Consider the following 71,137-nt stretch of genomic DNA (forward strand, 5'->3'; position numbering starts at 1 on the left):
CAATAAGTACCATTAACCTTCACTTATAAGTCAGTTGATTTATTCTCAATTTTCTAATGCGAGATTTCCGTTCACATTTTTGACAAAGATAACGTAAATTTTATAATTTAAGAACAAAGAATAAACTCATATTATTAGAAGATAAATTTTACTCTGTCCGTCAATTCTTGCTCTGAAAAAAAAAAAGCCACCGTTTTTTATTATTATAAGATTTAAGCTCTACGCTATGCTTAATGTGTGTGTTTTCTGCATTACGATACTAGTGCGAGGAGGGACCATTTATAAGCCAATTGGGTTAGTTTTTTGGACTGAAATGTACAAACAAGTTGCTTAACAAGGGTTCAATGATATATTTGGCAATAAATAATACAGGCAACTTGGTGAATAAATGAGTGAAGAGTATATAATTGATATATGAGTAGATCATTTACATATATATAGATGGTATGGAGAGGTGGAAAAAGGTGGGGCTATAGCATCATGTTTTAAACAAGAAATTTGATTGAGAAATAACTATTAAATCAATCATCATTTTTCCAATTGTGCATGTGGTTTCAGTCCCACTACTAATCATTGGCATCTATGTTTTTCTTTCAACTCTTGTCACTTGAATGTTAACATTTCCTTCAAATTTGATAAATTTTATAGTATAAATACTCAAATTCAAATAATTTTATAATTTTAACAAATTTTTTTGTATCAATTGGAATTTATCGTTGTTTTTTCCGTTAAATTTGTGGAATGAAATACGAAAAATTTATAAAATGAATAGTCTTATATGGTTAATTCACTCAAACTGTAGTAATGATAATAGTTTTCTTTATTTATACTCGGTTTATTTTTTTATTCATGGTGTGAAACCAATCAAATGTTTGAAAATAAAAAGTTAATAAAAATTACAAAAAAAAAATTAACATCTGATTGTTTCAGATTATAAATAAATTATAAAACAACTCTAGGCAAAAACATTCCCAACAATGACATAGACATTGAATAAATTGCAAGTTGACATATTTTAAAAGCCTTTTAGATTATGACAAAAAAAATACATTTTAAGCCAATAGTTAATAAGAAAACAAGCAAAGAAAAAAAGAATAATGATTTTGAAGATTTTCCATTTTATGCTTAAGTGACAAGCAATGCCTTAATCTAGTTAAACAAATTCTTACAGAGTATAATTAACACTTGGATTTGATCTAGACCAATCACCTTTCTACAGAATCAAATAAAATTTGTAAAAAAATGAAAACAATTTTTACAATATTTATAAAATGTAGTCTTAAAAAAAAGAACTCACAATCATTACAATCTTCCTTGTGAAGAACATGTTTGCAAGGTTTAATGGGAACAAAGGATTTTAATTAAAAAAATTAATTAGATGTTTTTACCTAATCTATGAATGCTACTTCTACTCTATTTGAGCTAAACACTTATCCTTTTATTTAGGCCAATCATTGGTATGATAAAAGGAATTATTGGTAGAAGGGCATAATTCCAACAAAAAGTACATAAAATATTTTCTCCCACCTCTTCTATGAAAGAAAATAGATCATGGGTCCATTGACAAACACATATTATATTTATTTAGTCATCAATAATGTTGCTTATGGCTATCTAAACCCTTAAACTATATTAAATATCTATTGACTCTTAACTTTTCAATTGTTTTTTTCTCCTCTTAGGGTTAGACTTTACATTACTCAAGGGCAGTTTCTTTTTTAAAATATAAACTCCAAAAGATAAAAAATCTAGAGGGGCATTGACAATATGAAATTAAGAGGTTAATGTAGAGATTAAGAGCTTAATCAGATAATTAAGTCCCTTATGTAATGAATAAGTAGGCTTGGAGGAACAAAAATTTTATATTTCTATTAATGGAAAGGGAATCTTAATGTGGCATGGTTTTAGGTGATGACAGGGAATAGATGTTGACCCATCAACAAAAGGGATAATACCAAACAAATCCATCTCAAAAATTTGGATTTAACATATAATTTTTATTTTCTGTTTTGTTTTTGTGGAATTGCACTGGATTATATAATCATATATAATAAGTATAATATACATACCAAGTGGCTTTGCTTGGATCATTATTCTAATGTTTTGGTTGAAATGGATAATATAGCAAAACTTAGAAAAAGTACATTTTTTCATTCCAAATTGATAAGTTATTGAGAATAAATATAAATGTTTATTCCGACTCTTCGAGTTAGTCTTTAATAAGCGATCTCATATACAACAAAAACAATTAAAAAGTTCAAACACGTATTACCAGAAAACTACTCCGATATTAAAATCAATTGGGCCTTTTAAATTGAAAATAAGAGAACAACATAATTAAGATTTAGTGTTTAGTGTTGAAAAATGCATTAATCTTTCATCAAGTTGTTGATTGATATATATAGTCCCGATGAAATGGTAATTTGATCGTATATCCCACATTTAGTGTATTTTCCGGTGCGAGTAGCGAGAATTCCAAATCTTTAGAAAAGAAATTAAAGATATTGTCGTTTTATACAACAAAACATCTTATTGTTTAGGTGAAACGACGATGTAGACAGTTCAAAGATTTAGAATTGTCTATCTCGTTTGGGAATTTGAAATAGAAGTTTGATACTAAAGAATAGTATTAATTTATTCAGGTAAATTGAACTAATTTATAAAAATAACTATAACTACTCTTATTTTGTTACATAAGGAGTAGCTTATATTTTTCCAATATTTGTTTTTGATGTTATTGTACTGTTGTTTATAAAATATATTTGTGATATTAATTATTTATAAAAATTGGTATAGAGAAAATAATAAATAATGAAAAAGTATAAATGTAGATTTAATAGTTGTTGGCCCTTGAGTTGTCAAAAGTAAACCCAATTGTTGCTTTAGGAGGCATACATGAAAAAGATGAAGAAATCAAAACAACCTTTGGAACTTTTGTTAAACAGATTTTATAAGAAAAATTTGTCTCATCTAAATAAATAATAAATAATGAATGTTAGAATTAAATGAATATGAAAATAAATAAATGCTTGAGCTTCTGCAAGTACTTGAAATCCTCAAGAGCCTAACCAAAAGGACCAATAAGAGAGAGCAGGCGGTTAGATGAGAGAGAAGAGTGATTCTAGTCCCTTCCTTCCACCTTTTCTTCTCTCCATTCATATCCACATTTTACTACCAAAACTTATCATAAAACCCCTATATTTTTCCTTTCATTTTTTTTTATCTTTAGACATTTTTATTTTTACTTATGAATTTTTTTTATTAACAAAAGTGCAGAAGCAATGTTTTTCTTTTATCTATTCTTGGTTTGAAAATTTATTAAAATCATCAAAATAGAGTTAATCTTTTTCACTTATAAACATCGTTGTTAGAAAAAATAAACTCTGTTTATTAATTATGAAACAAATATGTTTAAATATACAAGAAGTGCTCGTTCATGAAATTATTTTATTAGATATTTTATTTGAAATTACTACCATCATCAACAACTTATAAAAATATCATTTAAATTATTTAAAAAAAAAATCATATCGATATGTATAAAGTTTATTTTGCGTACTTCTGAGTAGTTAGTAGTTCGAGTTTAGCCACACTAGATATAATATGGATGAAATATATGTAATTGCAGTGATGAGAGGTTGAATTATTAATAAATTAAAATTGAACGCGCAACAGAAGAAAAAAAAACCATTAAAGAATGTTAAAGGGCAAAATAGTAATACCTTAGACTTAGATGTTGATTTGGTTTTAATAATATCCAACTATGTAATTTTACTCATGTAATGTGACATGTCACACATCAGCGACGCATTAACAAAATTGTGTAGTTGAACATAATTGAAACGAAATTATATGTTTCAGGACAAATTGAATAAAATTAAAAGATTTTTAATTTTGTAAGACTTTCATAAAAGGTTTAACTTTTTTTTACTCATTTGGCCTTTTAGTTATCATGCGTGCGCTTCAAAGTGTTTAAATCCACACGTTTAGTTATACCGGATAAAAAAAAATTAAAAATTAACTGTATTGTTGGAAGATTGAATTGGATTTTTTTTTTAAAATATATGATAAAACAAATATAGTTAAAAAGTTTCATAGTAAACCCTCCGTCTCATTTTAATTGAACATATTTTCTATATTAACATTCCATTCTAATTGACAATTTTTACTTATAAAATACTTTTCACACTACTTTTTTTTTAACCTTTTCAATTAATGTATTTCGAAAGCATATTTTAAAAAATTGCGAGGATATAAAAGTAAAGTTACTAATTTTTTAAATAATGTGCAATTAAAATTTTATCATTAGAATGGGACAGAGGGAGTATAACTTAAGAGTTAAACTATGCGTTAAGCCTTTTTTCAATGATGTTGTATCCTTAATTTATCCTGAAAATTACACTTGTTGAGTGGATAAGAAATAAATCGGACCAATTAGTCCATAAATAAATAATCGACTAGGTTTATTTTTTCTAAGTTAAATTTTGAGTTCATAAAAGATTATCTTTTGGCTAACCTAACCTCATTCGTCTCCCGAAACTATTGACCAAATGAGCCGATTGAACAATGAATTCATAGTTAACTAATTAGTCATCAAATTGATTTTAAAATACTTATGCTATTCTTTTTGGTACATAGTCACGAGGTATTTTGGATGGATTTTTGACTATGAAACAATACCTTTAAGCCTTCCATATCAAACTAATATGCACTCGAATTGGATAAATCACTTACGAGAGGCGCGAAGCTCCAGTCCGAATTGTAAATGAATAAATGCTATTTTTTTATCTTTAAAAATGTTAAATTTTCAGATTATATATGTATAACACATTTAGTAGTGGTTAGTTTTATTTTATAGTACATTTTAAAATAGGCCTAATCACTCAAAAACCCCTCACCTTTAAACCTTTTTTCAATTCCACCCCGACGTTGAAAATTTGTCAATTTTACCCACTTTTGAATTTTTCGTTTTCAATTGTACCCCAATATTTTAATTTTTGTTAATTTTTTTACTTAAATGATGACATCATTCAATTAATTAAGTCTAAACATGAAATTAAATTCTTTTTTATTCAAAAAAGTACAAATAAGTCCTTTGTTTTTAAAAACTAACTAAAAACCATAATCAAATTAACACTAATTTAAATTCTTAATTAATTTAACTAAATTTAAATAAATTTTAAAAATATACAATCAATATATGCGAGATATGGAGAATGTTTTAAACAAATTTCCAAACGCAAAAGACGTTAATTTAATTTTTCAGGGTACAATTGAAACACAAAAATGCAAAATAGGGTAAAATTGACAAATTTTCAACGTCAGGGTATGATTGAAAAGAGACTAAAAGGTCGGGTTTTTTTTTAAGACATTAGGCCTTTAAAATATGAATTTATGGACGAATTGCTAGAATTAAAAAACTTACACTTGTAATACCATAAAAAATTCTACCTCTAGTGACACCATTTAATACAAATTGTTTTAGTAGGCATATATAATTATTTAATATAGAGAAACCCCCCCAAATACACAACGCAACCCAGAGGGGGGGCATGAGACAGACCCTGCAAAGACAGGATTGTGGTGTGTGTACTATTGTATTCAAGGAGAAGGATACTGAGTTCCAAAACCTCATAAATATTTTACTACACAAGAGATAAATATAGGTTAATTATTATAAACCCAAAAAGAAAAATAAAAAGCACCAAAATCAAACAAAGTTTGGTTTCTTCACATAGAAGTAGTAGTAGTAGTAGTAATAAGAGAGAGGCATAGCTTATAGTTATAGATAGAGACACACATGAAACTAAATGAAATATATATCTGAGATTAAGACTTCTCCTTTGACAATCAAGCTTTCATCTCCCACTCTTTTTTTGTGTTCTCTCTCACTATTTCTCACTTGGTTTTTGCTTCTGAACAATTCAAACTCAAAACTCAGGTAAATTTTATTACACGATGACTTCTTCAAACTCCTCTGTCTTTTTTGTTTGTGTAACCAGTTCTGGTTTTAGTTTCATAGGTTGAAGAATTGAAGAGAATGATTTAAGTGAAAAAATTGGAGTCTTTTTGCATGGCTAGCCACGGAATTGGAGGGACTGGTTTATCAGACACGGGCCCTTCTAATCATCATCATCACCATCTTTCTTATGCAGCTGCTCTTCATGGACTCAACAATCCTTCTACTAGTTACATGTAATAATATTTGAATCTTTCTTGATTAGTTCTATTACGGGTATTCATTATTTTGTTTGTTTTTGTGTTTTCAGGAACCAAGAAGGATCTGCTTTTGATTTTGGAGAGCTGGAAGAAGCAATAGTTCTGCAAGGAGTTAAGATTAGGAATGATGAAGCTAAAGCACGTATGCCCTTTTTCTTGTTTTCTGTGACGTTTTTGATATAATTTATTACCAATTCAGAGAAAAGCAGAGGAAATAAAAGAAAAAAGATTGAGTTTTGAACAGATGGGGCTTACCATTTGCAAGAGTGTAATCATTTTTATGCAAGAGAGTTGAATGGTGTGAAGCTACAAACATAGTAATCTGACCTCTTTAGCATGATTTTCTGACCTTTACAACATAACTGCAAAGAGAGAGATTGGATTAGGTGGCAAAGTTTTGAAAATGTCTTAAAAAAGTTCATTTTTTTTTTAAATTTGTTGTTGCTGTGGATGATGATGATGATCCTTAGAGATTTTAATTTCTTTGTTGATTTGTTGCAGCTTTATTTACAGTAACAGGCAGACCTGCAGCTACTCTGGAAATGTTCCCTTCATGGCCAATGAGATTCCAACACACACCAAGAGTAGTAGTTTCACAGCTTGCTTTCTCAATCTTTGACTATGTTTTTGTCTTTTGATAATGAGTACTACTTAAAGATACCAAAAATTTCAAGATCTTCTTCACTTTTTAGTTCCCATGGGAAATTTTGTTTGTTGAAAAAGTTCACTTTTTTCTGGTAGTCTTTGAGCAGTACCCATTTGCATAATTTGATCAAATTCAATGGCTAATTGAATAATTTGATTTGGTTTTGTTAGGGAAGTTCAAAATCAGAAGGGGAGAGTACTGATTCAGGATCAGCAGTAAACACTCTTTCAAGCAAAGCTGACCCAGAATCACCAATTAGTAAAAAAGCATCTTCCGATCATCAGATTTTTGATCAGAAACATTTACAGCTTCAACAGCATCAAAATATAGATATGGCAGCCGGAGGAGGAGGAGGACCCTCAGAAGTGAATCCACCAGCTGCAAAAACAGCACAAGAAAAGGTTCTTAAGCTACAGTTTAATTTTGTTGATCGCTAATTTCCAATTTGCTATAGCTTCTCTTTCCAAATCCCAAAACTGAGGAAAAAGTTGGTATCTTTATTGTTATTATTACTGTTCTCTTCTCTTTTCTCTCTCAGCATATCTTGAAAAGCACAGATCCCAACGACCCAGAAAATAAAAAATGGCAGAGTTTCTCTGATTTCTGAGGGATTTTGTCTGACATAGAATCAGAGTGAGGGTTTGTACATATAAAAAGGCCAAACTCAGAATCTTCACACTGTTTCTTCCTCACAATAATTATTACTTAGCTTTACTATCCCATGCCTATAACTCCCAGTTTAGCCTCTTGTTTTTAGCCTTACAATTTGAAATACCTCCCAACAAATAATGGCAGATAATGATGATTTTGTCTACCCTTTTCATGTTCATGATTATCATTTCCAAGAACACCACTCTCCTCAGCATAAAATACCACAATTTCTTCCTCAAAACTCTGTGAGATTTTCTTCGTAATTATGATAAGAATTCTCTCTCAAAAACTTTCTGAACAATAAATTCTCATTGCATTTCCATTTTTCTTTAGTTCTTCTGCGTTGTTTAGAAATTTGAAATCTGATTCTATAATGTTGCAGAGAAAAGGCTCAACATCAGAGAAACAGCTTGATGCAAAGGTAAAATCTACTCAATTCCCCCAAATTTTCCACTAAATTTCTTCCAAAGATTCTATCTTTTCATGTTTAAAACTATTTTGAAGACCAAAGCCCGTTACTTTTTCATGTTGGTTTCAGACATTGAGACGTTTAGCTCAAAACAGAGAAGCTGCAAGAAAAAGCCGCCTCAGGAAGAAGGTATGGGCACATATTCACCAACTTAGAGGACTAATTTAATGCTCTATATATGTGCATGTAATTTTATATGTTCATTTATAGTGATAAATAATTAATGTGTCATTCTACTTGTATTAAAACAGGCCTATGTTCAGCAGCTAGAATCCAGTAGAATAAAGCTTACTCAAATTGAGCAAGATCTTCAAAGAGCCAGACAACAGGTTTAATTTTTAAAATTATGTAAATTTTCTTCTGATTACTTTGGAAAAAACAAATTATTATAAAAAATTTCTGGGCTGCTTTACAGGGATTGTTCTTAGGTGGCTGTGGTGGTGGTGGTGGCAGTTTAAGCTCTGGTGAGTCTTTTTTAAAATGGAAAAAAGCTTAAAGTTTTGACAGACAAAAAATAAAGTCCAAAATTCAAAGCATACAAATTAAGAAAAAAATAAGTGTCAGTCTTTATCTTGATATGACATTTGGTGATTAAGCAGACTTTAGCTTAGCCCAAAATATTAATTATATGTCATAATTCTATAACTTAGTCATATAAGACCAAATGCAAAATATTCTTTGATAGTTAGTCCTGAAAAAAATATGCAAAAAATGAACACAAAAATTGAAATGTTGTTTTGATCAAACCTGCTTCTAGTTTTTAATTGGAAGATTGGTGGTTGAGCATTGACCCACATTTAAATTATTATAAATATTTTTCACAATAATGAGTTTTTAATAATTCAGTCAAATTTTGAAAATGTTTTACAATCTCAATGATACATTTGGCAGGAGTTTTCTTAATTTGACTGAGTTTAATTTTCAAAACATATTTAGAATTTTTTAATCCAAGCAGCTTTCATAGAAGAGTGTGAAATAAAACCAACAAAGGTTCGTTTCGCCTCTCCAACTTTGCACAAATTAAAGATCAAAAGAGTCCAAATTATGATTTTGAACAAAAAATCTACAATTTATCAGTTTTATATCAGTTTACACCATAAATTGACGTCAGTCTTGATGGGTTAGGTGTAAACTGATCCGAAGTTGTAGGTGTTTTTGTTCAAAACTACAAATTTGAACTCTTTAAATTTGTTGTGACAAGTTGGAGGACCGAAATGGAACTTTATTGATAAAATAACATTATCCTAAGAAAATATTGTTTGGCCTTTTCCTAGCATATAGAGCTTTTCTCACCTCCTTGATTTTTACTTTTATAATTTGCACAATTATTGATCCTTTAGTATATCAAGCTTTTTCTACTTTTAAATCTAATTCTTTTAGTTAAAAGGCAAATTGGAAAGTAAAATACTCCATCAACATTTTTATTATATTATTATTTGTTCAACTACCCTATTTATTTTATATTTCATTTAGCAAAAAAATGACTAATCTTATGGAGCTTAAAAATCGAGTTTTCAAATGAATTATTAATCCTTCAAATTTGAATATGATTATAACTAATTGTAAACAGGAGCTGCGATATTTGATATGGAGTATGCAAGATGGTTAGAGGATGATCATAGGCACATGTCAGAATTGAGGACAGGGTTACAAGCACATTTATCAGATGGAGACCTAAGAGTTATTATAGATAGATACATTTCACATTATGATGAAATTTTCCGGTTGAAGGGAGTAGCCGCCAGAACTGATGTTTTTCACCTTATTACCGGAATGTGGTCGACTCCGGCGGAGCGGTGCTTCCTCTGGATGGGTGGTTTTAGGCCATCAGAACTCATCAAGGTTTGCATTTCTTAATGCATTTTAGCACATTGCATCACATATATGTTTTATAACACCTAGAGGTGTTTCAAAAGTGAACTAAACCGAATAACTTAACCGAACAGATAAATTTGGTTTGATTGGTCCGGTTTGATAAATTTTTTAATATGGAGAAACTGTGTTGGGCCATTTTTGTCATTTTGCCAAAAGAGAAGATGCATGGAATATCTATGTTATTGTTAAGGAATTAAAGATTCCCTTTTAAAGGGCACATTATCCATTTAAAAGTGATTAGACAAGCTAAAGTGCCCTAAAGAGAAGTCCTTTTGGAGGGCAGCAAAAGATTGGTCCATTTCAGGCAAAGGATTATTTTAACTATTAAAAGCATTTCCTCTTATGATTGGAAAATTATGGCCTAAAAATAGTAGTAACACACATGCTAAATGACCAAAACCCCCTATTAACTGTTATAATCAGTGTTTTAAGAACCGAACTCGACCGACTGATTGAGCCTACTAGGCTGAAAACCGAGGTCACTTAAAAATACAATTCAACCTTTTTGAACCGAAATAGCAAAACTGAAAGTTATTAAACCGACTAAACCATTTAAATCATAGTGTTTTTTAACCGATTCGGTCTAAATATAGTAGTAACCCGCATGCAAGTGATGTTAAATGACCGAAAAGCCCCTAGTAATGAGTGTAAATTTTGTTTGATGTGTTGAACAGATGTTAATAACGCAGTTAGACCCGTTAACAGAACAGCAATTCATGGGGATTTACAGTCTGCAACAGTCATCACAGCAGGCAGAAGAGGCGCTGTCTCAAGGACTTGACCAGCTTCAGCAGTCTCTAGTTGACACCATTTCTAGCGGAGCTGTCATTGACGGCATGCAACAGATGGCAGTTGCTCTCGGCAAGCTCGCCAATCTTGAAGGTTTCGTTCGCCAGGTATATCTTTTTTCACATTACACGTCTCTTTATATCATTTTGCTCTAAGTTTATTGTCATTATCTGAATTTCTAAATTTCTAGCATAAAAAAATTGATTATAATTTAAAGATAGATTTGTTCACATTTTAAGTTCAATGAATATTCAGGTCTGGAGTATTTTAAATATAATCATTCATATAATTTCTTTAAATAAATTGATTTAGGGGAATTGACATATTAATAATATTGAAAGCTTGGAATACATTCTCTAGTTTAGGTTGAAACAAGTTCTTAGATGACGCATATATAGCAATCTACCTTAAGATTTGACGATAATCAACTATTAATATATAAATTCTTCAATGATAATACAATATTTTTTTATAAGCAATTATTTCTAATATAATATTTTATACAATTATTGCTGAAAATGAAGAATTAGAAAAACCTGAATAATAGTAAGATAAAATGTTAATTTGTTTATAGTAAATATTATCAAATTCTATAAAACTAATGCGCCGCCAAGTCTACCTTACACCTGAAGGGTAAGAGACCCATTGCTTATACTTTCCCGAAAACGACTTTGATTTAACAATTTAATTTGACTTTCTAGCTTAAATTTAAAACCATTTTTATATTATATAGTTTTTATTTTATTTAGTCAACAAGAAGTTTATATGCTACACTTGCCTTCTATATATATTGTATTGGTGTCGGTTGCAGATTTTTCTTTCTTTATAAAATAGAGTAATATATAACAATTAATATTTAAAATAGATCAAATAAATATTTTTTTTTTCTAAATTATAAATTTATAAAATGGATAATTGCCTACCAGAAGGTTTATATAGTTACATTAAGCAATGTGGGATTATCTTTAACATACATTTATGTCTGTATAGGGTGATATAATTCATGAGTCGGGAAATTTTATAATTCTAGCTGTCGCCATCAGGTTTTTAGGTCAACTTGAAGACATGAAAGAACATAACTTTTATACTACTTATTTGTCCAGTTGATGGTCCACTTAAATATTTTTCTTTTATATATAAAAGTATAACCAAACTGAATAATCGCTGAACTGACAAATTTAGTTTGATTCGATTTTGGATATGAAAAGATGTAGTTAAGTTCAATGCAAATCGAACCGAATTAAAAAATCAATCGAACGGCTCGGTTGGCTTTGAATTCTTTTATATCCTTACAGATATTTCTTCAGTTTGGTTTTAACTTTTGTTTTTTGTTTTTTGGTTTGGTGTGTTAAAGGTGATGAGAATCAATGTATTTGTAGTGTTGATGGTTATCTAGGGTTTTTGATGTAGTTTTCTCATCTAAATGTTACTATCAAAAGGTGGTTAGAAAATGACGTTTGTTGAAATAAAAACCCTAGCTCTCAACCTATCAACAACACTTGTATTATAAATTACATTTTATTAAAATAATTAAATCTGTCTATGTATTATTGAAACGGTCCATTTCTTATACATAAGACAAACTCATGAGTTTCAACCCATTTCACCTTGGGACCCATTACATGTTCTTGTCTGGTGGTTGTGATTTTGCTGTTTTTAACAAGTAATAATATGCAGTAAGCTTTGTAATAAAATCAGTAACATTTTCATGTTAAGCAATGATTTATAAGATATTGCATGAATTATTGAATGTTTTCATGTAATGGCGCAGGCTGATAATTTGAGACAGCAAACTCTTCACCAACTTCGCCGAATACTCACTGTACGACAGGGGGCTCGGTGTTTTCTGGTGATCGGAGAGTATTACGGGCGGTTACGAGCACTGAGCTCCCTTTGGGCATCCCGTCCTCGAGAGTAAGACCTATGCATTTTATGACCGATTAAAAAGTGATTTAGTTTGAATTATTAGAATAATAACAAGCAATAATTTCATGATATATACTTTTTAATCGAAATATCTTATTTATATCGGATATATACGAACAAATCACTTACATTTATTGTGTATATAATCCGTAAAAAGAATTATCGTTAGATATTACTTCTTTTATAGAATTTAATTTGTAATTTATTTTTATTGGATTTATTGATCTAATGTTATTTGTTTCTGTTATTCTTAAAATTCAGGAGCATGATGGGGGATGATAATTCGTGCCAAACAACAACTGATCATCTACAAATGATTCAACAATCACAAAATCATTTCACAAACTTTTGATGGATCAGATGATAAACAATCTTAATTATTGTATTCTGATGAATGATCCATCGGTCGATATGCGCTGTTGTAGGTTTTCTTTGATGAGGTACTTTAGAGGAGATAGGATCTTTTATTTTAATTTCCTTTTCTCTTTATTAATATCTTTATATTATTTAATCTCCGTGTCATCTTGTAAATGTAAATCAATTTAATTATATATATTTGCATGAGGAAGCTTTCCACTTGCTTAATTAAAAGGAAGAAAAATGGTGAGATCATACACATTAATTAGTAAATTATTATGTTATAGATAGATACTTATAGTAAGCTAGGGTTCTTTTTTATCACGACTCTTGAATGTTGTAAAAAGGCATTTTAGGCCTTTATAATATTTTCGAATGATTAAACTAAACATTTAAAAGAAGGTTAATTGTGAGATAATTAATTAATATTAATTGGTGAAGATAAACTGAGTGGGTTGTCTGTTTGTGGAGAGTATTATGTATAAAGTACAAAATCTGTTGAGGAAGAGAGAGAAAAGGTGGTTGTATATGTATATAGTCTCTCTTCTCATTTAAATAAAGTGGTTGTGCTTATAAATTAAATGTAAATAATTCAGAAACGGACGAACAAAATGGTTAGCCTTTGAACCTAATTTAAAAGGAAGGATTAATGGAGTTGGATGATGGAGTTACCACTTGATTCAAATTTGATTCGTGTATTTGGTGTAACATATGTACACAATATACTATCTTTTATTAGGTTTGTAAAATTTATTTTCTCTTCTTTTATAATTTTATTAGGTTTACACATGTAGGTGTTTTCAAAATAAATATTTAGTTCAGTTGGCTGATATCCTAGCCAAAAATATATCAAAAAAAATAATCAAATATATATATATATATATATATATATAAAAAATATAGTCAAACATTTATATATAAAAATACTAATCTGCAAAATAGCAATTGTATTAATTTCTGTAAATAGAAGTATATAATGTGTATCAGACATAATAACAGAATTTGCTGAAAGAAGGCCATACGGACTTTTTAACCACTTAAGGTGCCATTCAATTACACATTCGCTTAACATATGCAAAATTACAAGTAATAGACGACGATGATAAGCGAACGGCATTAAAAATTATGACGTCTATTATTGATAATATATATTTCTCGCCTTGTGTCAAGGACTCCACAATTTTGGATGATATGAAAATACTAATTGAGAAAGAAGATGGAGAGGACATGCATGTTAAAATTAATGTTTTTTTTATTTTATAAAATATTAGTTAAAAAACTATTAAAATAATTATTACCGTTAGAGTATTAACTAAAGTAAATTATTATGCTATATAGTATTAATTAAAATAAATTATTTTAAATAGTTGATAATTATTATATTAATTATTTTTAATCACCTAAAATTTTAAATAAGATAAATTATTTTTTAAAAAATATCATTTGAATTACTATATAATATTTTTTATTTTCTATAATTATAAATTTTGAGTATCAACTAAAAATTTAAACTATTAAAGTCATCCGAATTATTAAATAAAATAAATTATTTCTAACTAGTTATTATTTTAATTATTATTTGATATTTAAATATAATTATTAATTATTAATTAAATATAAATATAATATTATAATATAAAATATAAATATAATTATTATAATTTGATGAGTCATTACAAATCACGTGTAAAATATATAAAACGATAATAGTTATATAAAAGAGAAAAATAAAAAAAAGGGAGAAAAAATAGAACTAATAGTATCAATCAGTCGGTTGACGATCCCATCTTTATGTTTGCTCCTGACTGTTGTAAGTTGTTATAATTATTTATTAAATTATAATAGAAGCAGAGGCGGATCCTGAGGAGGGGTTTTTGGAGTTAGCTCATCCATGCCTACAATGATGGGTCCATGAACCCCACCTTTTCTTGGGAAAAAATTACTATATATAATTCTATATAATGAAAAAGTAAATAAATAAATAACAAATGTTTATATTTTAGTCTATACCCACCTTCTCAAATTCTAATGAAGTTAGTAGAACAAAGGATCAATTCACCCCCTCAACTTGGCACGAAATATCAAATGAGTCATTCTCGCCGCTTTTGGTACAAACAGACTCAAAACTTGCGTTTTCGTATCAAAAGAGCCCTTGAGAGAGTGAGTTTGTTAATTTTATTTAATTAACTTAATTAAGCATATCCTAACTAATTAAAACTATAATTATATCTTAATTAAACACATTTAACTCGAATTAATTACATTTTATTTTAATTTATTAAAAAATTATATTTTACTTAATCAAAACTCTTAATTATACCCTAATTTACTCTAATAAAACACAATTAACTCTAATTCATCGTTTTTTTCGAATTTTTTTTTTCATCGCGTTTTTTTCCCGCAATCTCAGTGGGTCTGCTCCTCCATCGTGGAAGAGCAGACCCAGATGGGTCTGCTCCACAGTGAAGAGCAGACCCATCGGGTCTGCTCCTCCATCGTGGAGGAGCAGACCCGATGGGTCTGCTCTTCGCCGGATGGATCTGCTCCTCCACGATGGAGGAGCAGACCCAGATGGGTCTGCTCCACGGGGAAGAGCAGACCCATCTGGGTCTGCTCTTCCGATGGAGGAGCAGTCTGGGTCTGCTCTTCCGATGGAGGAGCAGACCCAGATGGGTCTGCTCCTCCGATGGAGCAATGCTCCTCCGGCAGCCGGAGGAGCTGAGGAGGAGCAGCTGAGCTGCTCCTCCTTCAATTTATTTTTTTTAAAATTTAGTTTTTTTTAATTCAGGTATTATTTTGTAATTTTTAAAAATAATAAGCACTATTCTAGACTTTTAACCAGGAGAGTGTGTTTCAAACACAGGTTGAGAGTGGGCAAGAATAAAAAAGGGGCTGATTCGATACGAAAACGCAAGTTTTGGGTCTGTTTGTACCAAAAGCGACGAGAATGACTCATTTGATATTTCGTGCCAAGTTGAGGGGGGTGAATTGATCCTTTGTTCGAAGTTAGTACATAAAGCCATCTTTTAAAGTTTTAATTGAGAATTAATCCACAAAATCATCTTTTATAACTCCAATTAAGCTGGTACATGCTAATTAAAATTACAGGTTCACATTAAAATATCATTCGTAGTTTATTGCAAACATAAAAACTAAAATCAATTAATACAAATTAAATTATAGGTAATTAATTTTTTTTTTGAGAAATACATATCTCATATTTGTTATTTTATTAAATTTTAAAACATATGTTTATTTGAATTTTATTCAATAATTTATATATAACATATAAATTCAATTCAAAAAGCCTTAATCACCAAAAAAAAAACCCCACCTTTTAGTCCCTTTTCAAATGTACCCTGACGTTGCAATTTTGTCAGTTACACCCTAATTCGCACCTTTGTTTTTCAATTCCACCCTCAAATACTAAATTGATTTCTTTTTTGTTTGAAAAAAGTTAAAATAAGTCATCTATCTTTAACTTTTTATGAGGAAAAGAGTTCAAACGAGTACTTTATAAAGGGTTTTTATAAAAAATTTCCGAGTGAAAAAAGTCCAATTTAATTTTGAGGGTGGAATTGAAACTCAAAGGTGCGAATTAGGGTGCAACTGATAAAATTGTAACGTCAGGGTGCAACTGAAAAGGGACTAAAAGGTGAGGTTTTTTTGGTGATTAAGCCATTCAAAAAATATATGCAATTGAATCTCATAATGTATTCATCGGTAACAATTACGTCTATTTTACATATAGCTGTAGTAACAATAAATTGAGTTTCTCTACAGTCGAATAAATAAAGAATGATTTATAAAATAAAATGAGTTATCAATATTAATTACTTATTTAACGTTTAATTTTTTTATGAATTTATTAACATATATTGAAATAAAAAAATTTAATAATGTAAGTGACACGATAATTACATAATATTTTAAGATATGAAAATTAATGGTTGATGATTTATTTCTTTTTAAAGTTTTTTTTAATTATTTAATTTAACTTTTTTAGTCTATATATGGATCCCACCATATAAAATTTCTGAATCCGCCACTTAACAGAAGATATCATTTTGTGAATAATTTTTTCATTCTAATAGCTTATCACTCATATTTTCTTTCACCAGTTCAACTTTATTTCACTGAAGTTTGGTTCTGAAGGATGGGAAAAGCGGTGTAGTTGTCTAAGGCCGAAAAATTATGGCTTGATGTATTTTACTTTGTATTTTGATATTGTTAGTTTGTGCAGTTTTCTTGGTTCGATCAACACGTCTGGTTTTTTTTTTTTCCAGTTTCAATTTCAAATCTCTAGACAAATTAAAAATGCGGTCCTATTATTGAAATTTATTTGAAATGGAACATGTTAGAATTAGAAGTCTTGAAAATGTTATGCTAAAAAATTATCAAAACTTGAAATCTTTAAGTATTGTACCACCAAAATTTTATAATTAAATTTTATGTTTTTATTTCATTTTGAATCAAATTGATAAACTGTTCGGTTTAGTTCAGTTTAAAAAATTTATAACAATTGATTTATAATACATTTCGGTGTATTTTTAACATAATCTATCGTTCGGGAAAAAAATATGGAGAAAATATTTTATAAAATAACTAAAAACATCTCATAGTTAGAGATGTTGAAGAGTTTTAAGTGGTAAGATGGTGTATGTGTTAGTGTTACATGTGTTCACTGTAGTAGCCATGCAATGTTGCATGCTGCTGTGTTTGTTTATATACGTGTTTCTGTGTTTACGTTTTATTGAAATTAGTGTGCCATTTTTTTGGATTGAGATGTACAAATTTATCCTCCACTTAATTTTTTGAAAGCAAAAGTTAGATAATGAATTTTCAACTCCCACATACATAAGTACCTTTAGTTTTATGAAAAATTGAGGAATATATGGATTTTTTTCAAAAAAATATTTCCGTTTTCAATTATTTTTAAATAATATAGTTACAATTTTAAATAAAAGAGTTCTATTTTCTGAATATTTAAAAGGATAAATTACTGACATCCTAGTTCTTGTGTTTTAGCAAAATACACTATAAACTCATTATAAATTCCCATATTTAGATATATTATACAATTACACTCATCCATTAATTTTTCCGTTAGCCCACTCGGTTAAAGGTTTAAATTTGATTCTTAAACTTATCATAAAATACTAATTTTAAAAATTATTTATTTATTTTTTAAAAGCTTAATCAGCAAAAAATGTCAAACCTATACGTCCTTTTTCAGTTATAGTCAAATTTTTCAGCCATTTTCGAATCGAACCAGAATTATTGCCCTCATATCATCCATGTCACTTCCGACTCAACAAAATTAGCTAATATAACACATACCAAAGCACTAAACCAACTCAACCGAACCAAATAGTAAATCAAATAAAACTAAATCAAATCAATTATTAATTAATTATTAAAATTCATATTTTAATTATCTCAATATTATAAATCCAAACAAAAGAATAATTCACCGCCACACTCTTTTGACATCGCCGTATTTTTTACGACTGACGTATATTCAAAATAATTAATAATTTAATATACGCAAAATTTTAATTAATTTTATTAAATGTAAATAATTTTTTAAAATAATTTTTTTAATTAAAAAATTATTTTTTTGAAAATCCGTTCGTCTTGAGCGTGACGAACTAGCCGCAACTAAGACCTGCTACCGCCACCAAAAACCGATCGCCAGAGGAGAAGTGCTTCTCCGCTGGTCCTTCTCGGAGGAGGTGCACTTATTGTATTTGTTTGTATTATTTTTTTTACAATAAAATGTTTGTAAACTAAAAACATTAACAATTTTTATGTATATGTTGTCGTTTTGACCTATTAAATCAACTGTACTTTTGAAATGGAAGCTGGCAATTAAAACCCTAGCTGTCACCTCTTCTCTTCCTTATTGTTTTTAATTAAAAAATAAATTTGGTCACTGCCGATCAATTTAATTGATCGGCGATTGACCATTTCTTTTCATTAGTTTAGTATTTAATTTTTTTAATTCAGTAAGTACAAATTTTAAATATATTTTATTATTTTTTTCATGAAATTTTATTCTTTCTATATGGATATTATTTATCTTTTAGTAAATTTTATTATTATTTTCATGATTATATCAGTAGAGACAAGATCTGAATCGTTATTGATGAAAATTGTGCTATTGATGTTCTTTCAATCAGACTAGTTCAAAAACCATTGGTCGGTTTGTAGTTTAAAATAAATTAACCATTATATATGTGGAGTAGACAAATCACCGAGTTACACTATCAAAAAGTTAGGTCAACGCGACTGAAAAAATATTATTAATTGCTGACAAAATTGTACTCTTATTTCTTTATTAATGAAATATTTGTTATTATCAACAAAAATTAACCATACTTTCCCAGCCTTTTTAGAATTTCACTTGCCATTATAAGATATTTTATTTTGGCAGTTTCATTTTTATGTTTTCAGAATAATTTTATATTTAATTTCTTTTTATGTTAAAATAAATTATGTAGATAATTTCATTGTCATTAGTAAAAAAATGAAACTACGAAAATGCAAAGTTCTTTTCACATTACAGATTAACTAAGTACAAAATATTTGTTTAACTATTATTTTTTTTATCAAAGATAGAATCACACTAAATTAGCTGTTAAGTATTAGTATTAGTATTGCTTGTTTGACCATTCCATAGTCTCATATTTTCCTAGTAAAAAAATCAACCATTAATTGTACTTGTGACAAATTGCAATCGATTTAGTATTCGGTACAAATTACTCACCTAATCGCCATGAATAATGCATGAATTGTGAGTCAGTGTAATTATAGTTTCTAATACGATATGAGTCGATAAAGTTAGATCAACAATTACAAAAGTTTAAAAATTAATTGTTGCAAATGAGACACAATTGCAACAAATATTAATTAAAAATTAGTTAAAATAAAAAAATACAAAAGAATTCGATTTGTGTTGTGTGTGGATAGTTGACCTTATAATAATATATTTCACATTAGAATATAAGATTTTCCTATAAATTTGAGATAAATCCAGTGAATAGTTGACTATGATTTTGTCAAATTCTTTTAATTTAGATAAAAATCAGAACTAGATGCTTAATCCTAAGTATAAATTAATGATTTGTTTAATCAATCGAATTAAATAATCAAATAAATTAATTGTTATGGAATTATATTTTGTCATTGACCAGCATGATTGTTTTAGCTTACCTGATTATTCATAAAAGAAATACTGGAAGACTAATGATAGTTAACCATTATAATTTCCGAGTATTGTGATTAATTGGTTTCTATAAATTATCTATTAACAAGATTATATTATGTATAGTTGTTTTGACAATATTAAATTTCATGGTCCAATGTTTTTTTATAATAAAAAACATGACCTTATTGATTCTTATACATGTGTCAATTTTCTAGAAGAAAGGTGTGGAATTGTAATTTTTACCGACATTCTGTAGGGTCCACATAAATTTAAAATTTAAAATTATAATATTAAAATAACAATAAATATAAAAGTTTATAATTGTCATCGACGGATTTTTAAATTTACAAAATATAATATCATTAAATCGTTAGTCACATAATAAATTAAAAAACTGATAAATTATTACACCAACGGTTAGATGAATCTTATCTTTTAATAATATTTGAAAATGATTCACCGAAAAAAGATATATGCATAAATTAAATCATAAATAATTAAATAAAATTCAAAATATAAAATATAAAAGGGATATTCTCACCAAATATTTGTTTTTAAAACTTATTTATACAATTTTTGGCCATCTTTCTCTTATTTCCTACGCTACCTATTTTTCTAATTTATTTATAAAAATACTCATCATATATAGAAGTCTTATCTCATTTTAGGTTAAACTTTTACATATCCATTCTTTTTTTTCTCTCTTTTCTCTCTCAAAATTCTCTCTTCTTTTTTTCTTTTTTTTTCATTTGATTTTCATTTTTTCTCCTCCGGTTGCTTTTCCGTTCGTCTTTTCCGTTCGCGCTTTCGTTCGTCTACTTCCGATGGATTTCTCGTCGTTTCCGGTGGTTTTTTCGTTCGTCTTTTCCGTTCGCGCTAGTCCGTTCGTCTCTTCCGTTCGCGCTATGAATTTCTCGATTCGTTTTTAGATTTGTGTAATTTTTAGGTTTTTTGTAATGATTTAAACATTTCGTAAATAAATTAATGTAGATATATAATTTTTTATTTATAAAATTGTTCTATTATTCATATAATTATTTATTTTGTCTTTTTCTTATTCATATATTTTTTATTGCTACTGATTTTGTAAAGAACAAATTGATTTATGATGCATTTGTAGTAATTCTATAATATATTTACGTTTTAGTGTATTTTTGGTGTATTTCTGGTGTTTTTAGGATATCTATGTTTTTTTGGTGTATTTCTGCCGTTTTTAGTATATCTATAGTGCATTTACAGTGTTTATGGTGTATTTGCACTGTTTTCATGGTATAGACGATAAAAACACTACAAAATGCCATAAATATACTATAAATACACTATATATACACTATAAAAACACCATAAAAACACTATATATACACTATTGTTACACTATAAAAAAATTACAGGAAAAAAATCTATAAAAAAGAATAAATTATTAAAAACTGAAAAATAGGTATTTGTGAAATTAAAAAAAAAAGTATTTTTCGTAAATAAAAAAAGTCAGAAAAGAAAAATCAAAACTTCACAGGTAAAAGTGTAAATAAGTTACCGAAACATGTATTTCGGAAAATTACTACAAAAAACAATTGGTGATTAAAGAATAATTGTAGAATTAGAATAAGTTGATTAAAAGAAAAAAAAGTACTGAAAGAAAAGTAAAAATAATTAAAGATAATCGTGATTAGTGAATAAGAGAGTTCCGCACTTATTTGTTTAAATATTTGGTGGCCAAGAAATGAGCCTAATTTGTCCAACTTAAAAAGACTTTTGCTTCCAAATTGCAAAATGAGTATGGTAGCACAATACATTTAGTCAGTGTTTTAAAAACCGGACCGGACCGTCCGGTCGGACCGGTTGAACCGCAAACTGGTCAGTGGTCCAGTCTGAAAAGGTGAAAAACCGGATCTTTTGATCGGACCGGGTTGGACCAGGATGAACCGGATTGGACCGGGTTGAACCGGTAAAAAACCGGATGTTGGACCAAATTGGACCGGTAAAAAAACCGATTAACCAGAATTTTTTTTAAATTTTTTTAAATTTGTTAAACCGATTGAACCGGTCATTGAATCGGAAACCGGTAACCTCACCGGTTCGGCCACCGGTTCGATTTTTGAAACACTGCATTTAGTATTTACCTTCACACAATTGCTTCATATAGATTAAGGCAAGTGTCTCTTCATTTAAAGAAAGAGTCCTTAATTACGAGGCATTAGGCACTATTCCATAAAGGCATTGGATATTTTGGTGAGAAAAGCGACTAAAAGTACTAAACAAACCAATTATATTTCATCATATTTTAAATATGTAAAAAAATTATTTAACTAAATTACATTTTTGATAATGTCTTGTTGATGTGTTCTAACATTATTAACTCAGTTCGCAAAATTGAACATTAGTATTATGTAAAAAATTCTTGAAAAATGACTAGAAAGATTGAAAGCACATTTAATACAAATAATCAATTGCGTTCAGTCACCCACATTATCTACACAAAATAAACTACAATTTCAACCTTTTGATCTACTTTGCTTTAGCTAAATTAGGTTAGTTCTGATGCATCACCAATTTTCTCTACATCATCATCTGCAGATCTCCCAGGTCATCCATTGGTATCCCAAGTCCTACAGAATCATGATCTTGCAACTCATCATCATCGAAATTTAACCAAGAACCGAGATCTTGTTGCTCACTGAGATCGTTTGTTACTTCTAGTCCAATTGTATCTAACTCATGTAGCTGTAAGTTGGCAAACTCATCTGTTTCTTTGGAAGCATCTCGGAGGATGGTCGACTCTGGCCCCACATCTTTCTCTACTTTGTTGCTAGGATTAACCGCCAATTGACTAGATCGACGAGTTCCGTTTTCTAACGTTGACAAATTATTGCTCTTTTGCTTCGTCTTTGATTTTGTTTTTCGTTCACCTTTGAATCCATCCAATGTTGAACGGCCAGTTCCAGAAGCGAAATTACTTCTTATAATATCCTTATTTAGATCCCTATCTCTGTCGCTTCTCTTACCCTTCGCTCTGCCGAGCATTGGACTGTTGAGACACGATGTAGCCCGAGATGAAGCACTGCCAATCACATCATCTATAAGCACTTCCCTCTTCCTTTTCTTATCCAAGTATTCACCAGGCGAATCATCTATCTCGAAAGTGCCGGAATTGCCAACTGCACCATAATTTTGTTGTTCAACACATGTACTATAGCATTTTTGGAAAAGGGAAAATGGAAAAAGAAAAAAAGTTGCTGGACAAAAAGGTCAACTACTTATTTTACTATCATAGAATTATATCGAGAAAAAGTCATTCCGGTCTACAAACTTGTGTTGCAAAATTAAATAGATCCAATTTAATAAATTGAGGTCAAGTAGATCTAGCACTTGTAAAAATAAGTCATATAGATCCAAATGATTTGAATCGAGATGGAATAATAAAAAAATAGACCCATTTGACCTGAAATGATAAAATTTTAGAGTCTATTTGACTTTAATGAATAAATTTGAACCTAATTGATGCTGTAATGGAAGTTTGAGGATTAAAATGACCATTCTCTCAAATTATATCATAGTCCTTTAAGGTAGCATGCTCCCTGTCTCGGATTTTTTAGTTGAATTCAAAATTGTTCGAATTGTATAAGCATCAACTGACATTGGTTTGTAAGTTGTAACATGCACACTGTATCACAAATCAATTTTCTAAGCAGATAAGAGCAATAGAGAACACAAATATGCAAGGTACCTGATCCTCTGGCTTCAGTATGGTGGTTAGAAACTTCATTGCATGTGTTACTTGCAGTACCTGAGCCGACATTATCAACAGATTTGGCATCATTGTTGGATGAAGGTGTAGAGAAGATGACCTCCTGTAATGCGGGCTCACTAAAGCAACTGCTCCCTGTCTCTTCAAATTTTCTACATCTGGCAAGAGTGTGCTTTATAAATGCTAGGGCAACTTGTCTTGAAACCTTGCTGACTGCATTTTTGGAGGCATTATTACGACGACAAGCCTGCAAAAAATGAAGCAGAAACTCCATGAACCATAATTAACAAAAAGGCTACAGTGTTCAAAAGGATCTACTATAATGATAACTCGTAATTTTAAGCGCATAAAACAATGGTACAGAAGCAAAACTATCATTCTTTGTTTTCATCTTTTTTCTAAATTTCTCAACTATGGTTATGTTTGATAAAACTGAAAATTAAATATTGAATGTTAAGTAATTAACATATAATTATTGGATTTCTTAAATGTTGAATTTAACAATCTGTTTGCATTGATAACTTTAACGACCGAATAACAAGGGTAATAATCACTCATGGCACCTCACTTTAGGACCCCTTAACACAAAACCCCCTAAGTTTTAAAAACGATCACTAAACCTCCCTGGGTTGTGGGCCAGTAAACCCCTTCCGCTAAAAATTTGTTAATGCTGTCAAAAACAATGAGTTGTCACATTAAAAAAAAAAACACATCTCCACATTAGCTAGCACCTCATCAAAAAAACCCTAAAAATTGACAATACCTAAAATACCGCTAAAAACCTTGAAACATAATTAAAAAATTAAAAAATGAAAATTAATACCCAACCAATCCAACCTAACCACTCAACCCCTAACAGCCACCGTTTTCTGGCCGCTGCCACCCACCCACCACCGCCTCCACTGCCGGAAATTACTTCGAAGAACAGATGAAGACCATATCTTTGTTCTTCAAAGAATAGACTGTTCTTCAATCTCTATTCTCGAAGAACAGGGAAAAACCCATCTGGGTTTTGGGAAAAAACCAGATGGGTCTTCCCCTGAGAAGATTGTCTTCTCAAGGGAAAGTCTTCCCTTGAGATTCTCATGTCCCCTGAAGGGGACGGCTGTCATCCTCTGCGGTAGCCGGAAAACGGTGGATGCAGTGGGTGGCGGTTAGGGGTTGAGTGGTTCGGTTAGGTTTAATTGAGTTTGATTGGATTGGGTCAAATAATTTTTAATTTTTAATTTTTTTAATTGTCTTAAGTTTTTTAGGGGTATTTTAGGTATTGTCAATTTTTAGGGTTTTTTGTGAGATAGCAGCTAACGTGGAGCTGTGTGAATTTTTTTTATATGACACCTCAGCAAAATTGACGGAGCTAATAGATTTGGACGGAAGGGGTTTACTGGCCACTTTCCCATAACTCAGGGGGTTTAATGATCATTTTTAAAACTTAAGGGCTCTATTTAGTTGTGAAAAATACTGCCTGTTTTCCAGAAAATTACTCTAAAAAAACTGGAAAGTAGAATTTGGTGTTTAGTTGTATTATTTTCTAATTTAGAAAACTAAAAAACAATTTTTATAGTTTTCCATATTATAACTAATGGTTGGAAAACACCAAAAAGAGGTTTTCCTACTTTTCCTTTATTAAAAATAATTTTTAGAAAACATAATTTCCTAACTGATTTTTTTATCTAATAAGTTCAAAAAATACTAAAAAAATTTAATTTAAAAATTTAACAAAAAAAATCACTATTTATTCAATCTAATTAATAATTATTGACATAACTTTTTTAATCATTAGCAAACACTTGCATGTAGAAATGACCACAATACATAACTCTGCAGTTCGCAGTTCGAAAAACACTTAAATCGGCCCTAAACCGACCTTTGAATTGTTCCAGACCGTTTTAAAACCGGCAAATTCCGGCTGCACCCGATTTGACAAATTAAAAATATACATTAAAATAAATTTAATATAATCAATTAACTAATTAAGTATATTAACAATGAATTATATAAACATATCTAGTATATAATTTAGAATGTATATATTTTTTAAATATACCAACCATCAGTTTGGGTTCCAAAAAAATGTTGAACCGGCCTTTTAAAACATAATCAATGATCCAACCATTTTATTTTCGAATTACGCCATACACATCCATCAAGATATAAAAAAATTGCTTAGCACATACTTCCTTCTCATATTTAAAAGTATTTATTTTAAATTAAATATTTCATAGTTAAAACTCGAATTTTAATTTTTTTTGTAATATTTTTAGAGGTTATACAACATCCATGAAAAACAAAAATACGAGAATCTCGTTAAAAAGAAGTAGTATGTTGTTTAATTTTAGAAAATAGAAAATAGAAAACAATAAGAAAATTAGATAAGCAAACAAAATTTCGTTTTTCTAATTTTCTATTTGGAAAACAAAAATTGAAAAATAGAGAAAATGAGAAGAAAAATGAAAATAGAAAATAGAAAATATTTTCTACAACTAAACAGGACCAAGGGTTTTGTGATAGGGGACCCTAAAGTGAGGTGTCATGAGTGATTATTAGCCATATAATATTGATGTTTTCATTAAACATGTTCTAATAAAGAAATTTTAATTTTTAATCATTAAAATGTATATAATTGAAATTATTAACTTTTGTTTATTGATAATATTTGTATTAATATATTATATCTATATAATTAAATATAGGAGTAAAATAGTCAATAACATCAATAAAGGGTATAAAGGTAAAAAAAGAGTATGAATAGTTATTAATACTTTATTATTAAAATCAAAATTATGGAAGTTATTTTAATAAAAGAACTAAATAAATTAACAATTTAATATCTTCCGCAAAAAGATTGAAGTCAATTTTTTACTCTTTTCTCTGATGATTGAGGTACATTTTACATTGATAATTCTTACTTTAAGCACGTATTTTAGACCTTTTTGACCAGCATCTGTATGACATGCTAACACCCAAGTAGTCCTAACTCCAGACTCCAATTTAGGGATGGCAATTGGGAGGGGATTCCCCAATCCCCATGGGGACCCGCCCCTAATGTACCCACAGGTACGGGGATGGGGAAGATTATTCTCCATCCACGGGGATGGGGAGGGGACGGGGGTATTGTCCCCACCCCATGGGAATCCCCATCCCTGTCCCCGTGGGGACACGGTTTATTTTTTATATAATTTTTAATGAACAAAGGATCACTTTACCCCCCCCCCCCCCCCCGAACTTGGCACAAAGTATCAAAAACGTCCAAATTGAGAAAACCGGATCACTTTTACCCTAAAATTGGCAAAACCGGTTCAAAAACCCCCCCTTTATGCTGACGTGGCACTTAATTGGAGAGTGAGATTTATAAAATCATAATTAACTCTAATTAATCACACTTAAATACTAATTAATTCTAACTAAATTTTCAGGGATCTTTTTGAACTTTTTCAAAAAAGTTTGAATTTTTTTTTCTTTTTTTTCAACATGCCTGTTGAAGAAAAACAGACCCGCCGGTGGAACAGACCCACCGGCAGGTCTGTTTCTTTAGTCATCTGGGTTCGCCGGCGAACCCAGATGAGTTTTCATCTGGGTTCGCCGGAACCCAGAACCCAGAACCCAGATGAAAACTCATCTGGGTCGCCTCAGGCGAACCCAGATGACGGATGATGATGGGTTTGCCTCATCAAGGAGGAGCCAGCTCCTCCTTAAAAAAAATTATTTTTTTTATTAAAAATAATAAAATATGTAATTAAAAAAATTTGATTAATTTGTAAAATACATAAAATGGTCCTCTTTATTTTTAATTAACATCAATTTGATTTGTAAAGTTTTAAAATAAAAAAGATTCATTTGTTTTTTTTAATTAATAGGTATTAATTTAAAATGAATTAACAAAAATTAGGATCTTTTTAAACCTTTTACCATTAAAAAACATCTAGGAAAAAACAACCACTATCAAAAACTGGAGAGTGATTCTCACTCTCTTAGGTGAGAGTGGGGAGAGGTGTTTTTGTACCAAATTTGACAAGTTCAGGGTAAATCCTGTTTTGCTAATTTGGACGTTTTTGATACTTTGTGCCAAGTTCAGAGGGTAAAGTGATCATTTGTTCAATTTTTAATATAGTGTTCATAGTTTCTAATAATTTAATTTAATTACTTAAGAGAAAATAATTATTTTTTTTTGTTTGAAACAGACTTTAAATTACTTATGAAAGGAGATAAAAAAGTTTAGAGAACTTTATATTTTGTTTTGATTATTTTATTTCAATATTTAAAACTGCAGAATATTTTAGATGATCAATAAATTTTTGGGATAATTTAATTTTATAATATTTTATATTATTGATATTGAATAGTTCATACTCCCTCCATCCACAATTGATAGGTTGACTTCCATTTTTAGATGTCCCAAATTATAGGCTGATTTCCTCTAAGTAATTGTCAAAAATATCCCTAATTAAATTAGTAAACTATATTCGGTTTTAGTTTTGATAATAGCATTAATTGACAATGTTTGATAATTTCAATGTTATTGTTCTGCACTAATGCTAAAGTCTCACGTCAGGAAGTGTTTTATTGGCGGGTAATTGCATTTGGGAATTTTGGTTTACATTTTCTTTAAATCCTACTGGTGGCTAAGAACTAAACAAAGGAAATTTAAAGCATGGCATTAAATTAAGACTTCTATAGTGCGCTGAGTTTGTTTGGAGAATTGAGCGTGTGAAATATAGTGCAATCGTATTAATTATAATAACCTAATTAATAAGGGTATCATAGGTATTTTAAGTAATTTTAATTAAAATAACCAAATTTCTTAATATGTGTGAAACTCAAATCAGCCTATCAATTATGGATGGAGGGAGTATTTGTTTTCTCAAATGTTTCATGAAAATAATAAAGATATTTATGATAAAATTATACGGGGATATGGGGATGGAGAATCTACGGGGATGAGAATGAATTAATCCCCATCAAGTAAATAGGGAGGGGGATGGGAATTCCCCATAGAAGCGGGGACGGGGATGGGGATAGCTTCCCCCATCCCGCCCCATTGCCATCCCTTCTCCAATTCAATTCATTTTGAAAGTTTTCGTATGTATGACAATGTCTTGATGGAGGTCAAACTGGTCAGGTTCATAAATTTAGCTTTCTTATCGGCCAGGAATGTTGGACCGTTAATTCCAATTAAAATCTCCCTAATGTTTTCAGGAATAAAACTAAATAAGAAAATAACAAATACCAGTCGTTTTCTATAAGCCAGCTCAATAAGTTGATCCATGGCAACCTGCTCAACGTTCCTGCAGGTTAACAAGTGTTACTCCAGTCCAAATAATACTTCATCAATTTAATCAATAACTCATCTCATGATCGCAGTTATAATAAACTAACCTTCTTTCCACTTCTTTTCCTTTCAGAATTGCCTTTTCTATTCTCCCTAACTTCCTTTTCTTCCTTCCAATCTGTCCGTCAATCAAAGGTGTCATGAAAGATGAGACCAAGGATCCGAAACAATTTGAAAACGAAGAAAATTGCTAAATGAGAGGAAATTATTTTCACAAAATTGTACAAAAATGAATTATATGTGGTGCACAAACCTGCTGGTACAGGCCTTCCTTGAGTGACATTATATCTTGATTAATCACTTCCTCTCTCTCTACCAAATCAGGCTAAAGAAGACAAAAGAAAAATCAGACATTAAACTGACTTGATAACATATACTCATTAAAAAAGAGGGGGGGGGGGGGGGGGGGGGGGGGGGAACTAACATTAGTAAACACATCCATTATTACGACGTGATAAAATTTTCAATGAAAAATATAAAAGCATACCAATATTTCTGGACAAAGACCAATACTTTGCAACTCCAGCAGAACCTTATCATCAAGAGACATCAGCTGATATTTCTGATCATCAGAAGGGAAGCCAGATGCGATTGATTCCCTTATTTGCAGCTGATTGAGATCATTTGAGCATATTTCACCAGTATGCCCAAAATCGGAATGAGAAAAATCATCATCTCCTGGCCACCGTTCATTGCTATGTAAAGAACTAGACATGCTTGGGTTCCTATTTGTGTTAGATACAGTACTTTTGTCACATGAAATTCTGTCCAAGAAAGAATTCATGTGCGTCTGAAAGTCCACTGTTGATTCAACTTCAGATTCCATCCTATCTCTATCTTTGGGATCAATATCAATCAGATTACAGGAATCACAATGAGAATCATCACTAGCATAGTGAAGTGGAATATTCTTCCCTTCACAGTGGATGTAATACTCTTCACTTTCATCTTCTTCAATTAAAGCAGAAAGAACTCTCTGGTATAGTGGAGCACCCTTCTCCAATCTTCCCATTTCCAGTTTTCCATATAGAGAAAATTTCTTAACTGATTCGTGATTAGAGTCATCATCCTGTCTCTCACCGCAATAATCAGGTAATTCCTTACGCACAAGAACACCCTAAGAAAATGAAGTTCAGAGTTAAGCATAATCCTTTGGATGTTAAACTTTCATAAGCATAATCTGGAAACTAAATTGTTAATGCACTTAATATGAGAACGAGGATAGCTAGCAGAAAAAAAATTATTGCATTACCAAAAAGGTGCATTCACCCCCCAGCATCTGAGACAAACTCTCATCAAGCTCCTCAGCAAATCTTAACTGATTTAACAATAATAAAGTATAAGCGAAAATATATAGTAAGTCTGAGGTCAATCAAAAATTATAAAATATTAAATTTAGCAATCAAGACAACCTAGTACCTGTTGCTTTAGAAAGGACAAGTCTTCTGAGCTCAAAGAAGAAAACATAGAATCCATTTTCTTCCAAAATGGGCCACAATTGGCTAGATCTACAAAAGCAAACAAGTATTATTTTATGAAATAGAATAAAGCTGGCTTATCTGGAAAAGAAAGTTGAAAAGCGGGTCAAGATTCATACTGCATGCATCCCTAGCAGAATTGGCAGCCATAAATAGTTCCTCACGATCATCCTCAGATTCACCTGTAAAAGAATTTCCTATTTAGATAACAAAACTTGATAGAAAGAATAACATCACGGATATTTGTGTATGCCAGATTTTAACTAGTGTCATTAAATATTTGTGGAGCTGCAAACATCAAAGGAAAAGAAAGAAGAAACAAGATGCCACCAAAAGCTATGTGAACGTAATAGACTCATATAAACCAAAGCACTCTGATATTTGGCAAGCATCTAAGCACCTTCAAAATGTGACAACAGGAGCTGTATCGTGCCAACAAGATATGGTTTGACAACAAGGAAAAACTTCGATACAGTCTAGTACACAATTTGAACAGAGAATTTAAACGCCCTTCTCAAATAAGTTTCTAGCAGTGTTACACAATGATAAAGTTGACATTGCAAAATCCAAATTGACGCTACAACATCACTGAGATACTGATACTACCTGTATAATCTAAAGATCCACTATTGAGTACTGGTATGATACGAGCTGAAGACTTTCGATCTTTCAACTTTTTGAAAGGGGGACGACCAGTTTTGCTGATTAAAAAAAAACATACTTCAATATTATTGGCAAACAAGATATAAACTAAAATTTAGCCAACACTTTGGTTGAAATAGCAGAATGATGAGATAAACACCTTTTATTCTTATCAGAAACAGCTTTCACACTCTGAAGAGGCTTTCCTGTTGGTAGACTCTCTAATTTATCTCTTACTGCATGAATACCTGGCCTTGCTAGAGATTGACCCCTTCCGCTTCTTCCTTGTCTTCGAACTCCATCTCCAATTTCATTAGTAGGTAACTTACTTTTCCTAGAAGGCAAAAGGAAAGCCCCACCTTTCTGAGATGATGCTGGAGCAACTTCACCACTATTTGTTCCCCTTTCTTTTGTTTTACTCTCCCCTGCACCTGAATCTTCACTTTCAGATAGCCCAATGTCAATTTCTCTTTTAAATTTGGGACTGTGATCGTTTATACTGTTGGCAGCTAGAAATCCATTGGTTCCACTAGAAGTTCTGGCACTAAACTCATAGGTTGGAAAGCCTTGAGATGAAATTTGAGCTTCAACATGGCCTGAAACTGGAGCGACTATATTTGATCTCCTTGCACGTGAGTTTTTAGGCCTCTGACCAACCCATTGAGCCATGGAAGTAGAACCTGGAAATATTTGACACTTATAATAATTTAGGAAACCAGGGATTGATACTTTATTTGAACTTATAGAATGTTCCGCACCTTGAAGAGAAATAGGTGAGGACTGAACTTTAAGCGATGAATCTAGCATCATGATGGAGCCAGTCCGCGGTGCACGAGAAACTTTTGCTTTTATCACTGTACTAGGACTGCTTGGTAAATTGTCTTCGTTAACATTTGACCTGATACACAGTACCGCAAACAAATCATTAGACACAGTTCATAAATAGAAAAAGGTGCGGCACTTTACAGCTATTCCATCGTTTCCAGACTCTTCATTATAATTAACAAGATAACCAACAGTTTCAATATAAAAAACATACTTATTTCTTCCTTTTGTCACAGCCTTCTGCTCTAAGAGGGCCAATCTGTCTCTTGGAGAAGTTCCAGAATCCATTTCATTCCTGAGCACTGTACTGGTATCTGAACCACTAGGCTCTAGAGAACCATTCAACTCACTGATACCGCCAACACCAGATGAAGATTTTGACCTGTAACACATAAGACCTTAATTGCAGTCAAATTGTTTCTGAACTATCAAATACATAATAGAACAATTGAAAGACGCAGCATGAAAGTGGCGGAGTCAACAAGATACAGAACCAATCGTAATCAGAAAATGACAAACTGGAAATAACGAAAAGCAAAAGGAAGATCTCAATATAGGAAACAAAAGTACAGCAAACAAGCTTCACCAAACTTGTTAACGCCGTTCATTTTGCAGAAATTGCAAAGTGAAAATTTCTGACAATTATTAAAGAACTAAATTTTAACAAACAATAAAAACAGAAACAGCAATATGCTAGCATATCAATTATAGACAGCAATCTTGGCCATGTTGAGCTCACAAAAACTGAGTCTATAAAACTAAAAATAACTACTCTAGATTAAACACTTCCTATACTGTCAATCAAAACGGGCTTTCAGATTTACTAGGAATTTATTAGGAATGTAATAGAAACATTACCAAACAAAGTTACTAAATCAAAAAAAATGTAATGGATAGACTAATTACCTGAAACCCTGAGTGTCACAAGAACGTAGCTTGGACTCAGCACTGATCTTTGGAGGCATTGATCGTTTGACTTCTCGGTCAGCATTAATAATTCTAGTACCTACAACTCCAACAGAGCGCTTTTTCTTATTTTTTGTATCCCATCCTTCGCCTCCAGCAGGCAATCTACGGATTTTTTCTTCAAATCGAACTGCACCTCCACCAGAATCTTGATGTATATCTACACCCTTGTCCGTGACCAACTGCTGTCTCGAAACAAGGTTTGATCTACCATCTGCCTGGTTGCATCAAAAGAAAATGAATATAAATGAAAAAATATATGCATATTTAATACAAGAAAAACAGCCAGTCAACAACAAGAACAAGTATCCCACCAGGCTGCAGTTATTCTTCACTGTAAGCAAAACACTGTTGCCTCCGTCCCCTACCCCAACAACCCTCAAACAAATATCTCAACAAAATTGGAAGGAAGAACTATCATAGACAATCATTTTTAGTAAGAAGAAGAAACTGACTATTTGAAATCAAAACTTAAAGAGACCACGTCTGCGCAGCATACATATACAATTTAATAATAAAAAGGAAAAGAATTCTAGACTTGTGAGAGCAGACAAGAAAAGTGGAAATGAAAAATTAATTCCTATTTACATGCAACCTCCGCCCAGTGTGTTACTAGCAGAAAATCATAACATAAACTCATAAGTACATATCGAATTGCTATATAATAGTAAAGTACAAACCCGCACATCAGGTACTGTTGTACGGACCCGCTTATTCAGTCCAACACTCTTCGCTCTGTTCTCCAACCTTTGAGTCATAATATCACGACTGTTTCTGTGAATCTGACTCCCCATGTTTGTTAAACTTGCTCCATTTAACCTCTCGTTTAATGAAAGTTCACTTCTCTGTCGCTTCTTTGAATTCAAGGCTTCCTCATACTTGTCCACTCTGAACACATAATCACCAAACATTTTTCTCCGATCCCTAATAGAAATACATCACATCATCAGCATAAAGCAAGCAATACATTAGTTAACTACAATATCTTCTGACAGAAAACATGCACAGAACATGGACAACCTACATAAACGCAGCAACGATAAGAATTTCAAACTTGGTTTATATAGATTCCAAGTCTTTTCTACATAAAGTGAATGATGCAACAAATAATTCAAGTAACGACTTATGCAGCAACAAAATACATACAGTTTCCTGCAATGCTAAGAAATAAATACCAGGCCTGTCTATGTCCATCTTGCACAATTTCTTTAGCGTGTTTTATCTTCTCTGTTGCCACCGGAGGTTGAGGCTTAGGATGGGGAGCTCCAAAAGAATAATCATTCGACGCACTTCCAAGGGGAACACCCAAAATCCTTCTTACCTCTCCGGAACGAGTGAACTTTTGATTGCCTAATGTAATTTGCTCCAAAGGCAAGCATTGCGTCAAAGGTGGAATATCGGATGATATTGCGGCACTTCCACGGCTTAAATTACTATTCCCCGAGTTTAACATTATGCTCCTAATCTACTATTTTCAACCAGCTGAAACCTGCTCGAAACATCCCAAGTCCAGAGAACAAAAATCAGCAATTCCAACTGATAAAGGCAAACTCTTAATCTAATGTTTACTGTCTGATTACCTATCAAAGTAGGCTTAAGAAATACAAAACCACTTTTATTGAAGAATTCATAGCAGCTTTACTCTAAACTTATATATATAAATGAAATGCAATTGAGGGAGCACAAGTGATCCTCAAAATGAGAAAAAAAAATTCAACTAAACAGCATATTTAAATCACTTTAGAACATTAACAGCTTCTCTCTTCTCTCTTTTATTTCCAAAAAGACAAGAAAGAAATATATTTCACCAATTATAACCCAAAATATATTCAAAAAAAACCTAGAATATTAATGGAGATTAGCTAATGATAAATACACAAAAAAATACGAAATTGAAGTGGAAATGAAGCGAGCGATAGTAAATCGATTCATAAGAAACAAAAGTTACCTGTGATTCAACGAGGTCAATCGCAGATCAAACCTGCTTTTCAATTTTTTCCTAAATTGGAGCGAAAATTGTAAATTACTTTCTACTTTTTTATTGTAAATATTATTAATACGTAATCGAGCGGCTCGTGTAGACAGTAGGAATAACACAAACTTTATTTCATTTCATGTACTCGTATATTTAGTTTTTTTATTAATGAATTAAGAAAAGATCATTTACTTTTTGACTGTAATAACATTATATTAGACTTATAAAATTGGAGGTAATTTTGGAGCATTATTGACACTAACAATTAATTAACGGTAATTTTTTTCTAAATCTTTTCTGAAATTTTTATTGATTTATGATCAATTAAATTATCAATTGTTACTATTTTTCACTTAAATAATTTTTTCAACCGAATAAATTAATCGTAAAATTATTTTGTGATTAATTATTATAATATAGCTATTTTATATATAATTTAGTTATTTTAAATTATTTTCTTCCATAGTTGTAATAAATGTTCTTTCATAATCAGATTTTATTTGTTTTACATATAAAAAAAAACAATTAAACCATTAAATTTAAATAAGCCAATCCTCAAAAAAATACCAAACTTTTGCAATTTTTTTTAGTTATGGTCAAATCTTTTAAAATTTGCAAATATAACCCGTTTCGGAAAATTATGTTTATTTTATAGCCATTTTTGAATCGGTATGGTTTTGTTTATTGTGATTAAATCTTTTATTATGACACAACACACAAATTTTTGATATTTTATTATGATTAAATTTTATATACATAGTTGTGATGTTGGAAAGAAAATCGGTTTGATCCAAATTTGGCTATAAAAGGAACATAATTTGTCAAAACGAGTTATATTTACAAATTTTAAAAGATTTGATCATAATTGATAAAAATTACAAAGGTTGGATATTTTTTGAGTGTTTGGCCATTTAAATATAAACAACTAAAATAAGTATATTTATCTTCAAAAAATTAAAATGTCAAATATTCAATAAGTAAATTCACCATAAAAAATTAAAACGATCTTTAAAAAAAATATTTTAGATATAAAAATATAATTTTAATACTATAACTTATGCCATTAATAGTTAGAATTTTTAATTTAGTGATAAGCACTTAATTCATCAATTAATATCAGATTCGTGATCATAGATTTTATTCGAGACTATTTCAAAGCAAATCACAATTGAACCACTGTTTTAAGACTGCTAAAAGCATTTTCAAAGAACTTTTTAAAATTGTCAAAAAAATTATTTTAAAGATTTTGACAACAAATTGGAATCCAATAGACTCTCTATTTTTCCAATTTAAAGTAGCGAGAGAAAATGGTTCTCTATATGTAGAGAGTCATTTTCACTCTACTCTATTTTTTAAAGGATAAGATTTTGAATTTCAAAAAATTAGTTAGCTACCGTTATTTTAAAATATAATATTTTTTATTTATAAATTAAAAAAAATAAAAATAAATCATATTAATAATTAAAAAAATTCATTATTGAAAATAAAAAATATATGGTATTAATTAAAAAAGGCCAAACCCTCAAAAAATACCAAACTTTTGCAATTTTTGTTAGTTATGACCAAATCTTTTAGAATTTGCAAATATAACCCGTTTTGGCAAAGTATATTTCTTTTAAATCCAAATTTGAATCAACTTGATTTACTTTCCAACATGACAACCATGTATGTAAAATTTAATCATAATAAAATATCAAATATTTGCGTGTTGCGTCATAATAAAAGATTTAGTCATAATAAAAAAAACCAAACCAATTCAAAATGGCTATAAAAGGAACATAATTTGCTAAAATGGGTTATATTTGCAAATTTTAAAAGATTTGGTCATAACTAACAAAATCGCAAAGGTTTGGTATTTTTTGATGGTTAAAAATATTATTAATAAAAATAAAAATAAATTTATATTATTAATATTTAATATTGTATTGTTATTTATAAAAATAAAATAAAATAAAAAAATAAATTTAGAAAGTATTAAATTAATATTATTAATATTTCATATTTTTATTTTTATTCATAAAATGAAAATAGATTTTAAAAATTAACATTAAAGAATATATTGGAGTAAAAATAAAAATATCACTCTCTATCAATAAGATGCTCTTTATTTTGTAGAAGATGCTCTTTAAAATAAGAGCAAATTACTGTAAGACCCCTCACATTTGACATAATTCACAGTTTGATACCCTTTGTTTAAACATCAAACCATTTGGTATCTAATTTTGATTTTGTAAACTATAAAGCTCTTCTGTTAAATATAGATACTAAATCGTTAACGGAATAAAATTTGAGGTATCAAATTGTTTGAAAATAAGATACCAAACTTTTTATATAATTGAAACCGAACTACCAAATCGTTTAAATAATTAAAACTGAAGTACCAAATTGTTTGAAAGTAAATTTCAAATTATTAACGAAACTAACAGAAAGGTCTTATAATTTACAAAATCAAAATTGAGGTAATAAATCGTTTGATTTTCATATAAAGGATACCAAACTGTAAATTAAACAAAGGATATTAAACTATAAGTTACGACAAATGTAAAAAGCCTTAAAGTAATTTGCTCTTTAAATAAAGAGCACCGGTGGAGATACTCCAAGGCATCTTGAAAATTTATAAATGAGTGCAATAGATGGTAAGATTACAAATTAATTGAACTCAATTCACTTATTGTATTCTCACTTATTCATATATTAATTATATAAATACTCACATCATCCAAATTAACTACATTTTTCATCATTTTAATTTCGTCTTTCACCATGCCAAGCTCACTGTCCTCCTTATGTTCCTCAAAGTATCTGCCTTCTTTTTTGGCATTATCAATGGCATCCTCCTCAAAACCTGAAATTAACATTCAATTACCACAACAAATTATATTGTAACTTAAGAGAAAACCATAATTAGCAACTCATTAATTTAACTTTTATATGGTTATATTAGTTACCTCTTCCTTACGGTTCTGCTCTATTTCCTCCTGTTTCATATTGAAAATCAAATTCAGTTTTCTTTTTCATTTAATATATAATCGGTAATTTTTCAATTATTGATTTTACATGAAAATATATGTTATACTCACCACAAGTACCTTTAGTTTAGCATTCTCTTCTTTAAGTTGATTTAGTTCTAGTTCCAGCTCCACAGTATATGCCTACGTCACGAAGAATTTAATAAAAATACGACACAAAGCTCCACAAATAGATGTTCACATATGTGCATGCATATGACAAATGCGAGGAGCAATTGAATAGCAAGTGAATAACATCATTTACATTAGCAAAATGTAAAATCATTAAATGTATATTGATAGATGATTAAGAACGAAACCTGCTTCCTTGCTCGTGATCGTGCTGCTGATTCCCTATTTTTTATCATCCTCCGTTGCCTCCTCTCGACGACTACTTCTGGCGGACCATCTATTATCCTTTTCTTGTTTTGTTGCATGCTCAATTCCATGCGACCCTGCTCGGTTTTAGCATTGTTGGGTGCTTCTCCAATGAACCCTTTGGTTTGAGGAAACATTTGATAGGGCGCGAAGCCATTACCAGTTGAGAAAGTATTTCCGATAGGTTGATGAGCAGCGGGCAATCCCATTCCCATCACTTGCCCCATTCCAAAACTTGCATCCAAACACGCATTAAAGTTTTGAATAGGAGCAACCATTTTTTGCAAGGACGAACCCCCCGACGTAGCTTCTTGAACTACACCGGCTTTTACTAAAAAATCCTCAAGTGTCATCTCTCCAAGTGTTTGTTGTCGTTGTGGAGGTTCATGAGCGTCCATATCAATGTCGTCAGGTTTTTGCTGTTCTGGTTGCTCCTTTTGTATCTCAAACCAAACCTCATCCACCGTTTTCTTGCATAGTGGTGCAGGTATCGAGAATGAGCCTTGTCGTGCTAATGGGGGCGGCTTCGTTACTCCGTTTTCTTTCATTATACTTTGGTGTTGATTTGGTTGCGCAGCAACTTGAGAATCTTCTACATTCCACAAATTAGCAAGAAATTCATCCATGTTCATCGAACCAAAATTCTTACCACTTTTGTGTTGAATTTCGTTGAGAGTAAGCGACAAAAGGGCATTTTGTCCACTTAACGGAGAAAATGAAGCATCCTTGATTGAGTCTTCATGTAATGGTTGTGGATGCGAATGTGATAATGGTGGTGAATGTGGTTTGGTAATGCTGCCATATGCAATGCTGTCTGATTCAGAAAGTACCATTCTTTTGTGAAAAAGATGGTCTGTAGCTACCAATTTAAGCTTCAGTTAATCCCTAAGTAAACAAAGTCACAAAACTAAGACAACATTAGTATTTTGATGAGCAATTCATGTACAAATCCGGGCTACCACAACAATAATATATACATCATTAAATGTGTAAAAGATTAATTAAATAAATCACATTGTTTATATATTTTTTTTGAAAGCACATTATTTATATTATTTGGTAATGAATTAAATATCACTGGCTCACAATTTCTTATGTTTACGTACCTAAAAGACAATTTTTCAGCTATATGGGCTGGACTAAGATTTTCCAACTTGGAACTTCACATTGGAAGATAAGACAAAGCTAGCTTCACCAAAGACAAATTTGTTTCAACATCAAATTTGAACAAAGTAATTCCCATCAAGCCTATATTATATAATTCAATTTTTAATTTTAACCCATTCATAACTCAGATATTTTTGATTGTATACATATAAAAATACTCAAAAAAATAATTGAAATTATTATATCTTTTTAATCAGACAATTCAGTGTTTTTCTTAGTAAAATATTTGATCTAAGTTGATGGTTTGTGGATTTTCCATTAATAATCTGAGGATTTTTAATCCTTCTGTCCCAATATATATAATTGTATACTGATTGGAACTGAGAAAGTATGTATTAATGTAATCTGAAATCTAATAAAGTTATCAATTGTATCTAACTATTTTACTAACATAGATACTTATCTTTAATTAGTACATGTAAATTAATAATTAATTAACTAGAAATACCAAAAAACAACCCTAAATAAAAGAAATTGTAAAAATTAAAGAATGGTGTTTAAGCTCAAGAAACTTGCAGTTGCATGCATCAATAGTACAGATATAAAGGAAAAAATAAGAGAGATAATCGAAAAAGAAACCAAAAACTCATACACAAATTAAGCATGTTAGAGATGATCAAACAGAAAAAGAAAACAAGATTAAAGAAGAAGACATGCAAACATAAGGTGTAAAGAAGGAAGAAGAAAGATTAAAGAGAATGATGAGCATTGGGTACAGACCTGAAGCTGAAGCTGGTGCTGATGAATTCTAGAGAGAGAAATTGAGAGATGGGAAATTGTGTAATGAAAACTGAAAAAAGTGTTGATGATCTTGTCTTTACTGTACAATCCTTATGAGAGAGTGTTTTAATTTATCGCCCCCCCTGGCCCTGATGTAAATAAGGAGGAGTAAGCAGAGCGATAGAAACAAAGCAAAAAAATATAGAGGAAGAAGAAGAATGGTATTGTGTGCTGCTTCATTTCATTTATACTCAGTGGATTTTCAATTTATTTCTTCTTTTTAGGGAACAAAGTAGGGGTGGTAAATTGGTAACTCACATTTCTCTTTCTTTTTTAATGTTTGGTGAACTTTTTTAATTTTAATTATTAAATTTTATTTCATTTTAAATAAAAATAATTTTGCCCAAATACATATACATGGGAATCAAATTTTGTTAGCTTTATTTTAAATATTTATCTCGCATTTATAATCTTTTTTTCGATCACTCGTTTGAAATAAAATCACAAAAACACAATATTTTAAATACTTTCTAAAACAATTATTTAAAAATAGTAGATTATTCTTAGAAGAGGTTTTTAAAATTAAAATCGAATAATCGAATATCGAATTAAAGTTAATTTAATCCAATTTAATATGATTTTAACTTTTTTAACTTTTGATATGTTTTATTTTTAAATAAGAGTTTTGGTAAAATTTAAATGTAAAATGAACTAAAATAACTTTACCAAAATAAAATAATTCATCGAACTGACTAATTTAATGAATTTGAAAATTTAATTCGATTTTAGTTTGGTTCGGTATTGATGGACTCTTAGTAAAAAAGGGTGGTATTAAATCATATTCAAATTCTTTAACGAGTCTCGAGATTCGTTTGGTGGGCGAATCCCACAAGACTCGGCTCATAATATTCCGGTTCCATTAGGTATAAACTGAAATTTACACATTTTTGCTAATCCTAATGCAGTTTTAGCTTAGTAATGTGAAAATGAGGTAGAAGTAACTGCCAAGGCCACAGCCTTAATACATGGGATATTAAGTGGACCCCGCATACTGTTCAGTCTTGTTGACACGTTTATGCCACTTGTCACTTGTTTTCTGCGTTTGGACAAAAACTTCTCTTTGTTTTTCTTCCCCTTCTCTTAAAGTAGAAGTACTATTGCATGCATGGCTTTTTATTGGTTTATATTAGTATCATTTTTCCAAAATATAATGCTAGCAATTGCAAGGCTATGTTATGGTTTTCAATTTTTATTAGCGATACTTTTCTTCACGCATTCATGCTTTTTTAAATTCCATAAACACTGACGGTTCATGCTCACATTAACCTTATTCTAAAATAAATTAGTATAATTTTATTAGAGTTACAAATATATGAAACTAATAAAATTTATACATTTTTAGTAATATATTGAAAAAACTATAAAATCATTGAGACATATCCTATGGTGGTTAAAGCCATCTAATAATAACAGTTTTTTTTAAATAATTTGGAGGAGCACTCGCGGGAGGAATCGAACCCACGACCTAGCAGTTTGCTGCTTAGCGCTTATACCATTTGAGCTATACAGTGGCAGACCCAAAAATATTTTATAAGGTGGTCAACATTATATTGAAACTTTATAAGATGAGTAAAATTGACAACAAATAAATTTTAAGGTGAACAAACTATATATTTTAAGGTGACAAAATCATATTTTTCAATTTCAAATCAACAGTTTTTAAAGGGATTCAAAATTATAAGGTGGACAGTTGCCCATCATACGCTCTTCCTAGGTCCGCCCCTGGAGCTATAGCTCATTGGTTAATAATAACAGTTAATTTCGTACTTTGACCGCTTAACTTAGTTGGTAAGGCTTTATGTGTATGAGGTTGAAGGTTTGATCCCGACTTTCCACAGCCTGCTATTTGACCGATTTAAATAAATTAAAAATAATATTAATTAATTTCCGTTAATTATTAAAAAAACACTAATTCCCGCTAATCTCTGCTAATACATAACCTAAAGTAATTCTATCTTACAAAAAAATTACAGTTAATTTTATTTTTTTACAATATATGTTTTGGTAATAAAATTAATTTTGTGTTCTAATTTATACTATAGCTTTATAGTTACAATATTATTTAATTTAATTAAAAATAAATAATATAAATATTAATAATATAAATATTAATAATATAAATAAATTTTTACATATAAAAACCTTAAAATTATCAAATAAATTAATATTAATAATAAATTAAAAATTTATTCTAATATTAATAAAACTATTGTTGAAATGTCAAACACATGCACTATAAAAATTTTCTGACTCTTTCCTTCTTATTTTATTTAACATTTTTTTTACTGTTTGATGTTTCATAATGTTATTAATTAAGGAATAAAGTTGATTTTATATAAATTAAATATTTTATAAAATTAGATGGATAAATTGAGTTTTTATTTATTCAGATAATAATAATAATATTCATAAGATTGAAATTGAGAAATTTGTTTTTAATTTATAAATATTATACAAAAGGATATAAAAGAAAACATTTTTTTTGAAAATACCAAAAGCATGAAGTGCATTCTTTTGGTTGTATTCAGCCATTTGTTTTATTATGCAACAAAAAATGACGCTTCCTATAAGAATCACTCTAGATGCTTCAAAATGTTTGCTAAATATGATAACGTTTAAATCCAGTGGTAAAAATTCGTAAATTTTAATACGTACTTTCAGATTCCTACATATCTCATAATTAATAATATAATTTTTTATTTTCATTTTTATAAATAATTTTCCGTTTAGTTTCACTATTAGTTAATTAAATATACTTCAGGGATTTGGTCTGATGGACAAAGCTCTCTTTGTACATGGACCCCTGACTTCCCATAAGTTGTATTTCGATTGCCTGATTTAAAAATAATTTAAAAAATAAATATTGATATTAGGGGTGGGCATGGACCAGTTAACCGGTCTATTGAGGTAATTTATAAACCGGTTCATAATAGTACGGTTTTTAAAATTTAAAACCTAAACCTAAAATTTTAAACGGTTAACTATTTAAATTGGTTCGATTTTTCGGTTTTACGGTTTTTAACCATATAACCATTAAAAAAATTAAATACAAAAAGATATAATTTATAGGTAAATTAATTTTAAATATAGTCTTATAAATTATAAATTATAAAATATATTTTATCTTAATCGTTAAAAATGTATTAATGTGTGTGTGTATATGTTGTTTTAGCCCGGCTGGAAAAAAAACGCTTGTGGAAAATATTAAATCCACGACTTTATTTATCAGTGCTTATCATTTTAGATATCATCACATAAAATTTGCTTCAATTTATCATACACAAAGTACTTCTATTACATTGCTTCCTCTATTTGCTCTTATAAAACTTATGATTTTCACTTCTAAAAGTTGTGTATATGCTCAAAGACGAACCCATCCCTAATCTTTCTATAAAAAGGTGAATCGGTCCCTTTAAAACTGTAAAAATAATGGTTTGAATGCTTAAAACATTTCTAAGTGGCTTATATAACTATTACCCCCCTTAATTTGAACTTATTGATCAATTAATAGAAAAGTAACCTTTATCATCAAATTTAATCAAAAATATATCTCATTGGTCACGATATATCCTTGATCTTTGCACGTGCATTAGATATTTTTGATCAAATTAATAAATTCTTATTGATCATCATATGCAAATTTAACACTTAAATTGATATTTAAGTTTTATTTTTAAACAAAATTTAAATATTTAAGGAAAAGTTTCCTTCCGAAACTGCTAATGAGAGGGACTCTTTTCTCCTCTAGCTCGAGGTTAGCAGACTTAGTTTTACATTTTTAGAAATTATGCTGGATTTGGTGTTTCAATGTGTAAAACCAATTTGACATGGTTATTTACAAATCTGTGTTTTTGTCTGCAAGGTAGTTGATAAAATGCCTGAATGAAGTTTGTGAATTTCTAAAACATTGCTTTAAATTTGCATTTGACTCAGCTTCAGTATGTTTAATATATGCATTGTGCAGAGACAAATGAATTGCTAAAACATTCTTTAAATTTGCATTTGACTCGGCTGGCTCTTACTTGAATATGGTATTTAGTTGCAGAATGCAGCCAAGGAAATGCGGAGACTTTGGTTTATGAACATTTGTTATTTTAGCCTGCATCATACTTACAAGTTACAAGATGTAGTTTCACCGAGTTTTGCAAGACTCGCACATTTGTACACACAGAAGAAAGAATCATATTCACTCCAATCTTTCAGATGACAAATGGAATTCGACACATGTTTACATTTTCTAAATTTAATCTACTTAAAGAGATGAAGAGAAAAAATAATGCACATTTTGAATCAAGAAATGATTATGTGACAAATTAAGGAGCAATTTAAGGATGCACTTGTTCTAGTTTTTGAGGTTCTTCTCCAAGTAAAAGTGACCTCAAAACAGCCTCACATAAACCCTTGTAATGTACTATTAGATGTCCACCGTGAGGTACTTCATGATACCGAATCCAGGGTAGTTTTCCTGATATAAATCTTTGAAGTTGATATGGCACAACCTTATCTTCATAACCTTGCCAGATGTGAACAGAGCTTTCATTTTGAGGGAATGGATTTTTTAGCTGAATAGGATCAAACTCCCAATCTCCAAAACCTGCCATGAAGTCACCGCGTAAGGTATCAAAAACTCCTTGTTCTCTTAACTTATCCTGTAGATGGAAACACAAACCATCAATACTTGTTATATGCTCATTTGCTGCTCTTTTTTTTTTAAGTACAACTTGGTGTAAATTGTGCATAAAGAGCATATGGTTACCTTGGTTAACATTGGGAATCCTGGTATCCTCTTTAAGATTTCTAAATCTTGAGCACTAAAGAAAAATGGGTTCTTTTCCAGGACAGAATTTGTGGGAATCCAATCTTGAGTAACCCACCAATGTAAAAGTCCAGGTGCATGCCTTGAGAACCAGAGTGCCCATTGGATGAGATTCTTCCTGTAATCATCTTTGATCAAATTTTTCGGAAGAGAAGGCCATTTATAATTGATAACTGGGACAATTAGTCCTGCACCAGCTAGCCTGCACACACGGTTCTGAGGTTAGTATCACACAAATCTTAAATGAAATTCATCTAGAAAAGCTCTAGGATGTTTGCCTGTGTGGTATATATTTGAGACAACTCCAGATAGGGTATGATCCCATTGAAACTCCTATCACATAAAATTTGGATCCTATCTGCAACTGATCAGCAAGTTCTTCAATGTCAAGTGCTTCACTCTTTACAGTTCGTTTTGGGTTTGGAGAACTTTCTCCATAGCCAGCTCGATCGAACAGCAGAAAGTATATTCCCAACTCCTCTATTAGATCCTGAAAACTAAATGAATGTGAAACTCATTTTATTTGCACATTTACATTTTTCAAACAAGCAGTCATATCTTTGTTGATTACTCCTTTAAATGAACACTAGACAAGAACAAGATCTTTAGAAGTAGGATTGATGAAAGTTCTATACATGTGTGTTTAATCACAATCCCTTCCCTAGTGTTTCTAGCATTCAACGTCCCCATATTGAATAGCACGGAAACTTCAACCAATCAACATTTTCCCGTTCCGGGAACGTGTTGGAAATTTGGCGTTTCGGACACAATACTTCATTTTTAACATAGGAAACTTTAAAATAACACTGTTTTGTCGTGTCCGTTTCCGTGGTCCGTTTCTCCTCGTGTCTTTGCTACATATATGTTCAAGTGTGTGTCTGCTATTGAGTAGACAGTTCAGCGAGTATAGGATGATCAATGTCGCCTTTGAGCCATTTCTATGCATTAAAAAAGTTTATTCTTAAAATCTTTGATTCATTTCTAGCTAGTTACCAAGTCAATGACACTCTTGGGTCTTAAAATCTAGTAGATGTAACCCCAAGTAGTGAAAATGAAATTTAAAATAAACAATTAGATCATTATAATGATGGAGAAGAGAGTTGAATGATTGTTACTTGAGGTGCCAAAAAGTTCATTTCTTTTGAGCTTCCAAAGCCATGGACAAGAATAATCTTGTAATTGGCTTTGTTCTTGGGGACTCCTTGCTCCCTGTAAGCCAGATATCTTCCATCACTGAGCTTAACTTTTGATGAATTAGCAGGAGTATCATCTACTGATTCTTCCTTCTGAGCTAGAAGAAGCTCTGTAGTCTGATAAACCATGCCTAGAAAACCAATCAACCATCAACACAAATACTCTTTTGAGACCATCCCTTAATATAAATAACAAAAATACAGATCTAGCAAACTTATATAGTTCAAGATGACTGCATATGCCCAGAAAGAAGGAAAAAATGAGAAAAGAATAAATCACCTGACTGTATTTTTGATAAGTTATGCTGTATTTCAGGAATCCAAAGATGGAGATGATGTATGATTTGCTTTTCTGATGTGTGTTGACCCTTGGAGACAACTTGACTGTCTGAGGTAGTATCAGCAGAGAGGCAACAGCAGCAGCTATTTTGACCTCTTGGTACAGTACTAAGCCTATGCGGTTGTTTTTTGTTGTTTAACAATTTTAACCTGCTAAAAAGTCCCATGTTCCAACTGCTGATAGATTTCTATACTTTTTTCTTTTTTCTTTTTTAAGTGTTGCAGCTCTACCTCTGGGTTGTTGAATCTTATTACAACTGTAACATGTTGTCTCCATCTTGATTCAGAGGTATGTCTCATTATTCCTTATTCCATATTTGGATATTCCTTTATTTGTACAAGCATTTGGATATTCTTTCACTGCCAACTTTTTTAGAGCTAAATTATGCGAATTAAAGTATCAATCTTTTTCCTTTATGATCTGAATTAGACTATCAATCTTGGTATATCTTTTAAGTGCAAAATTCAATTGTTTATAGCTATTTTGGGGACAGATATACATTTATTTGACTAATAATGGAACATTCCCTTAACTTTATATTTGTTGGGTTTGTTAGGTAAAAACAAAATAGTAGTATCATATATACCTGTCATGTATAATTACAACCTATCACTTTGCTGGAAATTTCTTAGCAGTTGTCTTTCAGTAGAAATGCATATTCATTTTCACATATTTTTTGACTCAATGCATAAAATGTAAGATTTTGGTAGCTTTATTTTGGAGAGGTCTATAATTAGGTGAATAGTGAGTTTTGCCGACAGATACTGTTTCTAACCAATGAGAGTACCGGCATGCTTTGCTGGCTAGCCAGTTTAGAAATATGTATTCTTTCTGACACTAAATAATTTTTCTTTTAACATGACATTAAATCACACTACACCCTCTAATTTATAAATGAATTTATTGGTGCACATGACCTCTTCTTAAACTGTGAGAATATGTCTGGTAAGTTAGTGTATAATGTGAGGTGTGGTGTGTAGTGCCATGTACAATTCAATATTGTTATTAAGTTGCTAAAGTATATGTAGGGTAGATAGATGAACTAGGGGCTTGCGAAAATCAATCCAACTCAAATAATCGAATCGAACCGGAAAATTCAGTTTAGGTTGATATTGTTAAAGAATTTCAAAAAAAAAATTGGTTTGGTTTTGGAACAAACGGAAAAGCAAAAATATAACTGAACTAATTAGTTTGATTCGGTTTGAAAATATAATTCCTGTGAGATCGGTTTGATTTTGTAAAATAAAAAAAGAAAATCTAGATTCGATTCGGTCTAAACCAAATATATAGCCCTAAATGAACCTCACAATTTAATATGGTAGTATAAGATAGAGTATATGTAGGGTAGGGTGGATGAACAGTTAAAAAATGAGACCCTAAAACTTGGGTCACTATGTCCTTTGGGACCAAAAAAAATGGCCATAGTCCAAAAGGGCATAGCAATTGGCCAACAACAATGACATGCTACACATGGCTCATCCCATGAATTCCATTATTTGCAATTGCAACTACAATTTTCAAGTTGGAAACCTACTTTATTCAGTAATTAAACTTACTTTTCTCAACCCATAAAAAAAATAAAAAAATTGTGAGTCGTGATGTTTATGTTTGATATGGATTGGAACTAATTCAATTTGTAATTAATTTTATTATATATGATTTAATTTTAAATACTGTGCTACTAGGCAAAATAAAGAATGTCAACATGCAATTTGTTAAATATACTTTAACTGCTAAAATAGGCAAAAATTGAATTTACAACTTCTTTGGGGTGAGTGATAATTCAGTACAGCAAGTTACCACTTACCAGTGTATATGATTATATATTTGCTCTTCTTTTTAGTGCAATTATTCGATACAGTTTTAATAATATGATCCATGCCATGATTATCAATGGGTTCACATATTGATATCATGTCTGAAGTGAACTTCAAAAAACTCCTTTAACTCTTGGATTTTTATATAGTTAGCCCCCCTTCTCAAAACTATTTTTTAAAAGACTCCTTCAAGTTGGATTTTTGTATAATTACCCACTTTTTCCTCCCCGAAATTCTAATCTTAATTCCGTCCCTATTGTTCGGTTTAAATAGAATGCACATCCTTACTTATTGTCAACAAGAAAAGTTGCGAAATTGCAGTCGGTAAAGTTGGTGAATAGTGAGTGAATGAATATCAAAAGGATGGTTCTTCTCCAAGCAACAGTTCCCTGAATAAAGTTTCACATAGCTTATTTTAATGAATCATCAAATGATCACCATCACCTACTTCATTATTTTTATAAAATACCGTTTGTCGTGTCCGAACCAGTTCTCGTTCCCATACCCGTACATGTGCTTCTTAGAATGAATATCAAAAAGATGGTTCTTCTCCAAGCAATAGTTCCCTGAATATAGCTTCACAAAGCTTCTTTTCATGAATCATCAAATGACCACCATCACCTACTTCATTATATTTAATCCATGGCAACTTTTTGGCAACATATCTCTGCAATTCGAATGGCACAAGCTTGTCCTCATGACCTTGCCATAAGTAGACAGAAGCCTCATTGTTAGGAAATGGATTTTTGAGCTCCATTGGATCAAATTCCCATTTCCCAAAATGCACTATCATGTCTCTATGTAGCGATTCATATTCACCTTGCTGCCTTATCTTGTGCTGTCATCACAAATATAAAATCCTTTGTCACAAATATAATATACTTTGTCACAAATATAATGGTGAATTCAAGTGTTCTACCTATATTCGAGGCCGATCTATGGTAGTTTTGTCCAATCGGACCTGTTTACAAGCAAATCCAAACTCGACTTTATTCAGTTTGAATCTAATATTTATTATCCAAGTTTGACCCATGAATTATATTTATGCAGGTTCGAGATGAGGTTGTTTTCTGATATACCACAACTTCAACTAAATTAACAGGCCAATCCCACATGTAAAAGACATGCCTTAGAGTCAGGCTCAGGTCGTACTTGATGGAGAAATCAAGTGTCCGAATCCAGGCCAAGCAGGTCGGATTTCAACGTCTCATTTTTATTTTCATAAACACTTTTAAAATTCTAAATTTTATATTTGGAACATATTTCTATAAAAAGAAACAGTGTTTTGCATTTCACGGTAGAACTAATAGATTAGCCTCCAATGTTACCACTACTAGACGTTATCACTACATTATCACTACGTTATAAGATATATAAATATGAAGGGAGCTAAAGAGGAAAGAGAAGAAAGTACCTGATGAGGATTTGGTAGTTGGGAGAGTTGCTTTATAGTTTGAAAATCTCTTGGATTGAGTAGTATAGGGTGTGTTTGCATGATAGAGCAATTAGGAAACAATTTTTGAGTCATCCACCAGTATACTAGTGCAGGAACATGATGAGCAATGCTCAGTTTTATTTGATCTCTCTTCAGTTGCTTCCTAAAGACCTCATTTGCCAGTTTAGTAGGGAAAGATGGCCACCAGAAATTAATGACTGGAACCACCAGAGTCACCCCAGCAAGCCTGTAGCCAATCTCAATAGAGTTAATACAATTTTTTAGCATAATTAAACAAGATAACTTAGCTGGCTAATTGAAAAGCACATATGCAAAATTTTAAGTAAAAATGGACTTAAAAACTAATAAAGGACTATACTTTAACTAGTAAATAAAGGGCCTAATAATTTTGCAGTTTCAGTTTTAAAGAAGCATGCAACCGGATTAGCTTCCAATTTTTAGTTGAACCAGTTGGGTTTTAAAATATTATTATGAAGGATAATGAAAAGAAAAATAAGTGGAAGGATTAAAAGTAACAATAGAGAAGTAGTGCCTGTGTGGTAAATAGTTGAGGCAAGCCCAAATAGGATAAGTTCCAATAGAAACACCAATTACATGAAATTTGGGACCCAAATGCAATTGGTCAGCAAGTTGTTGAATATCAAATGCTTCACTCTTCACTGATCTTGTAGGGTTTGGATCACTTTCTCCATATCCTGCTCTGTCAAATGTCAGGATAAATACACCCAACTCTTCTATCATCTCCTACATTCCCAATCATTAACATTTCCTTTAAACCTCAACTCTAACATAGAAAAAAAGAAATTATAGTTTCAATTCTATACAACCATATTTATTTATTTGGGCGAGAGAGCCGCTAAATCTTATCATAGAGGCCAACGATAGATAATAATTTGCAATACAACTTCCATTATTATATTTTATAAAGAGTAACTCTTCTCAAACTTTTTAAGTAGGTTTGAGTTGAAATTTTCTTATGGTTCTAGATCATCCCCCTATTTAAAAAAAGGGGAACGGACAACCCCTTTTCTATTCATTTCTCTGTCTCAAAAATGTAGATTATAACCATTCTCCGACCGTTACAGCCCAATCTAAGAGCGGACAACTAATGTGCGTTCCGCTTATTTACTCATGAATTAGAAAACGAGCTACTCGCAGTGCATACATGTATTATTGGACTTCCGGTAAATACAAATATACAATAATAAGATAAACTATTTAGATATGCAAGAGAAATCTGGGAAGAAGTCATACTTGAGAGAGAGGCAAATATATGTCCTTGGAACTGTCAAAACCGTGAACAAGAATAACCTTAAACTTGGCAATTTCTTTAGGAACACCACACTCTTTATAAGACAAATGTCTTCCATCACTAAGCTTGATTCTTGGTGAAGTGACTGCAGCGCAAATCTTTGGAGGCGGAGGCTTTACCCTTTTGTGTCCTAATACTGCAACACTCACCACCAAAATTGCTGCTGCTGCAGCAGCTTCATACATTATTGGAGTTAGCAAAAAGAAAGATTATGTGAAAATTGAAGAAATTTTAGACTAGTTTTATTACTAGTTAAATGAGTTGGAGCTTTTATAGATATATGGCTATGAGCACTCCTATATTTGACTTTAGGTTGAGTCATAATTAAGTAGCTCATCTTTTTGTCCATTTCAACCGCTCCCTAAACTACTCTTTTTGTCCATTTCAACCGGTCTTTTCATCCCTAAACTTGTTCATATAGTACAGTTTTATCTTTAATTCATCCAACAATTAAAAATATTGTCCTTAATTAATCAAAATAACTGAAAGTGGATTATTTGATCCTGAGTTGCAAATTGAAGGACCGGGTTGACCGTTGCTCTTTACTAATTAGAGTGTGATCCAATTATTAAATTTTAGTTCATTTATTAGTTAAAATTTTATATATAAGTCAATTTTTTTAGAAATATAGATGCATTATATAGATATTTTTTTTTTGATAAATGCATTATATAAATATTTAATTTGGTTTAATTGATTAAACCGTAAACCCATGGTCAAATGTGTTCATCCACCGATTTAATTTTTTTTAACATGGTTCCCAACTGAATTACCAAAATTAGACTTATGCGTATGCAGATTAAATTACTTTCTAAACTCTCTTAGAATCAATAATACTATGGAGTAGGTAGAGTGTGAAGACATTACCTAACAGCAATAATTGTTGGTCAAGACAACAAAAAAAAAGTCGGAGAGATTTCAATAAATTATTTAGACAACAGATATAGCAACGGACACTTGTTTGAAAAGAGTACAGAATATGATCCACTAATTAGCACACCCACTTCATTTATTCAACATTTTACGTTTCGAACATGAAACTTTATTTTTGACATAAGCAACTTAAAAATAACACTATTTCACTGTATTTATCTCCAAATGTTCTATTTTTCTATATCCGTATCCGTGCTACATATGCAGTTCATCCGAGTAAAAGCGACTTAATAATATCTTCACATAAGTCATTCTTGTAGATCAACAAATGTCCAGCATCAGGAACTTCATGATAATGAATCCATGGAAGTTTGTCTGAGATGTATCGATTTATTTGATAAGGAATGATTCTGTCTTCATAACCTTGCCAAATATGTACTGACCCTTCGTTGTTAGGAAAAGGATTAGATATATCTAAGGGATCAAATTCCCATTTACTATAACCAGCTATAATGTCTCTATATAAACTTTCATGATCACCTTGTTGTCGAACCTTCGTTTCCTGTATTCAGAAATAGAAGCTGAGTAAAAACCGAACTAGGCTTCCGAATCAGACCAGACCAAAGTTCATTCAGATAAAAATTGTTTAACAATATTAGTTTGAATGTGAACGAGTAGAAAATTGATTTTCGGTTTTGGTTTGGTTTCTAACATTGCTTCACCAAATGGACCAAAAAACCGAACTTCAAGAATCAAAACAACATCGTTTTGATATATATTAAATCATATGTAAATTTTACTCAAATATGGACTAATCCGAAGAAAATTTATAAATTTTAATTAATTGAACTAATAGATTATGGAAATATTTGCTGGATACTAAAAAGAGGTTCATTTCACTTTGCTAATTTAGCATTAAAGATAAATAAAAAAGTTCAAATTGGTGGTTATGGACGATAAACCCACAATTTGGTGACACTCTAAATGTATGTTTGTTAGGTCATTTTTAAAATGTCTAGAGTAAGATGATTTAACTTTATCGAGTTGTGAGTTTATTTGTCCAAAGGCGTCAATTTCGACAATTTTGATCTTTTGTGCCAAATTGGAGTAGTAAAATGGACCTTTTCGTTGCTAATAGAATGGTTTCGTTTTAGAATTTATCAAATCAAACCAAACCGAACTGAACCGTAGACGCACCTAAACATAAGAATAGAACATTTCTAATCTAAGCATGAAAAAAATTATAAGCTAATGCTGCATCACATATATAACTACCTGACCAGTGCTTGGTGTTTCAGACCGCTTCTGAATAATCTCCATATCTTTTGGGCAAAAGACTGCTGCATTTCCTGCCATTATGCTCAATGAAGGAAACCATTTCTGGGTCATCCACCAGTAAAATAACCAAGGTGCATAGCGAGCAACCTGAAACGTCCAACGATCAGATTTTTGAAGCCTTTGTAACCCTTCTCTGGAGACATCGGCTGGGAGACGAGGCCACCAGTAGTGTACAAATGGAACTACGAGGGATACTCCGGCCAACCTGTAAATAACAAGATTCGGAACAATACTAACGAGCTTTGTAGCACGGAAATGGATAACGAAACTCAAATACTAAATTAAAAATGCGAAATACATGGACATTTCATTCGGTCAACATTTTCCGATTCCAAAATTTGGTGTTTCAAAATAATATTATTTCGCTGTGTTTGTGTCCCGTTTCTTGTATCCATGTCCGTAAATAGGTTATAAATATAAATTTGTAGAGTTCTATAAGCGTTTACAAAAATGAGGACTCGACAACTTTCCGTGCCACATAGCAAACGAGAAAACATGATTTTGATAAGAAAGTAAAATTAACGGTGGTTAAGTAAATCATGCCTGTGTGGTATATATTTTAGGCAACTATATATGGGATAGGCTCCCATTGAAACTCCAATTACATAAAATTTTGGACCAATCTGCAATTTGTCTGCAAGTTCTTGAATATCATAAGCTTCAGTTTTCACAGATCGTGATGGAAAAGGATCACTCTCTCCGTAACCTGCTCTATCGAATGAAAGGAAGTATATCCTTAACTCCTCTATAAGTTCCTGAAAATCAAACCACATTTCAACTTAATTATATGTATCATTATTGCTGCTAGTGATTAAGATGTTAGAACTCTTAATTAATTAAAAAGGCTCTATGTAGCATGGACACATATTTAGAAAACTAGACGCTTGGACACGCACACAATAAAACAATGTTATTTTAAAATTTAATGTTAAAAATGAAGTTTTGTAACAATCTCGTCGTAAATTTGTGACAAATTTTGTCTAACACAAAAATATATCACAATTTGCCTTTCTTTTTGTAGCGTTTAATAATAGAAACGAAACATACAAATGTAAAACTCGATAAATTTCCATGCAATATAGATACTTTCATAAGTAAAGAGATGCAGGGATTTAAGGAGTGAATGTGGAGTTCACCTTAGAGACAGGTAAATTGAGATCCTTTGAGCTGTTAAAGCCATGAACTAGAATGATCTTGTATTTAGCCTCTTCTTTAGGAACTCCCTTCTCCCTATAGGCCAAATGCCTCCCATCACTGAGCTTAACTCTCGGAGAAGTGACCGGCGGATCGCCCGGAGATCCACATATCTTTGGAGCCGGGGGTTTCAGCGACGGATAAACCCAACCCAGAACACAAACAGCTACAGCTACTGCTACTGGTCCAATCATTTCTGCCAGAAAACATGAACATAATACCAGAAACTCAAAATTCAGCGAATTATACTAAAAACTAAAATATAATGTAAATCTTTTTGCTTCATCAAATTCTACATTATCTAGTTTGCTGTCATCAAACTAACACAAACAGAAAGAAAAACCAGTGAACTGAAAGAAGAGTAGACTTACAGACAGGAAGTGATAAATTTGTTAGCTGGTCTAACTTCCATTTATACACTTGAAGAAACTGCTCTTCTTAACAAGTCTGATTCTTGATCGAACAAGACAAACGGTGACTCGTTGGAGAATGTGATCCATACGATGACGACAACTTCATTTAGTAGATGTTACTACAATAACTCAAAACGTGTACCATTTTAATATCTAATGTAGCTTTTCGACGATTTAAGGATGTTGCTTAAAGATTGGGTAACTATTAAAACTTTAGTAGAAAATAACTTTATTTGAAGATTTTTGTCATAATAGTGGCAGAACCTCAAATGGTATCCAATGTGACAGAATTACCATATAAGGTTTGGTTATTTTTTTAGGTTACATGATGTTATTTTTTCTACATTCTATTACAATTATTTTTAGAGCAAATTATTCCAAGGTCCCTCATTTTTATCATAATTAATAGTTTGTTATCCCTTGTTTAAAAATTAAACGATTTGATCTTTCAATTTTGATTGTGTAAACTATAAAACCCTTCTGTTAAATATAGATACTAAATCGTTAACGAAATGAAATGTGAGGTACCAAATCGTTTGAAAATGAGGTATCAAATCGTTTACATAATTAAAACCGAGGTACCAAATTGTTTATAAAATTGAAACTGAGGTATCAAATCGTTTGAAAGTAAATTGCAAATTATTAACGGAACTAACAGAAGGGCCTTATAGTTTACAAAATCAAAACAGAGGTAACAAATCGTTTGGTTTTCAAATAAAGAGTATCAAATTGTGAATTATGACAAACGTGAGGAGTTTTAGAGCAATTTGCGCTTTTTATTATAAAATGTATACAATTTTTAAAAAATAATGATATTTTTAAATAATTTGGTATATAATTCATTTTTCTCTACCTTAAAGGTTTTTAAAAAATTAACATTTACTTTTAAGAGTTTAGGTTTCATTTTATTATATAATTAAAGAATTGATTTGTACTTTCTAAATAAAGGAGAGAATTTTAAATATAAAAAATGTGATTTTCGATTTTAGTCCAATAGTTTCTATAATTTATAATTTTTGATTTTTTTTTGAAACTCAATTTTTGATTTTATTTAATTTTTATAAATATTAAACATATTTATCTAATAATTTTGTTATTATCAGTTTTTATTCTTTTATGTTGAAAAGAGGATGATATTTTTTTTTTGAAAAAGCAAATTACACTTTAATTAAACAATATTCAAAAGTACAAGTTCATTGGCTGGAAATAGAGGGTTTTTGACATTTTTGTGTCTCATAGACACAAAAATTCTATTTTTGTGCCTCCTACCCCCAGCCCGCTATCTGAGATAGCGGGCTGCTCTATTTTAGTACCAGCCCGCCATATGAGATGGCGGGCTGGTAGCTAATTACGGTGATTAACTTAATCACCGTAATTAGCACCAGCCCGCCATCTCATATGGCGGGCTGGTGACTCCCAATGATTGGGGAGAGAGTTAATTACTCTCTCCCCAATCATTTGAAGCTGATTGGGCAATAATTGCCCAATCAGTTTATTTTTTTAAAAAAAAAAATTTATTTAACCAATGAATTGTAAATTACGTTAACTATTTTCGGGTTATTTTCGGACACTTCTGAGCGTTATTTTATAAAACAAATTTAAAGAATATTGTAGTTGATCTTTCAAACTTTATAAATGTCATTTGTAATTATTGTTTGAACCAATCTAAATTTAAGAAGTTAAGTTTGACATTAATTTTGAAGATCTCACAAATGTCGAATAAAGTTCGAGTAAAAATGAAAGTGATTTTAATAGTGATTTTAATAGCAAAGTATGTGTACAACAATAACTTATAACAATAAGTTTGACATTAATTTTTGATTATTTGACTTATTTTAATTTCTTTGTATGGCTTTTTTATAATTATTTACAAAACAGTAAAAACACTTCATAACAATCAAAATCATAAACCCTAAATTTATTAATCTATTTTTAAAAAGTATAGCATAGCAATGTCGTGTTTTTTACTAAAAGCGTGAATTACTAAAATTTAACCTATAATCAATTAATCAAATACTACATTATTAGGCAAATTTAACTATTAAAATCACTTAATTAAAATAGATCTAACTCAAAATAAATTGGATATTAATATAGTCGAACTTTGCTATTAAAATCACTATTAAAATCACTTTCATTTTTACTCGAACTTTATTCGACATTTGTGAGATCTTCAAAATTAATGTCAAACTTAACTTCTTAAATTTAGATTGGTTCAAACAATAATTACAAATGACATTTATAAAGTTTGAAAGATCAACTACAATATTCTTTAAATTTGTTTTATAAAATAACGCTCGGAAGTGTCCGAAAATAACCCGAAAATAGTTAACGTAATTTACAATTCATTGGTTAAATAATTTTTTAAAAAAAAAAAAATAAACTGATTGGGCAATTATTGCCCAATCAGCTTCAAATGATTGGGGAGAGTAATTAACTCTCTCCCCAATCATTGGGAGTCACCAGCCCGCCATATGAGATGGCGGGCTGGTGCTAATTACGGTGATTAAGTTAATCACCGTAATTAGCTACCAGCCCGCCATCTCATATGGCAGGCTGGTACTAAAAAAACAGCAGCCCGCTATTTCAAATAGCGGGCTGGGGGTAGGAGGCACAAAAACAGAATTTTTGTGTCTATGAAACACAAAAATGTCAAAAACCCGGAAATAGAACACTTTCGTCAAACACACAATCCTTACTAGAAAAAGACACCCCATTAAACAAGAGCATGCATTACTTTGGTTACAAACTCGACTAACATGACGAAAGCAAACCGGGCGTGATCAATTGCAGTTACAAGATTAAGAAGCCTGCTAACAATTGTTGCCGCATCAGATTTAACTAAAACATCATCTCCGGTAACGGCAGAGGAGATCATTACCCCGTAAAGCATAAGCTTGAGCCTCAGCAACCTCAACATTAACAACGCCTTGGAGGATTCTAACACCAGAATTGTCACTGCAAAAAGCGCTCGCCACTAACATCTTCCTCTCTGCTGAAACAACAGCGTCAGTATTGACTTTTATAACACCAAAGGGGGGGGGGGGGTTGCCATGTATGCTTGGTACCAACATCACCTGAGCGCTTGAGTCCCTGATCTACGGGACTATGAAGCATATCAGAAATGCCATGGAAAAGGTAAGATGCATGTCTCCTTTTATTTCCATAGACAATGTTGTTTCTATCATTCCATAACAATCACAAACTCATGATGAAGAACTGTAAACTCTCAGATTTCAAAGACTCAAACATAATTTTCAGCCATTCATGTAATGATTCAACTTGCCAACGATCCACCCGCAAATAGAGCTGAGAAGAAAACCAAAGCCCTCGAACTTCCTCACAATCCTTCAAAGCATGGATATCAGATTCCTCTATCAAACTCACCACGAGATGGCTCAACTGGTCACAAGTGTGGATAGTAAGCATGAGAATTAAAGAACCTAGATCCAGTATCCCACAAAAAGGAACTTATTGGAAGCATTTGTGGATGAGTTGTTAAAAGACCCGTATTAAGTGGGAGATGCGAGCAGTGGGATGCCGAGGCTAGTCTAGCTGAGGGTTTCCCAGGTGATCGAGATCCATCGCAAAAAATGGTGGTTGGACTCCGCTAGGGGTTCCCTCATCACCAAAAAAAATCCTCTATCAAACCACATCTAGGACACAAATTTAAAATTGCGACCTCTTTTTTATCAGATTAGTGTTACAAGGCAATACATAAAGAGTTATTCGCCATAAAAAATGCTTCACCTTAGCGTTACAAGGCAGTAATCAAAAGTATTTTAAATCTTAAATTTAGATTATAAGATTTGATATAAAGAATGAATTTGGCTCTTTACATGTGTAGAGCTAAAGTCACTCTCTATTCTAAATTTAAATTATAAAGAGTTTATTGGACATTAAATTTTTCATCGAACTCTTTAAAATAAAAAAATTGGTATTTTTAAAGAATGCATTGAAGATATTCTTGTAATTAATCTTTGAAGCTTACGGTTACAATTTCAACACACAAGCTATCCATATAGATACTCTAGCCAGCGAAGGGGGCGTACCCTCACTACTAGTCCCGTCCCTAAAAAATCTAATATTAAAGAAATGAATCAAAATTAAAAAAAAATGAATTCATTAGAACTACTAAACTGTTTTTATTATTTTTTAAAATATATGAATGGGTATGATATATATGTTGAGAGAATTTTTTCTGAATGGCCCCTCTTCTACGATTACTACATGTTGCAATACACTCATAAGGTACTGCTTTTGTTATGCCAATGGTTACTAGTAGTGTCATTTTTTAATAGTCTTTTATTATTCGTGCTACCGTTCGTTTAAAAAATTATTCAAGCTTTGAATATCTTAATTTGTTAAACGAATATGTATTTAGAGCCACAAAATCCACATTGCTTTATTTATTTAAAAAATGACTCATTTTTTTTATGAGATGGTCATTCTTCAAGTTATTTATATATTGTTATCTCTGTCAAAAAAAATGTAAAATTCAACAAAAGTTTGCTAAAACCTGTTGGGTAATTTTTTTTACCGTGTGCAGGAAAACTCAAATATTTTTAGGGCTTTTTACATAAACATCTAACATTTGCAAAAATATTACTTTTATACGGGTAAGAGTTTTCAATATGAAAACTACCATCCACGCTAGAGATTATTACTTTTATACGGAACTAATATATATACTACTTCAAGTCAAACCCTCATAAATCAAATAATTTTCTCTCCTTAAAATTTCTCTCTCCTCAAATTTCTCTCAACTCACCTTGTTCTTCACACCAATCCACCTCCGCCGTTCCATTTCCATCGTTTCTCTTTCATTGTTCCACCTCCGCCGTTCCGTCTTCGTCTCGCCGTCATCATTCTTTTATCGTTTTGATTTCAAATCTGAGTTTTTTTGTTCTTTTTTTTCATTTTCATTTTCAGATCTGTAATTTGTTAATTTTTTACTGTTTTTTCACCATTAAACATGTATAAAAGAGTATCTTTAGAGAATCTAATACTCATTTCATGTTATGTAGAATAATTTTGTGGTTTTATTGAATAAAATTCTGTTATTTCTGCATTTTTCTTGTGTTTCTGCGTTTTTTTAATTCTGCAGAACGATTTGTTGATGATGATTGATTGTTGAATTATTGTAATTTCACAGTGTTGTTGATTTTATGTTGACTTTATGTAGATATTGTGTTGATATCAACTGATTTTTTTTATTTTAACATTGGCAAATAAGATAATATTGTCTGTGAAATAAACTAAAAAATTAAATTAAATTAAATTGAGACTAGATAATGATATGGTAGCATCAGGAAAGAAGACAAATAATGAAGTTGAATTACTGTAATGATATAGTGTTGAAATTATGTTAATTTTCGGTTGATATTTTGTTGATTTTAGCATTGGTGAAAAAGAAAATAATAATGTTAAATTATTATAGTGTTACAATGTTGATCTTATGTTGATATTGCGCTAATATTATGTTGATATTTAGTTGATTTTATCATTAACGAAAAAGAACACATTATATGTGAAAATAAAATAAAAAAATTGAAAGTAAATTGGAAAAATGTTGAAAAAATAAAAATTAATATAAAAAAAGATTGAAAAATTTAAATCAGTTAGTTTATTACATATGTTGATTTCGTGTTGATTTCATGTTGATATTAAAACTGACGAAAAACAGTAACAGTAAAAAAAAGTCAAAATAAAAAAAAAAATCAAAACAATTAAAAAAATTAAATTTAAAATATATGATAAATATTAAGTGCAGGAATATAATGGTGAAAAAAAAATCAAAAATGATGAAAGAAAATGTTGAAAAATGGGAGTTAATATAAAAAGTAAAGTTTTTTTAAAAAGTAGTATAAAAGAAAACAAAGTTGAAATGTAAAGATTTAAAAGGGATAGTAAAAAAGTAAATGTTTGAGAAAAGATAGTATTTCATATAAAAAGCCCATATTTTTATTAGGCAATTAGTTTATTTTTCAATAATATTTTTATTTTCATAGATATTGTAAATTAAACTGTTCTTTGCCTCAACTTGAGGTCATGGCTAATGGTTTAAACAAAGGCCCTAAGTCCACATGAGATGCAACAAAACCGTAGGAGACCAAGAATTGATTTGGCTGAAGATCTGAGTATGATAACATCCATAGAAGGCCTGTGGTAGAGTAATACCACAAAATGCTCTTTTTTGGCCTTAATTTCTTATCCAACAATTTTATTTTAAGTGATAATAAGTTGGATCTTTTACAAAAATAACGGAAAAATAAAAAATATTATCTAAAAATTCTCTATACAAAAAAATACTGTTTTTTAAATTTTGTTTACAAAAAAACTATGTTTTTAAAATCATTTACAAAAATACCATGTTTTTATATACAAAAATACGATTTTGTATACATTCAGTATAAAATTCGTATATAGATAAGATAATATACGTATATAATTGTTTTTGTAGACAATCTGTATATAATACGAATTGCATACGAAATTTGAATTGAATGTAAACAATTTTTAGGATATTAAACTCTGTAGATCATTAGACTTTACTCAAATTACAGAAAGATCACTAAAAAAACTTTTGTTACAAAATGGTCATTGAACTATACCTTTTACTACAAAAATGTTTATGTTGTTACAAAAACAACACCAAACTTTTTGTGAATTACAAAAATATCACTGGATAATACCTCTTATTACAAAAAGGTCACTGAACTATGTTCCTTTTTGTAATTTTGGCTTGCCACGTAAGCAAAAATGTTGCGTTTTTGCTTAAAACGCAACGTTTTAGATGGCTGGACCTCTTTGTAATAAAAAGTATAGTTCAATGACCATTTTGTAACAAAAGTTTTTTTAGTGACCTTTCTGTAATTTGAGGAAAGTTTAGTGATCTACAGAGTTTAATATCCACAATTTTTATAAATCAGGTCTGAATCAGATATGACTGAAAACGAACAGCGGCAGACTTGTGGTGGTGGTGTGTGACGGCGATGAGCTCCTTGCAGAGATGGAGGCTGGCTGTGTGCAGTGGCGGCGAACGGTGGCGGCAGCAGACTGATGTTGGTGGTGTGATTTGTAAGGTGGTGGTGGTGAATATTAATTGAGAAAGAGAGAAAAAAAAATTAGGGTTTACGGTGAAAAAAAAGAGAGGGAGATTTATTTTTGTAAATAAAAGAGATAGGTCAGTATTTTTGTAATTTTACCCACTTTTAAATTTTCCATTTTCAATTACACCCTGAAGTATCAAATTGGCCTCTTTTCACTTGGATAACATTTAAAATAAATTTTTTATATTTAAGATATAATCTAAATAGACATTAATGTTATAAAATAGTACAAAAAAACCCTCTTCCTCAAACAATTCTCTATATATTCTTAATTATTAGTTTAAATAAATTTAATATATAAATAACTAATATTTTAAATAAAGAAATCATCAAACATCTCGACATTAAAACGTATGCGACCCAAAAATCATTTGGAATTGGTTCGTCTTTCCAATTTATCTTTCTCTAATCAATATCTATCTTTTATCTAACAATTTTTTAGATAAATATTAACTATTTTTATATTACTTTTTATTTTTCACAGTAGTTAACTATCTCTCCTTATTCTATTATCAAAGTATATTATGAGTCATCGTCTATATCAAACTGACATTGGCTTGAATTACCAGAAGAAACTTGTCAAAAAATTGTTCAACAAAACAGAAAAAAAAATGATTACCAAAAGAAACTACATTACTTGCTGTGTCAAGTGTAAATGAGAATAAAGTTGGAAAAAGTAATTGATTTACGTGATAAGTTCATTAAAGCCAAAAAAAGTCAGGTTTTATACAAGAAATTTTCAACAGTGGAATGACGATCACATAATATAGTATTTTCTTTATTGAAAACAAGTTGTATGATAAGTATAAATTATATTTTAAGTTGTAATATCAAATAATATATTGTTATTATCGTTTTGGCTTTTTAGGTGATAAATTCAATAGAAACAAAAAAATTGACAATGATGAAAACTGAGTAGTAATTCTGATACGGTTGCGAAGACAGATTTTAAAAGAATTCGGTGCACGTCTTTTTCCTTTTAAATAAATGTCCTAATTTAACTGATGTCCTAATTAACATAAAAAATAGTTTCCTCTTACTTTTTTTTGTTGATTCCGGTTCTCGAGTCACACTGAATTTTCACATTCGTGATAGATTTACAAAAAATGAAAGGTGATAATTTTATTTGACACTTTTAAAGTGCATGATTAAAATGAAAAAAACGTGTAAAAAGTGCTGATTTTATATGAAATTAACTTAAAATAAAAAAATGTTAAAAATGTTTAAAAGTTATAGTATTGTATGTAATAAAAAATATTTTCAAGACGCATATCAGTAAAACGCTCTTTTAGTTTAAATGAGATTGTGAGTTCAAACCGTATATAACCATTTAAAATTTGAAATTAGAGTTGTGTCTTCTCTAAAAAAAACCTATCAATTATCCTTCTTATTTTCTTTACATTCCTGAAAGCCCATTTCTATTTCAGTAGTCTTTCAGTTATATGCTTTGGTTAATAATTGAACACACTTCATGTACTTGTAGAAAAACAAATTATAGTATGGCGAAAGGTATAAAAAAACATTTATCAACCTTTTTTCAAAAATACATATCAGTTTTTTACTTTTTTTAGATACAATTAAGTCTTCGTGTTTTTAAAATTGAACAATTAAACTTTCGTTATTTTAAAATCGAACAAATAAATTTTTTTAACTTACATTTTGGACACTTTTTCAATTTTTTGGTAAATATTTTAAATATTAAAATTTCTTTTGAACCTTTTTTTTATATAATTATGAGAGACATGTCAGTTATTAACGAGTGTTTCTAATGGTGTTGGACGAAAGGGGCTATTTATTGTACCTAAAAAAATAAAAGAATTAATTTGTACATTTATAAAAATTATGAGGATTTTTTTGTATTTTTTACTTTTTTTTTGTACCTTTTAATAAAAAAACAAGTATTTAAATGTTAAGAGAAATAGTTTGCATTTCATTCGAGCATGATTAGATTAAAAAAATTATTGGATGCAACCGTTTCGCTATGTCATTTGTGCAACAAACTAATGATGCGTTAGCCATGTGGAAAAGTTAATGATAAAAAAATTAAATATTAATTAAAAAATTCCCTATCGAATCCCCATTGACTTGTTGTAAATATGACATGACACAACTAATACATAAGATACACACTCTTAGATTAATATCGTTGAGGTGCCATCAAACTTTGTTTTAATCGTTCGAAGTAAAACCTGTGGGCTGCATAACAATTTATGGAAAGGAAAAATAATAGGTAAAAGGTATAAAAAAAAACCCTCTAAATTTATTCAAAAATAACCTTTTAATTTATTTTTGGCACAAATAAACCCTCACAGTTTAAAATCAAACAAAAAATCCCCTCCAAGTTTGACTTTGACAAAACAGACGTTAAATGGGTGACGAGGCACTAGGAAAAAAGTTCAAAAACACCTTTATTTTTTAAAATACTTACCAAATTCATATTTCAATTTTTTTCCTTATTATTTCACCCTCATAAAAAGTTTAAAAATACCTTTAATTTTTAAAACACTTACCAAATTTATACTTATATATCTTTTTGTATTATTTTACCCTCTTATTTCTAATTAACTATAATTAATTTTTTTATTAACATCAATTAAAAATTAAACCACCGTAACCCAACACTACCGGAACAAACGACAACGGGCATACCAAATCAACAATTTTTTTATTTTCAATTTTTTATAAAAAAATAACAACCTTAATTAATTAAATTTCAATTAGTAAAACCTAATTAATTATAGTTAATTACAAAAAATTAAATTAATCATTTACGGCACCGCCGCTTCGGACTCGCCTTCCAAGGAAATCCAGCCGCTGCTGGTCTTCCTCCATGGAAGACCAGCTAGTGCTGGTCTTCCAAAGAGGAAGATGATGGTGGATAGGGGGTGGTGAGTTGGGAGGGTTGCCGGAAAAAAGATCAGAAAAATCTGTCTATTTTTTATTTATTTTTAAATTAGTAGAGAAGAGGATTTGGTTGAATGTATTTTAAGTTAATTTGAACCTTTTATGAAGGTGAAAGAACAAGAAAAAAAAATTGAAATATGAATTTGGTAAGTATTTTAAAAATTAAGTATGTTTTTGAACTTTTCTTCTAGTATCACGTCACCAGATTAACGTCCATTTGCCAAAATCATAGACGGAGGGTTTTTTTGTTCGATTTCAGAACTGTAAAGGTTTATTTGTGCCAAAAATAAATTAAAGGGTTGTCTTGTATTTTTGAATAAATTTGGAAGTTTTTTTATATCTTTTGCCAAAATAATATTATCATTTTTTGTACTATAAGATGTGCTGAACGAATTCCAATTATAAAATGACACCTTTAAACTTTTCACATTTAAACTAATCTCCACTCGAACCGAATATGTCCTGAAGCAAAAAATTTCACATTCAGACTTATGGTTTAATATGAGCACTTTTATTATAGTTATTTGCATACTTTTTCAAAAAGAGAAAAAAACCACAACGGATTTCATTGGTTCGGCCGAATATTAGTATGCAAAACATACAGTAATTTTCAACTTTTTCTCTTCTTTCTACTAATTACGCCTAACGCATACACATTTTGCAGGAATCAATTATTAACGATACAAATTAATCATATTCGTGTTTTGAAGATTAAAGAATAAATTCGAAATTTAACGAAGGTGAACTAGGGCACGAAACAGAAAAGCTATCATTCTCTTGACTGTACTTGAAGAGCATGCATCGCTTTTTGTACCTTTTTACAATTAGAATAAGAAACTTCTTGCTTCTTTCTAGGTTTTTAAGAAAATTGGTAAGCAACGTTCAATCTGCTTCCACCAATTTATCGCACTAGTATGGTGACACGCAATTAATGAATTTATTTTCTAAAAGTAAATTATGCATACAGTCGATCCTTTGATAATTATCAAATATTTATTAATTATTAAAATTATTAATTTATTGAATTTATATAAAAAAATTATAAAAGATATTTTAAAATATCTACATTAATAGACCTAATATTAATATTATATTATAAAAAAACTAACTAAATACACTTTACAACCACTCAATTTAAAAAAAATAATTTTATATTCAATTTAAGAAATATCAATTGGTATCAAACTATAAAATAATTATAAAGAAGTTGTATTCATAAATAATTTTTAATATTTTTTATACTAGAGATGCTTTACTTACTTTAATTTTTTTATCTAATAACTTCTTTTAAAATTTCTTAAAAGAATAAAAAAGTCATAATTTGATGGTATTTTAACTACCACTTTATGAATTAAGGTTAGTATTGCCTCAAATAAATCATCAATTGTTATATATTTCTTTAAAAAAATCTCTCTAATAATTAATATTCATGTAGAATATATTTTAATTTTTATTAATTATTAAATAATAGAATTACTAATTATCCGACGTGGAACGAAGTTGGTTCTCTTAATTTTTTATTAATTATTACAATTATTAATTTATAGAATATTAATTATTAGAGGGTCGACTGTATAATAACTTTTAAAGAAAGTACAAGAGCTATCAACTTTTCTAATTTCTCTATATAAAATAATATAAGCAAAATATACAAGCAAATCATTTTAATGTTTAATATATTTACCATAAATTGAATATAATTTTAATGTTTAATAGAATTCAAAAATTCAAATATAATATTAATGTTTTATACAATTATTTTCTATCAAATTAAATCCAAAAATCGCTTACTTTGGACAATTCAAATTTGGACATAATTATAAAAATACAACTATTTATATTTGGATTCAATTTTTTCATAAATTTTAAATCCGCATTTACAACTATATCTATATACAAAGTTCACTACAATTGAACATTATCAAAATTAGGCAAATTGATGTTTTTAAAAAGTTAGATCATAAATTTTAAAAATTGAAAAAATGAAATATTGTCAAGTACCTATACTAAAAGTTGTCTGAAATTGAAATAATCTACCTCCTTTATCAAATGAAGTAATGAATTAATTGCATATATGAAGATAAACAGAGAAAATTAAAACTAAACTATCAAGAGACTAAGAAATTCACATTTCAATAGCTTTCTAATCCTAGCCGTCTCTCTTTTTTAAAAAATCTCTCAAATTATAGTAAGTTCTCTTCTTCTTTTTCATTTGCGAGGTGGTTTTTAGCCATTTTTGGCAAAAAAATCACCTCCTAAATTTTTAAAATTCACGTTTTTCCAGTTTTTTTTATAGTTTTTATCTTTAGTTTTGAATAAAGTTTCTTTCTTGGCCAATTTGGTTTAGATTTAGAAATAAATTTCTACCCTAATATTTTAATTGGGATTAGATCTGATCTAATCGAAATTAAGAGTAGTTTTTTTCATCTTGAGAGATGAAATTGTTTTTTGCGGTGCAAACGACTTGGATCTCTGAAAACATTTAGAGTCACCATCTTACGACTGATTTCTAACTATGCATCAGAGGCGGTTCGAGTTTTGGAGTTGATTAATGAGGAAGGTGTTTCTGTGGATGTTGGTTTAACGGTGGCTCAAGCGATGCAGGACCATCAAGATCAATAATCATTTAGTATGGAATGTTCAAAGATTAGACTCTTCTAGAACGTTCCAGAAGTTGTGCGAGTATGTTAATAAAATTAAGCCTACTATTTTTGGGTGACCCGCTTGGTGGTTAGAAAAATTTTAGTCGATATCTGTAATTTTTTACGGTTCTCTTCATCTATTTTAGAATAGTTCACTCAATACGTTGATGAATCGTTCATCTGTAATTTTTATTATTAATAATAAAAGTTTTAGCCTTTGAGAGAAAAAAAATATTGTAATCAAAAGAATTCTTGGTTTCTGATTAAGAAATGGAAATTAAAAAGCCACTAATTTGCATTACCAAATCTAGAATAGAAATGACACCAAATGAATCTCTTTAAATTGAAAAGACATCAATGCACTAGCAATCTTATTATTTTGTATGGTGGAGTTTGCTTTATACCTTCAATTTCTTTAATAATATAAGCAACATTTCCAAAATTAGTAAGTTCCTAAGTTAAAGATAAAATTAGGAAAGGTTCCAACAAAAATCACATCTTTAGAATTTTCTAATACATCACTTATGTTTGATCTTTAACACAAAGGTCAATAATTAAAATGTTCCTTAGCTTGAGAATATCTTAGCAGCCTGCAACTTTATTATGTGTTAGAAAATTTAGGAGAAAAATGAGAATTGCTCAAGTGGATGCTTACAACACCACATTAATTAAATTTTGCAAAGTCTAAAGTATACAAACATAAAAAAAAAAATATTATAAGTTACACTTGTAAGCTAGGGGCTATAAGGAGTGTGCTATTATCTAAAAGTTAATATTATATTATAATTTCTAGGGTTTGAAATGCTTATATGAAAGTTTCCTCTTTAGACTAATTAATATAATGAATATTACAAATAGGGTTGTGCACGGTCCTGATTTTTTAAATTTGAGCTAAAAAATAAATCAGAGAATCGAAAAATATTATTTGACCGTTGGCTTTCTCTAAACAAAACCATGATAAAATTTTGTTTGGCACGATTCTGACTCTTAAATATACATCCGTTTAAAATCGAATTAAACCGAACGATCAAAGTTTCAATCACATTATATGTATATAACTGCTATAAGTTTTGTTTTTGTTTCTAATCCTATGATAATTTCCTGATCTTTTCTCAGTTTAACTAATGTGAATTATTATAGTTTACCACTGTCAAACTAATTTTTTATGATGAGGAGCAATAAAAATGAAATTATTTGTGTCTAGATTAGTACAAGAGGCTTTTCTTTTGGCCTAATTGTTTAGACATATAATTGCCATGCACTAAATGTACCAAAAAGAAAAAAGCTAAAGCATGCATGTCAAATCATGTACCAAGTTAATCCATTTTACTCTACTCTTATTTTTAATTTACTCAATATATACATTTTCTTATCTGAACCACTGTACAATTCACCTCTATATATATACACACGCGCGCTCCACATCAACATATATGGTAGCTTGAAAAATTCTTACATAGATCAAGTTTGCATCTCATCATTATTAGTAGAATTATATAAATTTTTATATTTTTATAGACACAATGAATTTATCTACTTATAATTTAAACATTTTTTTATCAAATAGTCGTGATCTATAAATTTTACCAGTTTAATTTATCATTTTTTTAAATTTTTGTCAAATATATCTATGACTCCTTTGGAGCTGATGACACAAGATTGTATACGCCATGAAGGATAAATTTTATATGTGACGAATAATATTGCGCCACATCAGCTCAAAACGAGTTATGGGTTGACAAAAAACGAAAAGATGATGGAACAAACTGATAAGATTTTAAAGATCATGGTATATTTCACAAAAATATTAAAGTTGTAGTAGATAAATTCATTTAGCCATTTTTATACTAAGTGAATAAAATTATGACATAAATTCTGAATTTTACCATTGAGCTCAATGAATCAGAAATAATTAAAAATTTATATAAACTAAACATAATTTAAGGAATTTGAATTTTGGATCATGCTCCTCTAATTAAAAATTAGTAGTTTATAAATAAATCAGAAAATTTTACTCACCTAGATTATTTAAATTTCTCCTATATATACACAATGGTAGCAAAAGTAAATCCAATATTGTCATTTTAATAAACGCTCACCCCTCTTCAATTATATATATATAAAGGGTTAATTTCATATAAAATCAACACCTTTATACGTTTTTTCATTTTAATCACGTCATTTAAAAAGTGTATATAAATTCACCACCTTTCATTTTTTTTTTACAAATCTATCACTAATGTGAAAATTCGATGTATCCTTTTTAACTTTACAACTGGAATTGAAAAGAAAAAAAAGAAAAGAAATGTAATTTTTGTTTTAGTTAGGGCATTAGTCAAATAAAGACATTTATTTAGAAGGAGTAGGACACCAGATTTTTTTATCAGTTATAGATTTGCAAAAAAATAAAAGATTGTGAATTTATATGACATCTTTTAAAAACGTGATTAAAATAAAAAAAACGTGTAAAGATTGTAATTTTATATGTAATTAATAAAAAAAATAGTTAGATTGGATCTATATTCTTTTATAGATCATGTATAGGTCATATGAAATTTTATTAAAAGATTATTAATTTGGTATAGCGCTATAGAAAGATAAATGCTTTATACAAACGGTCTCAAGATTATCGTTTTTTTAAAATCATTCTTAAATTTTAGTTCGTACTTCAATTATTTTTAGATAAATTTTTATTTAATAATTTGGATGTTTTTGTCATTACTCCTACGTCGTTTTTGTCAGTTTTAATGGCGTGACGCGTCAGTTAGAATCTTAAGTGTTCATATATGATTCTAATTGAAACGTCATATTATTAATATTGATAAAAACGCCGTAGAGATAATGACATTTTAAAAGATATTATGATATAAATTAAAATTCAAAGACGGTCAAAAAAATAGTTAGGGGGTGTTTGATAACCCAACTTATTATTTAAATTAATGTATTATGCACTTGATTGTTTTAAGTTGGTTTAATAACTCAAAAAAGTTCAACTTAACTTACTTAGTGTAGATTTCCCTCTAAACAGCCAATTTTTCACATAGTAAATTTTTCGCATCACATTATTATGATAACAAAAGGAAAAAAAAAGTGTATCCTCTCTCTCTGTTTTCTTTCACTTTTCCTCTCTACAAAAACCCTAGCTGTCAATAGTCTATTTTTTTTCTTCTCCAGCTGCCGTCAATCGTTTTATTTTACTGTTGGCGGTAGCCATCTCTTTTTTTATTTCTCTTTAATTCCATAGAATTTAATAAATAGCCAATTCCTTTTTATTTTTATTCTTAATGGATTA

General features: G+C 30.1%; 6 protein-coding genes and 1 long non-coding RNA gene across 12 annotated transcripts; 2 read left to right on the forward strand and 5 right to left on the reverse strand.

Moving 5' to 3' along the window:
- Positions 1 to 5,570: 5,570 nt before the first annotated feature.
- On the forward strand, positions 5,571 to 13,166 carry LOC126665539 (transcription factor TGA9). Of its 3 annotated transcripts, none has more exons than XM_050358360.2 (13): positions 5,571 to 5,941; positions 6,015 to 6,195; positions 6,270 to 6,361; positions 6,721 to 6,806; positions 7,036 to 7,266; positions 7,899 to 7,937; positions 8,055 to 8,114; positions 8,237 to 8,314; positions 8,401 to 8,449; positions 9,556 to 9,827; positions 10,535 to 10,756; positions 12,421 to 12,563; positions 12,837 to 13,166. In XM_050358360.2, exons 2-13 carry the CDS (start codon positions 6,074 to 6,076, stop codon positions 12,925 to 12,927), a joined length of 1,485 nt encoding a protein of 494 aa, XP_050214317.1. In that variant the 5' UTR covers positions 5,571 to 5,941; positions 6,015 to 6,073; the 3' UTR covers positions 12,928 to 13,166. The 3 variants fall into 3 exon arrangements, with proteins under 3 accessions (XP_050214317.1, XP_050214318.1, XP_050214319.1); XM_050358361.2 differs by having other exon boundaries at positions 6,023 to 6,195; XM_050358362.2 differs by having other exon boundaries at positions 5,573 to 5,941; positions 6,721 to 6,803.
- A 9,359-nt stretch (positions 13,167 to 22,525) lies between these two features.
- On the reverse strand, positions 22,526 to 35,198 carry LOC126655455 (uncharacterized). 3 transcript variants are annotated; one of them, XM_050349671.2, is made up of 17 exons: positions 35,076 to 35,198; positions 34,303 to 34,616; positions 33,835 to 34,051; positions 33,068 to 33,345; positions 32,376 to 32,543; positions 32,095 to 32,234; positions 31,497 to 32,016; positions 31,301 to 31,395; positions 30,814 to 30,876; positions 30,636 to 30,724; positions 30,469 to 30,534; positions 29,704 to 30,333; positions 29,470 to 29,541; positions 29,264 to 29,334; positions 29,115 to 29,172; positions 23,867 to 24,134; positions 22,526 to 23,297 (listed from the first exon to the last, which is right to left on the reverse strand). In XM_050349671.2, the coding sequence occupies exons 2-17, from the start codon at positions 34,578 to 34,580 to the stop codon at positions 22,699 to 22,701; spliced, it is 3,612 nt and encodes a 1,203-aa protein (XP_050205628.1). In that variant the 5' UTR covers positions 34,581 to 34,616; positions 35,076 to 35,198; the 3' UTR covers positions 22,526 to 22,698. The 3 variants fall into 3 exon arrangements, with proteins under 3 accessions (XP_050205628.1, XP_050205621.1, XP_050205613.1); XM_050349664.2 differs by having other exon boundaries at positions 33,814 to 34,051; XM_050349656.2 differs by having other exon boundaries at positions 33,808 to 34,051.
- Positions 35,199 to 37,669: 2,471 nt separating this feature from the next.
- Positions 37,670 to 40,616, reverse strand: LOC126665143 (ABSCISIC ACID-INSENSITIVE 5-like protein 1). The gene is made up of 5 exons (XM_050357852.1): positions 40,376 to 40,616; positions 38,431 to 39,373; positions 38,183 to 38,254; positions 38,051 to 38,080; positions 37,670 to 37,947 (listed from the first exon to the last, which is right to left on the reverse strand). Exons 2-5 carry the CDS (start codon positions 39,319 to 39,321, stop codon positions 37,861 to 37,863), a joined length of 1,080 nt encoding a protein of 359 aa, XP_050213809.1. The 5' UTR covers positions 39,322 to 39,373; positions 40,376 to 40,616; the 3' UTR covers positions 37,670 to 37,860.
- A 3,977-nt stretch (positions 40,617 to 44,593) lies between these two features.
- On the reverse strand, positions 44,594 to 47,050 carry LOC126656876 (uncharacterized). The gene is made up of 5 exons (XM_050351501.2): positions 46,725 to 47,050; positions 46,367 to 46,575; positions 45,530 to 45,741; positions 45,192 to 45,453; positions 44,594 to 45,084 (listed from the first exon to the last, which is right to left on the reverse strand). Exons 1-5 carry the CDS (start codon positions 46,948 to 46,950, stop codon positions 44,761 to 44,763), a joined length of 1,233 nt encoding a protein of 410 aa, XP_050207458.1. The 5' UTR covers positions 46,951 to 47,050; the 3' UTR covers positions 44,594 to 44,760.
- Positions 46,792 to 53,635, forward strand: LOC126656904 (uncharacterized). The gene is made up of 4 exons (XR_007633287.2): positions 46,792 to 46,883; positions 47,001 to 47,072; positions 49,652 to 49,792; positions 53,541 to 53,635. It is a non-coding gene; the product is annotated as an uncharacterized LOC126656904 (long non-coding RNA).
- LOC126656883 (uncharacterized) lies at positions 48,932 to 51,646 on the reverse strand. 2 transcript variants are annotated; one of them, XM_050351516.2, is made up of 5 exons: positions 51,312 to 51,646; positions 50,590 to 50,801; positions 50,016 to 50,283; positions 49,521 to 49,562; positions 49,350 to 49,439 (listed from the first exon to the last, which is right to left on the reverse strand). In XM_050351516.2, exons 1-4 carry the CDS (start codon positions 51,552 to 51,554, stop codon positions 49,521 to 49,523), a joined length of 765 nt encoding a protein of 254 aa, XP_050207473.1. In that variant the 5' UTR covers positions 51,555 to 51,646; the 3' UTR covers positions 49,350 to 49,439. The 2 variants fall into 2 exon arrangements, with proteins under 2 accessions (XP_050207467.1, XP_050207473.1); XM_050351510.2 differs by lacking the exon at positions 49,521 to 49,562 and having other exon boundaries at positions 48,932 to 49,439; positions 51,312 to 51,635.
- On the reverse strand, positions 52,350 to 55,388 carry LOC126656896 (uncharacterized). Its single transcript, XM_050351522.2, has 5 exons — positions 55,146 to 55,388; positions 54,717 to 54,970; positions 54,124 to 54,335; positions 53,518 to 53,785; positions 52,350 to 52,804 (listed from the first exon to the last, which is right to left on the reverse strand). Exons 2-5 carry the CDS (start codon positions 54,966 to 54,968, stop codon positions 52,511 to 52,513), a joined length of 1,026 nt encoding a protein of 341 aa, XP_050207479.1. The 5' UTR covers positions 54,969 to 54,970; positions 55,146 to 55,388; the 3' UTR covers positions 52,350 to 52,510.
- Between the last annotated feature and the right edge of the window lie 15,749 nt (positions 55,389 to 71,137).

Source organism: Mercurialis annua, linkage group LG1-X, assembly GCF_937616625.2.
Source record: "Mercurialis annua linkage group LG1-X, ddMerAnnu1.2, whole genome shotgun sequence".
In the NCBI taxonomy this organism is placed as follows: domain Eukaryota; kingdom Viridiplantae; phylum Streptophyta; class Magnoliopsida; order Malpighiales; family Euphorbiaceae; genus Mercurialis; species Mercurialis annua.

What these genes read in the sequence shown, in the direction of transcription:
- LOC126665539 (XM_050358360.2), top strand. Translation starts at nt 6,074, where the DNA reads ATGGCTAGCCACGGAATTGGAGGGACTGGTTTATCAGACACGGGCCCT. An exon ending in AGAAACAGCTTGATGCAAAG is followed by an intron (nt 7,938 to 8,054) that starts GTAAAATCTACT and finishes TGTTGGTTTCAG; the next exon opens with ACATTGAGACGTTTAGCTCA. An exon ending in TTCAAAGAGCCAGACAACAG is followed by an intron (nt 8,315 to 8,400) that starts GTTTAATTTTTA and finishes GCTGCTTTACAG; the next exon opens with GGATTGTTCTTAGGTGGCTG.
- LOC126655455 (XM_050349656.2), bottom strand. Translation starts at nt 34,580, where the DNA reads ATGTTAAACTCGGGGAATAGTAATTTAAGCCGTGGAAGTGCCGCAATA. An exon ending in GTTTCTGATAAGAATAAAAG is followed by an intron (nt 31,396 to 31,496) that starts GTGTTTATCTCA and finishes TTTTTTAATCAG; the next exon opens with CAAAACTGGTCGTCCCCCTT. An exon ending in TGTCCTTTCTAAAGCAACAG is followed by an intron (nt 30,535 to 30,635) that starts GTACTAGGTTGT and finishes TTGTTAAATCAG; the next exon opens with TTAAGATTTGCTGAGGAGCT.
- LOC126656883 (XM_050351510.2), bottom strand. Translation starts at nt 51,554, where the DNA reads ATGTATGAAGCTGCTGCAGCAGCAGCAATTTTGGTGGTGAGTGTTGCA. An exon ending in TATATTTGCCTCTCTCTCAA is followed by an intron (nt 50,802 to 51,311) that starts GTATGACTTCTT and finishes TTGGGAATGTAG; the next exon opens with GAGATGATAGAAGAGTTGGG. An exon ending in CTCAACTATTTACCACACAG is followed by an intron (nt 50,284 to 50,589) that starts GCACTACTTCTC and finishes GATTGGCTACAG; the next exon opens with GCTTGCTGGGGTGACTCTGG.
- LOC126665143 (XM_050357852.1), bottom strand. Translation starts at nt 39,321, where the DNA reads ATGGTACTTTCTGAATCAGACAGCATTGCATATGGCAGCATTACCAAA. An exon ending in GATCACGAGCAAGGAAGCAG is followed by an intron (nt 38,255 to 38,430) that starts GTTTCGTTCTTA and finishes TTCGTGACGTAG; the next exon opens with GCATATACTGTGGAGCTGGA. An exon ending in AGCAGAACCGTAAGGAAGAG is followed by an intron (nt 37,948 to 38,050) that starts GTAACTAATATA and finishes TGTTAATTTCAG; the next exon opens with GTTTTGAGGAGGATGCCATT.
- LOC126656876 (XM_050351501.2), bottom strand. Translation starts at nt 46,950, where the DNA reads ATGGGACTTTTTAGCAGGTTAAAATTGTTAAACAACAAAAAACAACCG. An exon ending in CTCAAATATATACCACACAG is followed by an intron (nt 45,454 to 45,529) that starts GCAAACATCCTA and finishes CCGTGTGTGCAG; the next exon opens with GCTAGCTGGTGCAGGACTAA. An exon ending in GATTCCCAATGTTAACCAAG is followed by an intron (nt 45,085 to 45,191) that starts GTAACCATATGC and finishes TTCCATCTACAG; the next exon opens with GATAAGTTAAGAGAACAAGG.
- LOC126656896 (XM_050351522.2), bottom strand. Translation starts at nt 54,968, where the DNA reads ATGATTGGACCAGTAGCAGTAGCTGTAGCTGTTTGTGTTCTGGGTTGG. An exon ending in TCAATTTACCTGTCTCTAAG is followed by an intron (nt 54,336 to 54,716) that starts GTGAACTCCACA and finishes TTTGATTTTCAG; the next exon opens with GAACTTATAGAGGAGTTAAG. An exon ending in AAACACCAAGCACTGGTCAG is followed by an intron (nt 52,805 to 53,517) that starts GTAGTTATATAT and finishes TTCTGAATACAG; the next exon opens with GAAACGAAGGTTCGACAACA.